The 60,948-nt window shown below is 41.0% G+C and overlaps 6 protein-coding genes across 14 annotated transcripts in view; 3 read left to right on the top strand and 3 right to left on the bottom strand.

Moving 5' to 3' along the window:
- Window positions 1-751: 751 nt before the first annotated feature.
- On the top strand, window positions 752-10,692 carry gpnmb (glycoprotein (transmembrane) nmb). 3 transcript variants are annotated; one of them, XM_085148788.1, is made up of 12 exons: window positions 752-1,042; window positions 2,227-2,382; window positions 2,481-2,621; window positions 3,442-3,615; window positions 3,713-3,874; window positions 3,995-4,303; window positions 5,305-5,364; window positions 5,504-5,701; window positions 6,190-6,295; window positions 6,554-6,774; window positions 6,898-6,988; window positions 7,269-10,692. In XM_085148788.1, the coding sequence occupies exons 1-12, from the start codon at window positions 973-975 to the stop codon at window positions 7,414-7,416; spliced, it is 1,836 nt and encodes a 611-aa protein (XP_085004914.1). In that variant the 5' UTR covers window positions 752-972; the 3' UTR covers window positions 7,417-10,692. The 3 variants fall into 3 exon arrangements, with proteins under 3 accessions (XP_085004914.1, XP_085004915.1, XP_085004913.1); XM_085148789.1 differs by having other exon boundaries at window positions 2,481-2,642; window positions 5,570-5,701; XM_085148787.1 differs by having other exon boundaries at window positions 2,481-2,642.
- Window positions 10,627-29,931, bottom strand: igf2bp3 (insulin-like growth factor 2 mRNA binding protein 3). 3 transcript variants are annotated; one of them, XM_085148790.1, is made up of 15 exons: window positions 29,207-29,931; window positions 28,167-28,227; window positions 22,724-22,772; window positions 19,368-19,419; window positions 19,107-19,170; window positions 18,137-18,415; window positions 17,884-18,018; window positions 17,400-17,522; window positions 17,102-17,237; window positions 15,166-15,297; window positions 13,786-13,908; window positions 13,568-13,642; window positions 13,233-13,364; window positions 13,028-13,141; window positions 10,627-12,731 (listed from the first exon to the last, which is right to left on the bottom strand). In XM_085148790.1, exons 1-15 carry the CDS (start codon window positions 29,379-29,381, stop codon window positions 12,612-12,614), a joined length of 1,770 nt encoding a protein of 589 aa, XP_085004916.1. In that variant the 5' UTR covers window positions 29,382-29,931; the 3' UTR covers window positions 10,627-12,611. The 3 variants fall into 3 exon arrangements, with proteins under 3 accessions (XP_085004916.1, XP_085004917.1, XP_085004918.1); XM_085148791.1 differs by having other exon boundaries at window positions 13,786-13,905; window positions 29,207-29,930; XM_085148792.1 differs by lacking the exon at window positions 29,207-29,931 and adding an exon at window positions 28,391-29,125.
- Window positions 29,932-33,233: 3,302 nt separating this feature from the next.
- Window positions 33,234-42,712, bottom strand: tra2a (transformer 2 alpha homolog). Of its 2 annotated transcripts, none has more exons than XM_085148340.1 (9): window positions 42,531-42,712; window positions 40,997-41,130; window positions 40,717-40,882; window positions 40,063-40,116; window positions 38,631-38,819; window positions 37,880-37,995; window positions 37,526-37,642; window positions 37,371-37,441; window positions 33,234-37,209 (listed from the first exon to the last, which is right to left on the bottom strand). In XM_085148340.1, exons 1-9 carry the CDS (start codon window positions 42,564-42,566, stop codon window positions 37,199-37,201), a joined length of 894 nt encoding a protein of 297 aa, XP_085004466.1. In that variant the 5' UTR covers window positions 42,567-42,712; the 3' UTR covers window positions 33,234-37,198. The 2 variants fall into 2 exon arrangements, with proteins under 2 accessions (XP_085004466.1, XP_085004467.1); XM_085148341.1 differs by having other exon boundaries at window positions 42,421-42,710.
- Window positions 42,713-43,364: 652 nt separating this feature from the next.
- ccdc126 (coiled-coil domain containing 126) lies at window positions 43,365-48,191 on the bottom strand. 3 transcript variants are annotated; one of them, XM_085148345.1, is made up of 4 exons: window positions 47,860-48,191; window positions 46,266-46,486; window positions 45,542-46,131; window positions 43,365-45,355 (listed from the first exon to the last, which is right to left on the bottom strand). In XM_085148345.1, exons 3-4 carry the CDS (start codon window positions 45,777-45,779, stop codon window positions 45,111-45,113), a joined length of 483 nt encoding a protein of 160 aa, XP_085004471.1. In that variant the 5' UTR covers window positions 45,780-46,131; window positions 46,266-46,486; window positions 47,860-48,191; the 3' UTR covers window positions 43,365-45,110. The 3 variants fall into 3 exon arrangements, with proteins under 3 accessions (XP_085004471.1, XP_085004472.1, XP_085004470.1); XM_085148346.1 differs by having other exon boundaries at window positions 46,408-46,486; XM_085148344.1 differs by lacking the exon at window positions 46,266-46,486.
- Window positions 48,192-48,351: 160 nt separating this feature from the next.
- fam221a (family with sequence similarity 221 member A) lies at window positions 48,352-53,287 on the top strand. Of its 2 annotated transcripts, none has more exons than XM_085148343.1 (6): window positions 48,352-48,646; window positions 48,837-49,013; window positions 49,091-49,281; window positions 49,387-49,460; window positions 49,586-49,718; window positions 50,262-53,287. In XM_085148343.1, exons 1-6 carry the CDS (start codon window positions 48,495-48,497, stop codon window positions 50,363-50,365), a joined length of 831 nt encoding a protein of 276 aa, XP_085004469.1. In that variant the 5' UTR covers window positions 48,352-48,494; the 3' UTR covers window positions 50,366-53,287. The 2 variants fall into 2 exon arrangements, with proteins under 2 accessions (XP_085004469.1, XP_085004468.1); XM_085148342.1 differs by lacking the exon at window positions 50,262-53,287 and adding an exon at window positions 49,865-50,234.
- A 4,077-nt stretch (window positions 53,288-57,364) lies between these two features.
- The window catches only part of npy (neuropeptide Y), a 9,196-nt gene continuing 5,612 nt past the window's right edge, over window positions 57,365-60,948 (top strand). Inside the window, exon 1 of the mRNA XM_085148347.1 lies at window positions 57,365-57,483. Within this exon, the coding sequence (XP_085004473.1) occupies window positions 57,472-57,483 (12 nt within the window). The 5' untranslated portion in view covers window positions 57,365-57,471. The remainder of the gene's footprint in view (window positions 57,484-60,948) is intronic.

Genomic DNA, 60,948 nt, shown 5'->3' with positions numbered 1-60,948 from the left:
TTCCAAACTCTCTTGTGACAGCAGCTGCAGCAGCAGACCTGCCGTGAACAGTGACTTTCATCACATGGTGGATGGTGTCGAAAGCGAACACGACGCAGAAGGAGCATTAGGCTTCCCTTCTGCTTTTTTAGGGTTCATCTGTGGCGCAACCTCCACGCGCGGAGTGAGGTGTCTCAGCATGATTCAGATTCATCGTGTCAAACATTCCAGTCATGTGTGCACAGCTCTCACGCGTGGACTTTATCTGTTATCGGACTTCCGTGGCAGAACTTAAGGAAAATATAATATTATAAGAAGATATCCAGGCTTCCTAATGTAATTATATAGTTACATGATCCGACTAAATCACACACAAACCCTCTTTTTATATATTTAAGAAAAACATTGTTACTTGATCACAATTTAATTATCTAACGAAGTTAATAAAACTTCTCGAATTTGAGAACAAAGAAGGGACAAAAAACGATATAATTAAAACATATTTATTGTGGACAATGTGCTGCCGTGTTAATTAACAATTAATCGACTACATTAAACAATAAAAAACAGAAATGATAAACTGGAAAAAAAATAAAATAAACAGATTAACACGAAAGGGAATAACACTGTTCTAAAAACGCAAGAGTATGAAAGATTGAGCAGATTAAAAGTCACTGAACTTTTTGTCAAATGGGAGAGAAAGAAGAGGATGAGCATGCGCACGGTGCAATCTGCGCGCATCTCGTCTCTCATGAGTTTCCTGAGTTTGGGGGACTAATGAGTGATGAGATGCGTCTCGTTAGGAAACATCACATGTTTGTGCGCTCAGCGGAGCCACTTTAAATTAGTGGACAGCGGGACAAACGGAGGGGTAGTACTGGGAAATCCGGACGAGGGGAAAGAGGGACACGCTGTGTCGGCGCACAGAGACACAATTCGTGGGTGCTTGAAGCTGCAGAGACGACTGTTTTTACCCCCCACGGACGAGTGAAAATGAAAGCCTGGCAGTGTGTTTCCCTCCTGGCTTGTGCCTGCTTTCTTTATCAAGCTGATGGACGCAAAAGTAAGTGGCGCTACTTTGGAATAGTTTGAAGTGAAAGAGTTGTGGCTGTGGTTTAAAAACGTGGGTTCATTGATTTCAGATTTAATGTCTTTACGTGAATTGAATAATTTTGGTGTTTTATGTTTATCTCCTAGGGTTGTTTGTTTATTCATTTGTGTATTTAACTCGTCCTGCCATCCGCTCTCTACAGTCAGAGTCCCATGAGACTGATTAAGGCGTGTGCTCCGTTAAGACTACTCACTCCACAAACAGACAATTCTCTACATCCAGAAAAAACGGAGAAATCGTAGCTTTCTCTAATTTGTTATCATAACCAGATGGAATCCCGTAAAAAGAAGCCTCCTGCAGTTTTAACAATCTTTTTCCACCGGTATCATAAAAAAGCAAATGGGACATTAATTTAATAAATGCAAATTTAAAATCACCTTTCCCCCCCTCTTTTTTCACGCCATGCGCTCTCTTGGCTGAATAATTTTCTGTTTGCGTACAGACGTTCCAGATGTTTGGATCGTTTTTTTCTTCGCCTTTAACCAGATTACACAGATTCAATTTGTTTTTGCGCTGAAAAATATGTCACTCAGGCTAAATGACGAGAAAGCAGAAAACAAGGGCGTGGAGATCCAAATAAAAAAAAAAAACTAAGTAAGAATGTGGAGATGAAAGATCAAAAACTAGGTCATCTTACTAAAAATTTATAAATCCAGAGACAGATATTTTTTTAAATATCTTTTTTGTATAACAATAAACATTTTATTTATTTATGCCTAACATTCCAAACGCTTTCCTCCTGTTTTATTGGGCTTTTAATCTCCAGAGTTAAATGTTGTCTGTTGTACAGCCCTCAATCATTTCATCATTTCAGTCATGGGAGCTTTTAGTAAAATATTTTTTACTGAAGGTGGAAACCAGGTACTGGAAGCAGATTTTTCCATGTCAGGAAATAAACATGATTTTGGTCATTATGCAGGTATTTTGGGGATACACTGTTACTTAACATTTAATTACATTTTAAAGGAGCCTAATGAAATCCAAGTAGGTTTCTCTTTTCACAAGTAAGGAAAGAAACATTTAACCTCTAAATGGATTCAAGTAAATGACAGAAGCTCTTTAGTGAGGGACTCACATCAAACCAAAATACATTTTAAGGTTCCCTGTCCTTGTCTCTCTGCTTTATCTCTCCCCAGCATACAGGGATGTATTCCCACACAAGCACTCATTATCAGGGAAGTTTCCATTTCCAATCCCACCGCTCCCTGGCTGGCTTCCCGACACCAACCCATGGGATGATTACATCTACCCACCACTAAACATACAGTTAAATGATTTTATGCACCACAGAGGTGGGTAATTTGTTTTCTGGGTGGGGTTTTTTTTTCACCTTTGAAACATTTGCTTAGGTATTTCAGGTCATTCACCTGGAAAGTCCACCTCTCTGCAGGTAATCCCAAAATCCGTTTGACCAGTGACAGTCCAGCTCTGAATGGCTCTTCCATCACCTTCACTGCAAAGCTGGAGTATCCTCCCTGCCAGAAGGAGGATGCCAATGGGAACCTGATCTGGGATGAGCACTGTGAGGATGGTACGGAGCTGGAGGCGTCAGGTGCTGCCAAGAAAGCCAGGCCGGGCCAGGCCATGAACCTGCACACACATAGCATCACACCACCACAAAGCATCATGGGGCCATATACACTGATCAGCCACAACATTATAACCACTGACAGGTGAAGTGAAAACACTGATCACGAGGAGTCAATCAAATGGCCTGTACTTGATGGGTCAGAGCAGTTTTATCCGCATGAGAGAGACCAGCACAGCTGGCAGGTGGTTTAAATGTTGTGGTTGATTTATGTAAGCCCACCAAAGAGCAAATTAAATTGTACACTGTTGTAAAAAGATGGCAATAAAGATGATACACTAGCATGCTTAACTCTTTTCCCCTTAGTCGCCCACTAGGAGTAACCCTTGAAGCTCTTTTGTGAGCTGTGTCGTTTCCGTCATATTTTAGGCTGTGCTTCAGAAGTGAGAGAGGGCTCTGCCTATACAGCTTACTAGGACTAGTCTTGAAAAAATCTGGAACATAATCTGATGATCATCAAACCACATGTTTATTGATACAAATTGAGATGTCAAAACACATCATTATGAGGGAAAGAGTTAAAGCAGGCTCCCCCTTAAGATAAAAACCAGAACAAGCTGCTGATAAACACTAAAATAGACAAATTACACCTCAATGAACCTGGCAACTCATTGTCTTTATTTATCATAGTATAGTTATCTTAGCATTTGTAGCTACCAGCCGTTCCATGTGTAGTCACTGAACAGATTTATCATGCAAAATCAGTTCATTTTTATTTTTTAAAAATTAAAGCTTTTACATCACTTTATTTTCTGTCGAACAGCCAATGGGCAGGTTCGCTCTGGCTACGTGTATAACTGGACTTCCTGGTTGGATGACTATGGCTTTGGAAAATGTATAGATAAGGCAAAATGCAACGTGTTCCCAGATGGGAGACCCTTCCCTCAGAGCAATGACTGGAGACGAAAGAGCTACGTCTATGTTTGGCACACAATGGGTGAGATACAAGTTTACAAGTTTGCATGTACACAGGATACAAACGGAAAAAGAGGAACATCTAAACCAACTCAGTTTGTCTCTTCTTTTTGTCCCAGGCCAGTACTTTGAGACGTGTGACGGCTCTTCCTCCAGTGTGACCATCAATACCACCAACATCCCTCTGGGGGCAGAGGTCATGGAAGTCATGGTCTACAGGAAACGCGAGCGCAGGAAGTACAGCCCCCTCTCTACCGACAACGCCGTCTTCTTTGTCACAGGTGGGAACAAAAAATATTCTTCTTATACAGTTTTATCTGTCTACATGTTTCAGCCAAACAGAGATACAAACAGGCAGAAACCTAATACGTCATTTACATTATTCTTACGCACTCCCTTAGATAAAATTCCAGTGGCAGTCGACATCTCTCAGAAGGGTGCAGTCAACCAATCTGAGAATATCTTCATCCGTGGTGAGGATGTGGTTTTCAAAGTCCACCTCCATGACCCCAGCAGCTACCTGAAAACTGCTGCCTCCATTGACTACATCTGGGATTTTCGAGACGGCAATCAGCTGGTAACGCATCGCAACGTAACCACGCACGCCTACAGTAAGCTGGGGACCATGACTGTGAAGCTGGTGGTCGAGGCAGCATTTCCAGTTGAATGTCCACCTTCTGCCAACACCCCGACCTCGACCACGTCCACAGGTTCTGTCACAAGTAGTCACAAAGATATAGACATGACAAAACAAGCAAAGTATTATCTGAAGACTTGTTAACTTTTTATACAAACCTTATAACCAGATGGACATAGCCAGCACACTTTCATCTGTCACCATCTTGGTGTTTTGAAACCAGAGGGGTAGCTCTGACTGAGAACTAAAGGATACTGCACACTTACATAACAGACAAGTCTTTGCCATCAATTTCTCTGCAATTGCTAAAAAAAGAGGAGAAAATGTATAATATTGATTAAGATGTTAAACAAGCAATTGAGACCATAAACTAATGAGGAATGTTTTCACTGAAGTCATCAATAAAATGAAAATTGGGTCATTTTCTCAAAGGTGTCTATACAATTAGATATCTTCTTGCAACCAAGAGGAGCTGCCCCCTGCTGGCCATTAGAAAAACTGCATCTCTGCTTTGGATTAACTTTTTCGACCTTGAGACTATGGCTTATTTTATATACAGTCTATTCTTATACCATATCTGCATGTCTTTCGGTCTTTTTTAATTAATATAATTAGAATGCCAAAATAGACACTTAAAAAGGGAAATGTGAGCCACACAAAGTAAGTTATCTCTCTTCACTCTGGGGATATGAAGCAAATGCCACTTAAACAGTTATGTTATAAAGAATGTAAAAACAAAAAATACATGTAAAACTTTAAAAGACAGAATCATTATCTGCAAGTGCCTACAGTTTCTTAGGAGCTTAAAAAGAAGGTGACTGCACTTCTTTAAGTTTCTTGAAGAAGTTTCACCTCTCGTCCAAGAGGTGAGAGGTGATCTAAAACCAAAGATGGAGAGTCTCAGGTATTTACACATCTTCAAGTAACTTTAAAAACGTTTTTTAAAGCTCGCAGGACTACCATGACGTCACTGAGAACCTACACAGACAAGTATCTGTTTAAAAACAACAACAACAAAAAGACGGGGAATCAGTGCTAATGGAAAAACATGTGTCTCCCGTGTCTTTTCCTCAGAGGCTCCTACAACTCCACTTGTTACTCATGCAATTACAGCCAAGATGGAGACCACACAGGGTGAGGCTTTTACAGCTAAATGTGTATTATGATTGTGATTATGTAGGAATATCAAATGCAGAGGCTGAATCATATCATGTGAGGAAGTTAAAAAACCAGCGTGCATCACTATGCAGAGTCCATTTGCTTCATATTACAGTGCCGCCCAGCACCAGCCTGCCCTCGACCACCTCCTCTTTTGTTTCCACGGGTCTCCCCACCACAGAGCCCCTCCCTTCCACTGTTGCCCCAGAATCCAACCCCACCACCCCGCTGTGGCTCCACACCAGGCGTCGCAACAGCAACCAGTGTTTCCGCTATGCCTACGGGACCTTCACAGGCAATATCACTGTCGTTGGTAGGTGGGAGTGTGCGGGATCCCTTCAAGTTATGTTGTGAACCACTGAGTCTTTTTTATGAACCTTTGTACAGAAGCCATGGTGTAGCAGTTTAAAAAACTAAACGCGAGGGCAAACCTTTGCACATTTTTCATGATACTTTAATGGCTTTAATGCTAATGAAAGCTTTCCAACAAAAACCATTTTGTCACATTTATCATAATAACATACAGAAAACCAGCCCACATTTTATCCCAGAATTGCTTCACTTTCATCACGAACTATGGGATGGGACTTGTGTGGAGTAGCCACCCCTGATAATGAAAAGGAAACACTCTTCCATTTAAACTGCATTAAATCCTGATTGTTGCGATCCAGTTTCTCTCTACAAACTTGTATTCAAGCAACCCCGTGCTATGATTCTTTGACTGGTTCCTTCATCATATTATTATTTAGGGGGAAGAGGATTACACATCCAAAACCCACAAAATTAATCTGTTCCCCACAGAGCCCAAGCACCCACTGAACACCCTGCCAAGCAGTCGGATTTTGGAAGTATCAGCCCACAGAGTCACCAACACTGACATCAACTTCCTGGTGAAATGTCTGGGCAGGTATGCATTTATTATATACTTTGTTTACATTTATGTAAAAAAAAAATAATAATACTGTAGATATTTTTTTAAACATTCAAAGAGGAAATCACAGTAACCTTTGGAGTTTATCAACTTTATTTTTGATGATCTTCTCCCTGCACATCCAATTTAGTCACTTAGGTGCAATGGCACTCCCCACCCCTCCCCACCACAAACCTATACATTTTAGATAAAGAAACAGGTTTATTTGATTTATCCTTCATCCCTTATCCGCAGCGTCCCCACTTCAGCCTGTACCATCGTGTCAGACCCCAGCTGCACTCAGGTACGCAACATCATGTGCAACGATGTGCCGCCGCTCTCGGAGTGCAAAGTGCATCTGACGCGAAGATTTCTGGAACCGGGCACCTACTGTGTGAACATCACTTTGGAGAACTCCAGCAGCTTGGCCCTCACCAGCACCACCATCACCATCAACAAGTCCCAGGACACACCTGGTTAGCTACACAAACACATACAACAGGATATTTCTTGAAATCAGCTTTGTAGAAACTGTTGTCTGGTGTGTTGTAGTTTCCACTCTGTTTTACACTCTCTTCACTGCCCTTTGTACCCATCAGTGTCCACAACCTCTCACACTGCCCAAGTCGTTCTTTCCTCAAGCGCTGTTCTGGGGGCCATTTTTGCATTCATTGCCTATGTGGTCTACAAGTGAGTAGTCTTCAGATGCAGCAGCATTCCTTCAGTAAATGTGTGAAGACCCAAATATATGATGCAGAAAGATTTTAATGCACAACTTTGGCTTTTACTGCCACATTAAAAAGCATTTACACATGCACACAAAGCCACTTTGATTCTCACTGAATTTTCAGTCTGTTACTACCCTGCTTGTAAAACACCTTGTATTCTTTTTCCAACTCTTGCCGCTCACATCCAGTTAGAGAGTCATTACCCTCCCATCATATTTTTGTGTCCTGCATCTTTCTTCCAGGCGTTACAAGGTGTACCGGCCCATTCGCAGGTCCCTGGTGGAGGATCCCCATGCTGGGGTTGGAGGTCACATGATTCGCCTGAAGGAGGCACTCTTCCCCTCCAGTGAGGAGAGCCGTCACCTGCTGACTGAGAGAAACCCCCTGTAGGCTTTGTTGAGCTGCATCATCACTTAAAATAAAACACACCTAAAGCATGTGATTGTCAGATATGAATCTAATCAAAAGTCTAATCATTAAAGTGCAAAAATAGCAGGAATATCATATTTGTAAAAGAAACTAATATTTTTGCTTGTTTTAATTGTTTGATGGCGCTCCAGAAAACGGCTACTGCTACAGCAGCTGATTGGTGTGATGATTTTCTACTGAAGAGGCTGTCGAATATGTGATTGAGGCACTCATTTTGATTGCAACATAGGGTGTAGTAGCTGCTATAAAATGAATTAGGATCAAGCAATGGCTGTTTTTGATGAAAAATGCTTTTGTACTGTTTGCCATCGATTGCTTTAGAATACTGTATATTAATGTACGGGTAAAAATCCTACTAGTAGTGATACATGCATGCTTTCCCTCAAATGAGTTAAAAATTTAATTTCTTTAACTCCAAGATTTAAACATAGCCATAATCAAGAGGATGAAAGGCTGATAAATAAGTCTGTCACTAAATAAAGGCTGTGAACTAACCACTTATGTTTTGAAGACACTGGAATCTGTCTTTGTATGGAGCTGGGAAAAAAATGAATTTAACGTTAGATGAACTGATTTTTGGTGTGATTTTGAATCAGAGTGATGATTTTGTTCTCAGCAAATCAGAGTCTTTGTCAGTAACTAAAGTTATTTTAGTGTCCTATTAATTTGTTCTGGTGTGTGTGTGCGCGTTTTAAATCAACACTTTTTCACACAATCACATTAACTGCAGAAAATTTGAAAAACTAGATTTTAACCGTTAGCACTATAGTTTGGGGCTTTTAAAACAAGCAATGAAGTCACCACTTTCCTGTAACCCAACACAATCCTGTATATTATTGTGATCGAAACAAACACTGCAAATCAAATGCAATCAAATCACACGACGCCGATTTTAAAGCGGGTAGTTCACACAACATACTTAATGCTTTTACTGTACAGTACACTAAACTGCACAGAGGCAAATTGTTAAACTTAAAGTTTTTAATACTATTAAGCATTTTTCACTCCTTTAGCAAAGTTTACCAGGTGACTTTAAATATTTCTCTAATGCAGCACTACAGCACCTTGTATGTTGCTTTGGAATTTGGGGCATTGTCAACTCAATACATGTGGAACTTGTATCGAGTTCATACACGACTTCTATCATGTGGAAAATGTTTTCACAGGACTCTCTGCATCCCTGTGAAAAGTACACCCTGTGATTCAGGTGCTGACCGGGCCATTGCAACATGTTCTCTTTAACCAGTCAGTTCTAGATTTTGTGCCATCTATGGCATCATTGTCCTGTTGCATGACTTAACTCACATTTCACTTGAGGATACTTTGGTATACAGAGAAATTCATGGTCAATACTTCACTGCAGGGTGCCCAGGTCCTGCGGCTGCACAATTAGCCCAAATTGTTACCTATCCACCACAGACCTAGCCTGTGTGGATACGCCGTTTGGTTTCTGCTAAATGTAGCACTGCGTATTATGTCTAAACATTGTTTCAGATGCAACTTCACAAGCCTAAGCCATGGGGTAATGCTCTTAGAGACTTCTCCTGGGAATCCTTCCAAACAAATCATAGTTGATCAGCGTGTCTCCAATTTTGCTGAGGCCTCGAGAGTATAAGACATGGCTCTAATTCTGGAGGCCTCTGGGCATTAGATGCTCTGACCTTGGTGTATTTGCTGGGACCTCACTCCTGAGAAAATTGTGGCATTGTGTTATCACACACCTGAATAGCACACTGCCAAGACAGCTGCTTTTTAAAGAGGTGCTCACATTTTGATGATCACCTAATCAAGTTGATCAAAAACAAGATTGGTGGGTCTTTGCTGAAACCTCAGGATAATGTTTGATTTTCCTTTTCTTACAAGCAACTTCCCACAGCTTATTTTAGTGTTATTCATAGAAAATACAGCAGGTGAGTCCATTTTTCTCTTTAACCTATTGTGATAAATAAAGACCATGTTTGACAGGGTCAGTCAACCCGATTATTAAGGCCATTTGTCACATATCCAGTTTAACCAAGGACCTAACACCCTCAGGATCTGCTCAGTCATGGAAACCCAGACCATGAGGAGGTCTGAAAAACTCCAGCTACAAAGTCAGCAGAGGCACCTCAGGACTTTTTCTAGTTGGGGTTCCCAAACACTTTGTAATATCATACTTAACTGTAAAAGTTAAAGCATCCCAGTCATCTTAGAAGAAAATGCATTTGTGTCAAATGTTTTTCTCCATTTTGTTTTTCTTTATTTAGAGGCATTTGACAAGTGGAGCTGTGTGTGAGGGGGAGGTGAAGGGGCACAAGCATTGTTGCAGAGGAGAGAATATCAAGCTGAAGTTTGATCACTTTTACAAAAACTCAGGCCCGGTCCCTCATCTGTCCCATACCAAGGAGGATGTTCCACGTTACACAGCCAAGAAATGCTAACAGAACAAAACAGCTACCGAATCAGCGAGTGTAACATCTGAGAAAGACAAAAGGGGAAGAAAAGAAAAGAGAAAAAAATAATAATACAGGACTTTTATCTATTTTGAAGTCTTACAAATCAGAAACAATAGGCAGGCCCTTTATCAAAAAAAAAAAAAACCCAAAAATCTGTATTGTCTCGTTTTAGCTACTGAATGCAAAAAGAAAAATTCCAGCAAAAGTTCACATGGAAGCCACACCACCGAAAATAGAGAGCAGAAGGAAATAACTATTGTTTTGAGGATTTCAATTAAAGTCAAGACATGTATATATTTATAAACACTGGAAAAAAGATTGATCACTTGATTCTTCTCAAGTCTAAAGAGTTCATGATCTTAGTTTTTAACCTTATCTGGGGGAGGGGAGCGTAAAGGTGTGGAGAAGGGTTAAATTCTAACAAATAGAAGAATGCCTCTACTTCAAATACATTTCTAAAGAGGTAGATCAAAAATAAACTGGAGGAAGGGGGAAGTTGTGGGAAGGGTGGGTTGGCAGGGAGATTGGAGATGTTAGGGACTTTTTTTTTTTTTAAAGTATCACTTGTGCCCCTCAGTTAAGCACGGTGTTAGGAAGGCGCGCCCAAATAGAAAGTGTTCGGGGGACTGAGGTATCAGTGCGCGCTGGCGCTCAGTGGGGGCAGGGCTGGGTGCCTAGTGCCACAACAACCCCCCGCCCCCTCAGCTGAGGTAGACGGCGTTCTACTGTGGAAGCATGGATACACTCAAGCACTTTTACCACAATCAACATATTTACATTCGGCATGGAAAAAAAATGAAAACTGTATCTTTACGTTTTTGGATTCCTTTCCTTTTTTTCTTTTCTAAAATAAACGCCCTAAGTCAGGGTTCACTCAGTATGGTGTGTGCCTATCCTGGCGCGTTACTCCCTGTAAGCATAACTAAATGAAACATCAAGTACATTTGCGGGTTACAGAGAACATCCTTTTGTTTAAATCATTTTCCTTGAAACTTAAAAAAAGTTACGTTTGCATCTATCAGTGTGACTCCCCCTACCCTCACCAGGCAGTTAACGACATCGACTTGATGGCCTTGCTACAAGGGCCACTCTGAAATGACAAAGCTCACTCTATGTGAAATTAAACCTAGTGGGGGCTTGGACTTCGCTAAGACACTCGCCAACAAAGGTGGCAGGAGGCCTGGGAACAGAACAGACCACAAACATGCTCTGCTGACTTGAGGGCAGCTACAGGAAGGACCCCATTACAGTATTCTCTGCAGCACCCGGACCACAGCCCTCAAATAGGAAGGTGAAAGGAAATTTTGACAAATTAAAGTACCATTATCATTAACTATGGTAATCCCCCCCGAAAAAAAAATTTAAAAAGAAAAATTGCATTGCTGCAGTTATGTACGGTTGGCATTATTTGCATGTCGTAGTTGTTTTGCACTTCTTTCTGAAGATGGTGGACCCTCAGGGGAAAAACTGAGGCGATTTTCTCTATACTTCTGTCAGCCGCCAGCTGAGGGGGCGCCAACTCTTGCTCCGGGGCCGCTATGTACAAACAGACTTTATGTACAGGGTCATCTTAAGTCACACATACACATGTACAATGCCACCTAAAGCACCAGAGTTGAAGGCAAGGTCAGTTGGCAGCTGACCAAAATTTTAAATTTTCTTAAAAAAATAAAAATGTTCAAAGACTATCAGCTTTATAAAGTATACAAAACACCACAAAGCAAAATAAAAAAAAAAAAAGGAAAAATTTTTTTTTCATATATATAATATCTTTTCTCTTCTGAGGTACTAGATCCTGAGGTAGTTAAGTAAAAATGCATATTTAATTGGTTTTCCTGGGCAGCAGCAGTTCGGCACCATTTCCCTGTGTCAGTCGTGGCGCTGCCCTCAACTCTAAATATATATACTTTTAATATAATTCTTTTTTATTTATAGGTCTATCTGTAAAATGCATCCCAATTTATAAAATGCCACTTATCACAAGGGCAGGACGCCCCATATAATTCACCCTTTCAGGGGTCCTGTCCTAAAACAACCCCCCCCCCCCCCCCCCTAAACATGGCCCACACAATCTGAGCCAACCCCCTACCCCCTCCCCAAATAAATCTTTCAGCTGGTCCAAACAGGACCTTGATAGCAATGCCTTTTTCCTTTCCAGAGAAAACTCATAAGAAAGCTTCACCAACCAATTAAACATCAAGAAAAAAACAAATATATACCAGGTGTTCGCTAAATCTGAAGTCAACCAAAACATCTTGTCATGTTTAAAGTACAACACCAAGGCGGTGATAGGAGGGGGGCGGGGGTCCTTATTTCTTCTTTGTGTTTCTAGTGTAAAAAGAAAACAAAAAATACAAGTTTAAACACATCCTTTGGGGGAGGAGTAGAGCGGTTGAGGGGTGCGCACTTGTGAGGGCAGGTGACGACGGTGGGAGCCCTCAGGAGTACATTCTCGCAGAGATGCAGAGAGGCGGAGTGGGTGGAACTTTTAGAGGCGCGGGGTCTCTTTCTTTTTTTCCTTCTTAAATCAGCTACGCAGTCCCAAGTAAGACAAGGAGGGGAGGATGTTTGGTTGGGCTCCAACAACCTTTAACCCCTGAGATGAGCATTAGGACCCACTGCCGTCATCGTCTTCTCCCCCTCCTGGACTCTGCTGCATCTGTCCTTCTGTCGAGTCTTCTTGCAAGATTCGGTCACCGTTCCTCCAGGTCCGCTGGATGTTCATTTCCTGCGTGGCATTGGAGGTTGGGGTCCAGATGTAGGCTTAAGCTGCTGCTGCTGTTGTTGCTGCTGCTGCCTCCTCACCTGGGCTAGGATCTCCTGAATCTTCCTCTGGGCCAGCTAGGTGACAAGAGGAACAAGTGTTAAGCCAAAACTGCTGAGCAAAGCATAAAATGAAGTGTACAAGGATGCCACGCAATGAGAATGCTGACCTCCTGTGCAAAATGTTAGACAAATAACCAAATTTAGTTATTTTTTTTAATCAAGTAATTTTGGAAGCATCTCAGCATGCATAACATTGTTCTTGTTATAAATGGAAATTAACTGCATGGCTACAGTGAAAGGCAAATAATATATAGCAGTTTATTCAGTGTCAGAAAAACATGCCCAGAGCACTTTTCTATTATGCAACTCACCTGGCATGCAAAGAAGTGTCCGCTGATCTTGACTATAACCTGGTCGTTCTCGTCAGGCGTCTGGTCCCGGGGCACCACCACTTCTGCACAGGTCAAGTTCTGCAGTTCGTTTACCTGCAGACACAGATCAAAATTAACTCAAAACATTTATTAGGGACAAAAATATAAACTGAATACAGTTCGGGCATGAAAGAATCTAGATTACCGTTTTCCCGCCCTTCCCAATAACTCGTCCAGCAGCAAAGGCGGGAACCTTGATATGCGCCTCCAGCTTCACCTCTTCCTTAGGTCCAAAGAAATTCTCTTCTTTTAACTTGCCAAAGATTCGACACTGAGCCTGCAGTCAGATGTGTTCAAGGACAGGTTAATCCTACTGAATTAGGTAAAACTTCTTTCAGTAATACTTCTGCGCCACTAACACGTGAATAAATAAAATCAAGATAAATGCAAACTACCGCTATGATTAAATAAAGTGACATCTTAATTTTTAATCTTAGCATGAGAGTTTAATGCATTTATTTGGCTGTGAACGTGCAATACCTTAAACTGAGCCTCTGGTGGTCCGACAATGATGACCATCCTCTGCTTCGCATCCATTCCTTCTGCAGGGGCGATCTGAAAGAGGTCATTAAGAAAAAAAAGAAAAAAAAAAAACTTCACTTATGCTCCAGTTCCCATCAAATGAGAACGAGAAGACAGCAAGAATCAAAATGTTATCATTGACATTCAGAGTCTCAACCCTCCTGTCAATCACTCACCTTGATTGAGGCTCCGGCAAAGTGTGACAGTTGTTTGATGTGTTGACCCTGTTTTCCAATGATGGCGCCCACTGCAAGTGCAGGAATGAACAGGTGAACAGTCTCCGATTCTGGGTGTCCCTGCTGGATATAAACAGCTTAGTACTACTGCGACTAGGAGAAGATCGTCCCAGAACATTTGCTCAACTTTCAAACACCAATGCGCAACTGCCAACAGTCGATCTTGTGGAAGCTGTTAAACTCATTAAGTGTCATCGGTGCTTACACCCTCTGCTTGAGATCACTGGTTGATCAGAAGAGGCATATTTGCCCCCGCAGCGGTAAACGCAGATGCTACCGTTATTGTCCAGTGGGGTTCCTACTCATTACTGATCAGCATGTTCCCAAAATCGTTGGGTGTTTTTGGGAACGTGCTGCATGCTCAGATTGGTGTTAAAACATTTGGCAAACAGAGTCACACATCGATTCTGCTTACAGAAGCTATAGTCCGAGTTGGCTGCATGCAAAGGTTTACCGTTAGATGGAACTTGTTAATTTTTGCTAAGGAAAAAAACAAAAAAACAAACTCAAGTGGACAGTAATGTTTAAATATGAAGCAGTTTAGCTATTACACTATGGAGCCTTAATGCAAACTGGACCAGGAAATCACCAGTCTCTAGTGCGGCTGACTCAAGATCTGAAAGGGAGGTGGTTGCACTGTCTCCCCCCCCCCCCCAAAAAAAGAGAAAACAAAAAACAAAATAACAGAAGTAGTACTTGTTGGTTTTGGAGCGAGTCCAATTTTCCAGTCCATGTGCCAGCTGAGGGCACACTAACAAGTTGCTTTGGCAGGCTACAAAATGTGGAGAAGGGCTGTTGATGCAGAGGATGAACTTGCCGTTCAAACCTTCACCTTCCCTGACAACTCAAATGTCATTTAGCAGAAACAATCTCCTGAAACTGATCAGAGAAAGACAGCCTCCCTATTCACTTCACAAACACACTAGGAGCTGCCTAAATGTCACAAGACGACAAACTGGATGCAACCCCCCTAAAAAATAAATAAATAAAAAAAATATAAACTCAAAACAAAACCCCACAGCAAGCAGCCACAAGCCGTGCAAAGCACTTTGGGGATGGGCAACTTACAGCAAGGGACTGGCTACTCGCTGACAGCATAGGAGCCCAAAATGGCCCTTCACCCCCATAAGGACTGCACTAAAGGGGAAAAAAACAAACATGATACCGAGTGGCTAAAGACAAACTCTCTACACTAACAGATTTCACCAACCTGACCCAAGGAACCAGCGCACCAAGTGTAACATTTAAACATGGGCTGCTCTGGATTTGTGTAATGTAGTGTATGCAGTAAGCGCATATCTGCAAGAGTGTCTCACTTACTCCAAATGATGAGCATCCACTATGGGCTCCAGGAGGTGTGATATTGGACATGGAGGGACCCATGCCTGTTGCTGTAGTGGGGAACAAACCTAAAGCATTCAGATTCAAGCCTGGAATCAAGTTGGATTGGAGCTGCAAAGAAAGGACAGCTCTGTTAGCAATTCACATCTCACATTGTATGCTTTCACATCACCACCACATGGATTATCTAACCAACACTGCTATCACACATGATCTCTGGACAAAGGGGAAAAAAACCCGGGTAAAAAAAAAAACCCTCAAGCTTTAGGTTTAATTTCTCACAGCAGGAAACGGTCTCCTTTAGGTGTGCCTGCACTACTGGAAATGCTCCTTGCAGCCTGGAGGCAGCACACTTCACGCCCACCCACTAGCTGAAAGATCCACTGGACAATTAACCACGCTACATCACAGAATTTGTACTACTGAACTGGACAAGTAAAGACCTCCAACGACGGCTGCCATCAAATCACATTCGTTTCTGCACATGCACCACTTTAGGTGAACTTAAAAAAAAGAAGGAAAAAAAAAGACAATTTTCTGAATTAAACATCAACTCCCAAAGCAAAAACAGCTCGACTTCAGCTGGGACTCCGGACAAGCAAAATGAATCAAATTGCGAGCCTGAAGCATATTTTCTAGGACAGAAAATCTCAAATGAGGTATTGTCCACTTGGTAAACAATCGCACAGTGCAGCTTCTCACAAGCTGTTTTCACATTCCTTGTAAACTCAGTTTCAACAGCTGAGAAGGACTAATGGTACAGTCCCTCGCCACAATTTGGTGGCGTTTTCCCCTCCCCAATTTTGATGGAAAATATATAACTAAAAAGTAAATAAAAAAAAAAAAAAAAGGCCAAGGAAAGATATAAAGGGGAAAAATTAAATCAGTATTAGTGTGCTAAAAGATTGACTTCACTTATTGGTATAATTTTTTGATATAGCTCAGTCTTCATGTATAGAGCTTAACTGGAATAAATGTATAATTAATGAGATCATAGAAGGCAACTTTACACGCAGATTTAAAAAAACAAAAATCCATCACAGCAGTGTAAGAATCACCTGTGGTTTAAAAACCTGCTGGCGAAGGCTCAAAATATCAAGTGCGTTTTCCCATTTTATTGCCATGACCCATTAGTTTACATTTACAGGACCTGCACCTCTTCCCAGTTATGTTGACAGTTTGTTTTCATGAATGGTTTAAATGTGTAACATTTGAATCATGAGATGGGATTTCCTCCTCTTCCTTTCAGAAAGAGGGAGGTCCAGCTGATCCCATGCTAAAAGGAAGCAGTGATGCACCTTTCCTTAGCATTCAAGGGAATTTCCTGGAGCTGTTATGATTTCCACAGACATATTAGGGGTCAGTGAGCTCTGCTAGGAAACTAAGCAAAATTCCCTCCTCACCCACAGCCACTGGAGTAGCAAAAAAAAGTATTCCTTTCTACTGATTTCACAATACCTGACATGTGGAAGTGTCTTTTGTACTGAAGACTTAATACATAGATAAACACTAAAAATGTACACGTATCTTTACAAGAAAACTGAGGATGGAAGAGTGCCATTACACCATGGTAGTTCCAGATCACTCCCGTACATGTAAACGTCACTGTTCCAGTTCCTTAGCAGATTAATTTGTTATCTGATTTCGTGATTTTATGTAAACCACAATTACAGAAAGTATCCTGGTGGCTCTAAGACCTGCCAGAAAATCCCCACCTCCCCCACCCGGGGCCTGTTTCACAGCCATGTCTGGCCAGTGTACTTGAAAGCCAAGAACATTAACAGACCATCTACGTCACTTTTAAAGAAACCGGTCACATTTATATTTACTGGAACAAAGTTACTTCAGATTTCCCCTTTGAAAAAGTGATTCATTCAAATTTTATTTTATTTATTTATTTTTTTTTATTGCTTACGTTCATAGCAGCCATGTCACTCTCATAGGATTCCCTGATCTTCTTCATCACTTCCTCCTCAGCTTTTGCACATGCCTCAATGGAGCCCTTTACTGTGATGGTCCGTTCTGGGTTATACAGGGTTAGGTCCTGAAGACTGGACAGAATAAAAGGTTGGAGGTGCATTAGAACTTCTTTTTTCTAAGTGTATAGACCACAGAAGTACAACATTAAAATGTATGCCACGCTAATTTTATAAACCAATTGCAGACTGCAAACTGTCAATAAGTAGAGTTTCAATGAACTCTTTGCAACTTACGGTGAGATTGTGATCTTGGTCCCCGTTTCCTGCTCAATTTTCTTCAGGTTGCGTCCTTCTTTACCTATTAATCTTCCCACAAAGCTGTTGTGTGCAAGGATCTTTAGTGGGATCTCCTCAGTACTGTGGGAAAAAGGGGTTGCGAAGTCAAATGAAAAACAAAATCTGATACAATCAGTTCTATTACTTTTCCTACATGCTGCAAACAGACAGGGCTGATATATTTTTAAGCAAAGCCAAGATATGATGTCTGAACTCGTAAGAAGTTAAAAATGTGAGCCATTATAGGGATGTGGAAAGCAGTTTTTATGAAGCAGCTTTGATACGATTTGTCAAAGTGATTTATTTATAAAATTATAAATAACAGCATCAGTTTGCAGTTACACTGAACTAAAATGAGGGTATAACAGTAGATTCAGCCAAAGGTTAATAGGTGACAAAACTGAACTAAGGTACACATTTACTTATTTTGTTATAAACTCACAACTTTGTGTCAAGGGCTTCCTTCTGCATGATGTCCATGATGGTTTTGCAAGCGTTCGAACAGCCTTCAGGGGTTGAGTGAATAGTGATGGGTTTCTCTGCAGCACCTGCGTTCTCTTTTCTGTGGATGTCAATCCTGACACAAAGAAAAGGCGCTCATCATATCGCTGCTCAACGGCCAGCAGCGCAGAAAAGGAAAGGAGGACACCGCTGACGTGCGATGCGAGTATAATTCCTGACCTCCGTGTACGTACTTTGAGTGGGTCTGTTTGGTGATGTTGCGGATAGTGGCGCCCTCCTTGCCAATGATCGCCCCTACAAACTGTGTGGGAACCAGCATGCGTAGCGGGATGTCTGACTGCACTTTAGGCCGGGCGCCCAAACCCGGAGAGCCAGACCGAGGGGGTCCGCGGGCATTAAAGCCTCTCCGGCCCCCTGCTGGAGGACCCTCTGGTGCCGCCGTCTCATCTGGGATATAGGACACTTTCAAGGTATAGTTCTCCATCATAGATCCATTCAGCTTCTCCATTGCCCTGAAAAGAATTAAAGATGTTGGCATGTAAACCTCTCGATTGCTACCGAAGGTTTAATTTAAGAGCAAAAGGCTTGCAGACATGGAGTAAAAAAAAAAAAAAAAAAAAAAAAAAAAACCCTACACAAAGCTTCAAGTTTGACTCTTCATTAATTGAGGAAACCAAAAAGCAGGTAGGGACATTTAAACAAAGAGGCTTTAATGCAAATTATTTGTGTCTTAAGAACAAGGTCCAAACTCAACATTCCCAGCAGGTACTGGGGATCTGGCCAAATGCCACCTTTCAGTTATCCTGTCAGCACTCACATCTCCCTCATTAGCCTCAAGGATTTAGATTTTTAATGAACTGATCAATTATTCCAAGAGACTCTTCCAACCACTCTTGCAGAGTAGTATGATACATGTACACCAGGGGGCACCAGATGGCCAATTTAACCCCCTCCATCTCACACACACACACACACACACACAAAGCCCCAGTTATCATTGCATGTCAAATTAAACTAGACTGGGTGTTGGAAGGAGGAAATCAGGTGCACTGTAAGAACACTTGACAGCGGAAGTTGATGTGGTGTCAAACACAATGTGGGGGGAAGGAAAAAAAATGGGAAAGCTTGAGCAGATTCATGTCAGAGGCATCAAGACAGATGAGATAGAGGTTAATGACGTGAATACTGTGTGTGCGTACTCACAGCCTCGCCTGGTCCTTGGTAGCATACCGAACATTGACAACTGCAGTCTCTGTATCAGTGTTTACTGTGAGAATACACAAAGTCAGCACACATCCATCAATGACGGTGAAAGTTGACCAACCTGGGTTACTCTAAAATTTCATTAGGAAGCTAATAAAGCATTTACTTGAAAACAATTGTACAGTAAGGAAGGATTTGGAAAAACTGATTTCAGTGCAGGGTGTGTCTTGTAACACGAAGCTTAATCAACAGCATATTTACCTTGTTCACAGCTCTGTACTGCACCATACTGAGCAAGCATACCATCCAAAACCTGAGGGGAGAGGGAAGAAAAAAATAAATAAAAATGAATAAATAAAAATGAGTACATTGTGTCTAAAGGATTTGATCTGAACCCACTGGTGAACAGAAGATCATCCAGAAGAACAGGCCTAGCCCACTGCCAGGACATACTCCACCAATTCTGGACCCAAGTTCAAAGATGAGTTACACTGATAAATTCGCTGCTTCTTGTAAAAGCTTGTCAACTCAAATTATGACACTCCCTGTGGGAAGCTGGTGTCTATCATTCTTTATTTTTAATAGATTTTTTTAAATATAAAAACAGAAGTAACATTTGAAATAGAAAATCTTAGAAATGCTGTAAAAGGCAGACAAAAGCACAAGTTGCATAATGAAGGACTTGTTTGTGGGATTTATTTGAATAGTGGCAAATGTACCAGATTAAGATCATCAGCATGTTGAATCCACACATAGAAGCGCGTTGGGAGAAACCTTAGCATATGCACATAACAGAAAACCCCAGCAAGCTAGCAATCCGCTCAAATCACGAGACCACGGGACTTCATTTCATAGATGTGATCGAGAGGAGGAGGGGGGAGCGAGCCGGCTCCCATCTGAGCTAAGACCTCCACCATGCTTGAACCCATGGCCACACCCTCAGGAGCTCAACCCCACTTTCTAGCCAACAGGACCGCATCCCCGTCTGTCCCACCTCGCACCCCAACCCTACCAACCCACCAACCAGACGGCCTCCCGCCTCTCTGCCATCTCCACTCTCCATTGGCTGCTCCAGCACTGATACGAGTTCCCTGAAGCTAGGAGTTACTGGCTGCTGGCTGGCTACTCTGCCTGTCCATCTACAGAGTCTGGCCAATGGGAATCCAGGCCATTCAGGAAAGGGTGGGGTACATTCCAGCAGGAAACAGCAGCAGCTGGGGGAGGGGTGTGAGTTCATGCTACACATTCTGTGAATCAGCGCACATGGAAGGGAAGGGGAAACCGTCCAGGCCCACCCACTCACTACAGCTCGTGAACACGCTGCTACTCTCGCCACCATTCTCTAGCTGGAAGGTTTTTACACACACAAAATATGACCCGTTTGTCTTATCTACCTGATAAGATACATACAAGGCCTTTGCATCAAAAGACCTCTTTCTATTCAGTTCCTCCATTCTTCTAAAATCACCTCCCCCCTCGCTTTTGAGGGGAAAGGAATCTCCATATCACCTTTAGAGAAAGCAGAAAGCTGCCTCGCTACATACTAAGAACATGGGTTTATCTGGAGCTTGAGTTAAGGGACATGCGTAGGCAAAGCATGCCCACCATTACTTACACAAAAAAAACAAAACCCTCAGCGTGTCCGTAGCCATTTGATCATACTGACTGAAGCAGGCTGAAATCTAAAGTCATGCATTAACCTTTACACTCTTGTAGTTCAGAAGAGTGGAACAATTGCGCAATTGAACATGAGAATTCTCTTGTTTTGCTTCCATGGTCTTTACAAAGCAGATTTTTATTATTATTCTTTTTTTCTTAAATATAAATTGCGGTGCAAGCACACACCAAGACAGCTAAACCTCTGCAGTGGAGGTGATGTAGCTGGGGGGAGGGAGTCACGTAAAGCTGTGTTAAAGCTGCCACATTCCACATGCAAGTGTGTAATTTTGACTTTGGATAAATTGCAACGTTTTCAAAGCTTTAAAAAGAAAATCATCGCAAAAGTTCAAAAATTTGCAATTTAAGCTCACATAAAAAAAATATTTTAGGTGTGTCCAGCAGATTAGTGTGTAAGAACGTGGAGCAGACACCAGTTTGTTTTGTTTTTTTTTTAAAATACAGGAAAGAAAAAAAAAAGGAAAAAAAAAAGAGGTGCTACGCATGACACACACATGACTGTTGCTCAACACAGACCATTTCTTTCCCCTACTAAATCAGGCAACGGCCTTGAAGTCCTGACCATGTCAAAGCTCAACATTTCTATTGGTATTCATCCCACCCCCGATTTCACGTGTAGCTTTTGTGCAAATTAATTACGTCAGCTTAGTTTAAACCTATCACAATGCTCACTTCTTAACCTCATGAACTTATACATCTGAGAACAATTTTGTAAAAATTTAAAAATCAGTTTTCTGAAGAATTTACAGAACTAAGAGAAAATTTGTTTGGTTTTTTTGGAGGGGGTGGGTGTCTAATATATCAAGGTACACTCTGAAACTCAAAAATCAAGCCAAATAATACACCCTGTTAAATACTGCTTTATGTAGCAGCTGTCATTTTGGAGCTGAATAGCAAACACTAAGTCATGAACTGTTATTTCAGAGAATGCTTAAAACAAACAGTATTTTGTTACAACAGCGTAATAAGCCTCAAATTGTGCATTACGTAAAATGTGTCCAGCAAATTAAGATCCACCTCACTTCCATGTGAGCTTGCACCGCTAACCATCTCACAAACCTGACATAAGCATTACAGATGTATCTGTTGCAATGGTCTGCATACAATTGAGCAAGGGCTGATTTTATTTAGCCACCTTTCTCAATGTCAGGTACCAATATCTGTAGCAAATAATAAAACTACCAATACCCACATGCATTGTATGCTTTAGACAAAGAAAAATTCACAAGTATCAAACAAGTAAAATGACAATTTAAAGGAAAAAAAAAATGCACTGCCATACACTGGAGGACTTAAAGCCAGGCCAACCCCTGGGTTGCATGAATCTTTCACAACCCTTCAGACAACACTGATTTATTTTTAATTCATTTCCACTTTTTTGTGCAAGAACACACATTGAAAGTGAAAGCCTCGTCACACACACAATCTAGCCCATGTGATCAGTGGAGAAGGACGCCATGGCAAAACAATCAACTCGCGTTTCCCCATTTAAAAACATCAGTAAGCAGCTTTGTTTTACAAGTCTCTGCGAGCAGCAAACGCATGTAGAACCAGTGCTACAAACATACTCCTGCCCGAGCCCGTCAGTATCATCTGGAGAGTCTACCCTCATTAAATCTTTTTTTCCCCCTAAAAAACCAAAACACCGCAACACTTAAAAGGTAGTGAAAATTTAATAAAAACAAATTAAAATCTCTTCTAATCCTGACTGTCAACTGCCTAGTGACATTAGTAAGAGTCCCCCACCCTCCTCACCCACCGATACCGGTCAGTATGTTGCACTAAGCTACAGCAGCCAAAGTCAAACTAATCATCAAGTGCATGCTCAATTGAAACCCAAAAGGAGGCAAGGTAACTCCAGAGGCCACTAAATGAGAGCCCAGTTGGGCTGCCCCATGGTGCCCCGCCCTGGAAGCGGTTAGCAGCCTGTTAGCACTCACCTCCCACTGCATGTGAGGCGGGATGTTCCTGATCTGCAGCTTACAGCTCCTGGAGAGAGAACAAGAGGGGAAGAGGGTGAGGGGTGAATGGATAAAGAAAGTGAAGGTAGATGGAACAAAAGATGGGAGAAGAGAAAGCAACAGCTAGTTAATAAGTGACAATACCAAGGATAATACAGAAGAGGTTTGTGTTTTGTTTTGGGATTTTTTTTAAAAAAAAACAAAAAAACAAAGGACCTATTTCTCAGTAAGATGGACACTGACAGAAGGTCTTTAATTCCACTCTAAACTCAGGTGTACTGAAACAGCCTGCATGAAATAGAAAGAAGAAAAAAAAAAAAAAAAAAGTGGGGTAGTTTAGTTTCGAGTTTCCCAAAATTCAAATTAATGTAACACACGCACACAATCACATACACCACGCCCTTCTCCCAAATTACCAGCTGTGTTACAGAGTGCAAAGAGGTACAAGGGGAAGAAGGGGACAAGGGGGGGAAAAAAAAAAAGTAAATCCAACAGATGGTGGTAGTAGTAAGATGCATCAAGAAGAAAGCTGAGGGGGAAAAAAAAAAAAGAAGAAAACGCACTGAGAATAATGTATTAAAATGTTTCGTCTACGCAACCTGACTCTAGCATGCATCCTATAGTACAGAATCATGAGATTTTAACAACTGCAAGGCTCAGACCCCTTGTTTTTTTGTTTTTTTTTGGGGGGGGGGGGTTGGTTTTTTTCCTCTTTTCTTCTCTCCTTACATCACACTACATAGGAAGAGTCAAAAAAAAAGTGTGCTTGTTCAGAGTGTGCATGCAGCAGACGCAAGTGGAGACAAACAGTTGAGTTTTGCATTGTTGCATAGGAAGGAATAATTGAGACAGAATTATTGCTTTATGGTTCCCACTTTCATTATGTTTACAGCTGCATAAGTGTAGTGGTTATGTGTGGAGGTCATGCAGACAGTAGGCCTTCTGGATCAGTTACTCTAAGTTTAATAAGGGTCTGTCTGCATGTTGTGTAAAAATGTGAGAAAAGTACAGGCCACTCCAAAGTCCGCTGCCTGTTGACACACACACCTAAAGAAAAGGCGTACATATGGCTTGGAGCTGAGGCATGCACACACACACGACGTGGAATGAAACCTTGACCCCAGACCAGTTCCACATCGCCTTTACATGCACATCGCACATTATACACACACACACACACACACACACACACACACACACACACACACAGTTCCGTGCAGTCAGTTTAGCGTTACGTGCACATTTTTGCCCCTTGTTTAAAGTCTAGAATTTCACTACATATTTTCACCCCCTTTTCCCTCAAATGTCCCTGAGCCCCTCTGGATCTACATGTACAGGGCGGATTTTTATTTTTTTTATTTTATTTTTTTAAACAAAGACCATTAGCAGTGTGGTAGTTTGCACAAGATGGCACCTTTCAACATTGATGAACTCCCCTTTTACGCGGTGCACTTAATTTTTAAGATCAAGATTTACTACACAAATTTGAAACTTTCCATACATGAATGTGCGCACACTAAAAATTGTACTGCATGTGTACAATAAGGGCCATAAAGCTGAAATTACTCAGCTTAGCCACTAGGACTACAGTCACGCTTATAGGGGTACAATATATTTAGTACCACGCATTAAAGAAACTACTTAACTCTAAATGGGCAAATTGTAAAGAAAACTTCCCAAATAACTCCCACCAGGAATTTCAGCCCTTTCCGGCCCACTGTGCCATTCCTGGCTGATCTTGCAGCATCTCCCCACACATTTGGTATGCTCTGCATTGCGGTGGGAACGCCATGCGAAATGTGCAAATGCACAAAGCACTTCCAGTTGGATTAACCTATACACACACACAAGAAGTCAGCCAGGGTATGTGGTAGGGTGGGGGGGTTGCGGGTGGTATACATTCCCCAGTCCCAGTCTTTGATTTGGGGAGGGGTGGGTGTGTGTAAGGCTGTGTGAGTGGGGTGTGGTATTGGGGGGGATAGCCCAGTTTCAAGCAAGGGTAACAAGGGCCCTCTCTGCCCCGTGGGGGTGGGGCCCCGTTGCCATGGACACGGACAAGTCCACTGACAGGAACATGTAGAGCAGGGTTAAAAGTGGGAGGGGGAGGAAAGGAGGGAGGGCCAAGAGTGACTAGGGTTGGCTCGTCATGTGATGGCCAGGAGGAGGCCGAGCACCTTATTTCCTTTCAAAACAGACCAACATTCTACACATTCGTCCCCATTCTTTGAGCCCAGCTGAGACCTGTGGCCTCCTGATGGGAGACCGTGCATACAGGTGGTTTCAATAGACACGTATACACAAGCATGCAAATGTATACTACAACAACGTTCACAAGTTGAGCAGAATAATGCTGCATGATACCTGTAGTCATCTCCATTTCTTTTCCTCACTCATCCCCCCCATAATGAAGCACTGTACGTCAACACCATTGTTGACAGAGAGAAACACACAAGGTCTGTGCTCAACGCCCATCCACAGCTTATTCAGAAGGCAGAGGTTCTGAATGACTGAACTCCACACAGTCTGGTTTCCACTGCCCTCACAGGCCTTACGTGCATGCAAACCATGCACCCAATAAACTACATTAATGCATTTGGATATGTTGAAATTCTTGGCAGTTCCAGAGTTGAACAGCTAGAGCTTGCCATATGCAGAAAGCCATTACGCACTGATGTCTTTACCTCCAGATCTTACAGAACAGGTTTAAGAACAAGCTATAAGTGCAATGCCAGTCTGATTTGAGTCTAGACTGAGGGAGAGTTAGCATTTGCCTGCAGTCCAAGTAAAACAAGGGGCCACATTCATAATTCTCTGGCACCCCAACTCATCTTTTTCTCTTTTTTTTGGAGGGGGGGGGGGGGGGGGTGCAGGTGGGGCCCCACGCTGACCCTGTGACCGAGAATTCTTACACTAGGAGTGATTTCTATAAGCAACCATGATAAGTTTGAGTACTGTCACAGGTTAATTTACAATTTAAACCCAGCTTTAGAAACAAAAATCACCAGGACTAAAATGTTACTAAAGAACTGAGTTTAAAGGAAGTTGTGCACATTTAAACATGCGTGTTTGATGTCGGTCTTCCTCTCAAATACACATATGCATGCATACATGCCTGGGGCCACCACCCCCTTACAACCATGCCATTTTCTTTCTTCCTGTACATGTGAGCATATGTGCACGTGGGAATGGGCAAGTTGCATTTTTTTTTTTCACGTTGTTGAAAAAAATAAAAATAAAAATCCAAGTAGAAAGTAGAATTCAACCCTATACACCACCTCAGTTTGGGTTTACCTGTGGTGCAATTGCATCATAGGAGATTTTTTTAAAACCATGTATTTATTATTTTTTTAAAATATATACGTACACAAATACATAAAATATAAAACTAGGTCAGAGCTTTACATAACTGAATTTTTAAGCTGAAGAAAAATTACACGCTTTCCACAGAACAACCGTATAAAGGAGATATTGGCGAGAATAAGTGAATGTTATCTTTAAAATGGCGGATTTTTTTTTCCTTCAAAAGACTAACATTTTTTTTTTTTTTAGAAAAAGGTCACGCAACGTAAAAAGCAAACGTTCGTAAATTAACTCAAAGTTAAATAACCAAGAGCGCCGTGTATGTGCAGAAAATGCGTTTCCAATTAAATAATTACGTTGCGTTATTCTGTTAATGCCTACAGTCCATTTTTTAAGACTCCTTAAGACAAACCCAGTGTTACACCAAATGCATAGTTCATCATTTTGGTGCCCTTTTGGTCACACGCGTGATAGAGCCACGGGAATACGCACAAAAAAAGAATTAAAATGTAATTGGGCTCTAACCTGGTTCGCTTGAAACTATAAAAATACAACATCCCCACAAACCATGTCATCGTATTCAATAGAATCTGTATGAACTCCAAACTATAGCCACCCCACCTTGATCCTCGTCTGCTCTAGCACTTCCCCCTTCCTAATAGGTTCAAAGGTGATTGGCCAAGCCCCCCCCCCAGTTCATATTTTCAAGCTGGAATGCAAAGAGGGGCCCCAGTGTCCGTTTGGTGTGTGTGCGCAGCTTATACTCAGAATACTGTTCCCATTGACTGTGTTCCATGTTGTAAAGGAAGGGCACGTTTTTTACCTTTCTGAAATGTGGCGCAAACTCGACTCTGCGGTGTGCACAAAAACACAATCACCACAGCGTTTAGAGGGGACGTCTGAAGATCTGACGCAAATTCTCATTTAAGTACACCTGGTTTATTTAACCAAGCTACAATTTAGACCAACAGCCCACCAGGAAATGCTTCTATGATGTCCACGTGGAAAATACATTTCATGTAAAGGTCTCGCGAATTCTGCGTTTGCTCCATTTTATATCCAAAACGCTTTTTTAAATAAATACAAGTCACGGGGAGCAGTTTTTTTTATGCCAACGTGTTTCAGCAGGACTTTGTGATTTCAAGTGTGACCCATTTCTTTACATAAGAGCAGATCACAGTTAAACGTTGAGAGCAAACAATGCAAACCTGCAATACTAGTCAGAAATTGCCGCAACTATCATCAACCAAAAGCAATTTAATTCAGGAAAATGCAAATTTTTCACCAAACAGCATCGCCACCAAATAATATAAAAATACGCACACCATGTCAAAAATGACCCCTATTTTTAAGTCCACTGCACATATGAGGACCACACAAAAAATATATTGTGCACCTTTGGAAATCATACACCGAACCGCCCAGTGTGGTTACGGGCGTCTAACTCTGAAACCAAGGGTTTTTGTGACTTGGGTCCCAAACCTCCCATTCCACTCGCGTTTGGAGTCCATCTCATGCAACAGCAGCACAATGTGCTGAGGAGGGCGGAAGCGTAGGGCAAACAAGGGAGAATGACGGGCAGATCCTTCTCAAATGGACGACTTCACAAGGCCTGTACGCCTCAAATCCAGCCTGCACTCACTCAGCACACATTTCAGCCTGCACACTTTGGTACTCGCCCTGAGCTTTGGGCTTTAATATCGCAAAGAACTGCACGTATACACTAAACACATACACACAAGAGGGAATGGAGCAAGCGAGGAGAAGACAACCATGAGGTGGTTTAACTCAAATGCACGACGGTTTTGGGAGCACCCTCTCAGTCATGGCGAGAGGAAGGAACAGAGCGCCATACGCCCCTTTTATTTGACCCCAAAAAGCATTCAGGGAAAAAAAGGGGGGGATGCTGGGCGTACGTATTTTAACTAAAATAAATATGTAAAGCTTGGCAACAAACACACATGCAGCATTATTAAAACACACTCGCACAGACACACACGAGGTCAAAGTAAAATAAAAAATAAAAAGAGTGTGACGAGGAAGAGAGGGTGACTACAATTTAAAAATATATGTGGGGCTTCTACGAGTTTAACTAAGCACTATTTAATAAAAACCCACGTACCTTTGACGTTTAGGGACCGAGTGCTCCACTTCGAGAACTTTTCCGTGAAGTTCAACTTTACCTTAAAAAGAAAAGAGAAATTTAAATTATCAAAATACAGCAATGTTAATTTCATTAACCACATGACATCTCGTGTAGGCCTCCATACTGCTGAGAAAACAACCCCCCTAAAAAAAAAGAAAACAGGGGTTAATGTTTACTACTAAAAATCCAGAGAAGCATACATAAGCATGATTGCGAGCTGGATATTTCTCGCATAGGAGCACAAATTGTTCAAAGTGTGCGAGCCACTGGTAGCACGAGGACAAATGAGCCTGACATTAGCACTATTCGTAAAATAGTGAACGAGTTTAGCTCAGCTGTTACGTGTTCTGTAGGTGCACGCTTAACTTGAAATTAGACAACAAGCCGTGAAGGGTTGGAGTGATTAATGTACAAAAAAAGGCTAAATGTGGTGTGCCTGCCTGAGTTAGTTGGCCTACATTTGGCCAACACAATTAAACCACCTGGTGTGTCAGCATGGACGAAATGGCTTCACAGTATAGCGAGTGGAGGCTGTTGGAGAAGGCCTGTATTTTGAAACCTGGAGAAGAGTGCAAGTTCCAGTAGAAACTGGTGAAAGCGACGACACATTACTCTTCAATCGTGCCAAGCTGGGGCTGTGTGATAGAGCTCACAATAAGGGTTCACTTCACGGTTTCCACAGCCCCCGCTCGCTGCCCTGAACGGACATAACGTGCATTGCTTACACTGAGGAGTTTACTCTAGCATTTTACCAAGCTACACTCAGTCAAATTACAAGGGCAGAATTTCACTCAAACCTAGGGGAAGCCATTTGTGTGAGCCCCACGGTGTCAAAAGGCCAAGTAAAGGTTGTGTGAGAGAAAGAAACGCTTGGATACACCCCCACCCTACAGGACTACATGCGTTTCTCATAGGGTACCCCCCACCACCAACACCAGAAGTAAAGCAATCTTCACACTATTGAAGCAGTTTGGGATAATTTCCTAATAGCACCTTTTTGCCCCAGATTGTCTCACCTGAAAGAACATCGATGGCCTTCATTGCTGCCTTCTCGTCCGGGCAATCCACAAACGCATAGCCAGTTTTGACGAGAAATGGACCACTGTGCGGAATCTTCCACTGCTCAAAGATAGTTTCGAAGTCCTCCTCGCTCGCCTCTGCGCTTACGTTGCCAATGTATAGCTTATTCATGTTCTGCGCCGAAAGGGACAATCTTTACGCTGAGGGAGAGATAGTTATTTGCTCTCGCGGATGTGCAGTGTTTGGAGTAGCCTAAATCGCCTTTACTACTACGGAGTGGCCGTAGCGTGCTTCCCGATCGTTCAAGCCACAGATAGATTTAAACTGGCAGCCTCACAGTGCGTTTGCGCTCCCTCGCCCCTCTGTCTCTATCGCGCAATAAATAAATGCTCAATTATTAATCTCGTGTCTCCGAACGATGGCGGGCTGGGTGAAAAGGAGGAGAAACTACTTTGTGTCTTCCTCCAAACCCCTTGGCAAAGAGACAGAGAATGTCACACACGGTAAGGCTGGCGCCCGCCTCTAAGTCTAGAGCCTAGAATAAGAAGAAGAAGAAGGGGGGAGAGAAAAAAAATCCTCAGCTATTCCGGCTTTTTTGAATGAGCCACGTGTTCAAACTACAAATCAGCCCACACGTGAGGAATCCCAATTGCTCAATTAAGTGTTTGGGATTGGGGAAAATTGCACGGGAGTCTGGGGTGGGGACAGCAAAGGGGAGTGAAGAAAAAAAAAGGAGGGGAAGAGTGGATTGGTGTTGGGAAAAAACCTGGCGAGCTTTGTGCGTAAAGGGATTCCGTGAGAAACTAGTGTATCTTTACTAGAATCACATTCGTGTGCCTTTCTCTGCACAGCCTCGACTCTCATTGGTCGAATGAGGAATAGTAAAAACGGCGGTGCGCGCACGCACGCCCATGGCAGGGAGACGCTGATATTGCGAGGGCTTGTGCGCACGGCTGTGCTAAGTGCGCTATATTGGCGACACAGCGGATGGAAAAGGGGGGTGGGGCCACTCATAAATGATTTTTTTTTTGACACCATATTGTTAAATTGCATATAGAGCGCATTCAGTTGTACGTATTTTGAGTGGGGAAAGGTCCTGTGAAACTCCTTGGGCCCTCACGCATTGTGGGAATGACACGTAGGCTAGTACTCTCCATGACGGCATCCATCTTCTGCAAAGAGTGGAGCCATGCCCTCTCTGATCCACAACTCAAAGTCCAACAGCAGGCCCCATTTGCTCTTGGTCACGTCGAGGGGGTATCTTTGGGCGAAATGAGTGCAGCCACGCCATTTGTTTTGTCGTCTTTCGGGCTGTTTGGCACAACTACGAAGCGTTGGCCATGTGGAGCGAATCACACATGGCGAATCCTCTCTGCTATACCCCAGCATGGATTTGAATTTACTGAAAGAGGGAGGGGTCTCCCACACCAATGTGCCCCTAGCGTACTATGTAAAGCAAAGCCCAGTTCAATCACGTGTGGAATACGTGTCTTAAAACATTACACAACTGTCTGTAAGATCTTTTGTAAACCATAGGCAGAGGTCGACAGTTTACCAACGGGTCGCTCCACGGGTCATTTCTGCATGCACAGGACTAATTGGCAGATTAATCCATGCCTGGCGGTGTCAATAGAATGATGTATTGTCAGGGCACAAAGTTTCAAAACACTAATGATCCCCCAAAGCGTAAATTTATAAGCACATGTACAGTCAAGTACCACAACAAATTCTGCCTTTGTGCAGGGTACAGTTTGCAGTGTTGCTGAACGTTACTGCAATATACGGAGAGCATAATTCAGCCGCAGTGTCTGCCAAAATGACCATAAAATTGAATCCGTGCCCCTTTAAAGCTGTTTGAGAGAAGAGCTAAGTAGAAAACTTTTATGAAGATAGCATTCATTTTATAGCATTAGTTTCAGATTTATGCACTAAACAAGCTGGCACCCAAGTGCATCTCTCTGCATTTTTAAACCCAGCACCTTTAAAGCGAGGCTTAAACTTCATCACGTGTTCAGGAGACGTGACACAGTATACTTTAGATATGTGCTGCATGGATCTATTTTCTTTTCAGGATCGTGTGTGGGGATACAGGAGGGCACGCTTTCATTCATAAAATTGTGTTAGATGAATCGGCGTGACGGGTTAGTTAGAAGTAGCCAGAGAGCAACAATGTCAACTACAAAAAAAGTTACATAATAGCAGTAACATTCATTTCATTCTCCTTTAAATGCATGTTTTGTTTTTTTTTTAATTATTATTATTATTATTTTATTTTAACTCATTCTAAGCCCGTGTTTGACTTGTGGCCATCTTATTTTGAAAAGTATTTTAAGAAAGAGTTAGAAACGTGAGTGCAGGTGGGTGTAGTCGTCTCTGCAGCCCTGCAAGTGACATTACTAAAAAAAAGAGATGGGAACAAAAGCTTTTCTCTGGAGCTGAGGTGATGGCACCGTGTCTCTGCAGCGTCTGCTAATGAACAGGCCAAGGTGTGCGTGTCCATGTAAAGCAGGTTACAAAGGGAGTGTTGGCCCTTCAGCCACTGGCTCACAGACCGGGGCCATGGCTGACTCGGTGGGTCTACTTCTCTGCTGCTGAACAAACACACCGAGCTGTCTGATTGGTCGAGAAGGCTGTCCAATCGGAGAGCCGCAAACCTGCTCCGCACTACTCCTGCTGGCTCGGCCTCAACGCGCTCATTCATTGGCTCCCCGGCTCGACTATTCTATATGAATCAGCGCGCCAATCACGCATTTCTCCCCATGTTTGCCCAGTTTGGCTTTTGTCATGGCTTGAAGCATGAAGATGTAACGAAACACGCTAGTGATTAAATCCGAGGCGCTTTGCATTAAAAAAATACCCTCTTTAAAACTTTCCGAGAACTTTATGTTGTATTTGGATTTATAGGGCAACCCTTAAATAGGTTAAATGATAAAGGCGTGAAATAGGCTTTAAAATTCAACTTTAGAGCAACTTTCTATCGACCTTTTATCGTTTCATAATTTGTTACAAGACCTGCTCCCCGAAAAGTTTCTTATTAACTTATTAGTGAGTGCTTAGATCTCTGTAGTCTTTCTCCTGTATGGAGCTATATGAGGGTTATTTAAAACCAGGGAGCTTTCCGTCGGCCTAGTTAAACTCATACAATTTTTTAAAACCCCGTTTATTAGTCGTTAACCATTTCCACTCCTCGTGAAATAACGAAACGCACACGGATGGGGCTCGGTGTGAATGCCAGCTCTGCCAGCTGGGCAGTGTCTCAAAGCTGGTAGTCTCACAGGCTGAACGTATAGAGACAGCAGTCATGTTAAGTTGCTCTCCAGTCTCTGTCGGTTTAAATGAGCCGATGCATGGCTGCAGCCCGCGTGTGTGTGTGTCTGTGTGTGTGGCTGCAGGCTCTGCAGGAGGAGTAGTGAATGTATCGCTGAGGAATGTACAGAAAGTCTCCCCGCCCCCAGCTTCAGGGCTCCTCGCTATGGACAAATTCCATAGGGGGCAAAACTGACATAAAGTTTCAGACTAGACTGCATCCTATGTGGGAAGATTTTCTGCGGTTAATGTCGGTGTAGGAAAAGAACTGACAAAATCGATCTGTTTAAACACAGTCTAGGACATTTCTAGAGGGGAAGTCAAGGAGGGAAAGAAGGGAGGGAGATTGTTTAGGTTTAAAAAAAAAAAGAGAGAGCTTATAGCCCAACTTTGAGCTGGCCTCGCTCCAAGATATAGTCTACGTCGCCAAGCGCAAGGTTCTTTCACAATCCTATTTAAGCTACAGAGAATCAAGGATTCTGTTTTCCGGTGAGATTGCTTTATTATGTTTTTATTTATTTATTTGCTGCGAGGCGATTCGCATCTTTAACAACATTGTCGTTCCACGTGAGTTTTAACCATTTAATCCAGTTGCTGACCGCTTCGGACAAGAGTCAGGGAAGACTGTGGTGAACGCCATGTTGAGAAGAATCTAGAGCCTTACAGTATCATTAACTAAAAGCAAACAATGTCCTTAACGATGATAATGCAACTGCGTTTTTCTGTTTTCTGCTCCATACATGTGTTTTCTATTGTCATCAAGTGCTTTCATGTAGGCTCCAAAAAACCCTTTAAAAAAAGGGCATGTTTATTCCACAGATTCTGCTTTGAGATGACACCCTTCATCTCATTAGAAAATGGCGGTTTGTGCCCCCCTAAAGCACATGCCAAGGAATATTTCTTGCAGCAGTTAAATGGGGATAGCCTGCTGGCAAATTAGCAAATATTCCAGAAAATATCTCTGTTATGTTTTTTTTTTTAAAAAAAGACGAATAATCCCATAAGAATCTGCTCTAGCTTTTTTTTCTCGCTTTCTTGTCTTACACACCCTTTTCACCCCCCATACACAACTTAAATCTTGGGAATTTGTGTGGAAAAGTTTCTTCTTCCTATGTCATCAGTAGATGATAGTACTGCTTACATATGCTGATGTTTTAAATGAAATAATCATCCATTAGTTTTTTTTTTTTTTTGCTGGAAGAGGAGGGGAGGTTTAAAAAGCGGCCAAACGTAACACGATTGCTGTTTCAGTTGGCAGCAACTGGTCCTTTATTAATTGATCTATTTTTGTAATTAAAATATTTACCAAGTAGCTGATCATTTGGCTATATTCTGAGCTTAGTGCACACCCCACAAAGCATGACGTTTGTAGCAGCTGCAATTAGAAATTCTTATCTCTTCTTCTTTTTTCTCTCTTTTTGAAAATTGAACATCAAATGAACAAAAATGCACTTTGACGTCATAAACATTTGTTGATTTTTGTGTGTTTCATCACTGCATTTTTTTAGTCTATTGTTGTGGAGCCTTTGTGTAGGTTAGCAGCACATGTTGATGCAGGAGGAAAAGTTTTCTCGCAGAGTCACATGAACATTTGCAGACTTTGGTATACATTGCAGCTATACTGAACGGCCATGCTTTAGCATGTGGCTTTGTCTCTCTTATAGGAAACCTTCCCCTCTGGCAGCTGTTGTTTACTGGTTTCAGCACCTTGATTGATTAGTTACAGTGTGCTACGTGTTAAGAACAATTCCTTCCTTAACGCCACCCCCCCCCCCCCCCCCCCCCCAATGACTTGTTTTCTGAAAGAAGATGGAAACATGATTTGCTGTTTTTTGGAGTTTTAACACTTTGCAATTTTGCAATGGGCTTGTGTTTGTTGTGCGAGAAAGTGCGTGATTTGATGAATCTTAAACAGAGTAAGTTGTCCGTTTCCTCTGATTAGAAATGCAGGTGTGATTTGAAAGCATGTGAATATTGAATATTTAAAATAAAGTGATGTGATGAGCATCTGTGACTTTGAATATTTTTGTTCATTAATGTAAGTGTTTAAAAAACACAAATCGTTTATGGGCATTTTCTTCAACCATCGAGCTTTTAAATATTATAGATAATAATTAACTTTGTAATTAGTGTGTGGATTGCCATTTGGGTTTAGCAGTCAGGTATAGATGCATGCAAAACATTAAAATGTTTTAAAATGGCTATTTAATTATTTTTAACATGTTAATACAAATTAGACTAGTGTTTGTAAAGCAATAAAATACACTCCTAGTGTAATAAAATGTTGTTTATCTGCTGAATTTGTGGAAATCTCTTTAAAGTATGAATAGAAAAATGAATTTAACTTTCAGAAATGTAATTTTTGAAAGCATCTGCTGACTAAGATTAAGAATTTGAGATAATGGTCCAAATGAAAACAATTAAAGGAGTCCGGCTGTATTTATGTAAGACCCCAATTTCCTTAAGAACAGAGCTCACAGAAAAATAGAAATTTTTAGGTAATCAACCACTGTTAATGTATGTTATTCTAAGTAGAAGCCCAAGCTTATTGGTTAAATGCGAAGAATTCAGAAGTATCCCCATCAGTGTTCCTGCTGCCTCTTAACCTTCAGACGGTGTCCTGTACGCTGCAAGCGTCTCCTCCCAGTTTTAATCTAATCACAAATGCATGTTAAAGCTACAGGTTGCACCTGGTGTAAACCTGGGTCTTGTTTAGTTCAGTTTTATAAAAATGAAACGGTTAAAGTATGTGTGAAGGTTCATGGAAAATTCAGAAAGTTCTACATTTTATGTAGAATCAGTGTACTGCAATGATTTAGTTATCTTTCTCTCAAAAAATCAGTGTAGTGGATGTGTTTAAATCTTCGTCTAAACACACTATGTTACTCTGAAGTTGGGTGTATAGGTGTAATTTATGGAATCCCAATAATATCTCGGTAACCCTTAAACATCATGTTTCCTTCTGGTTGTCGACCCCCTGCCATGACACCTGGGTCATAGGACAATTTCAGTGACTAAACCCCCCCCACAACTGCACATGTAACTATACAATCTAGAAAATGTCCTGGATTCTCTCATTTCCCTGCACCTGCTCTCTACGCTGAACACTAATTTGGCTACCACAGAACTCAGATCGGGAAACAATAACTGTGTAATTTGCTTCATCAATCAAATGTTTATAGGAACAAGTGTACGTACAAGTTCACTCATGAAAATGTGAAAGTGAATGCTCATGCACACTTAGAGATGATATAGATGACGATAAAGTGTTGGGTTTTTGACCCTTGTCTCCTTCGAGCTAGTAGTTACCTTGAAATCACAAGAATTATGTGAACGACTAGGAATGAATGCATAACTCTGAGGGGCCCCATGACATGTCAGCAGTGATTATTAACCCCATTTGAATGAAGTGCCTTGTTATTGGTCCCATGGTCTACAGATAAAGGACCCTTCATTCCTTCAGGTTTACTTTTGTGATTATCTGCTGTGTCAAAATCCCATTTCCTCTCAATCTGTTCAAATTTTAGCTGTCTTTGTGGGGGACAGAGTGAGTGATTATGGTGGCTTCATGCATTCTGCAAGGTTGTTGTACCTGTGGCTGGTAACACCATTGTATGCAAAACAAATCTAATCATGTTCTGTCTCCTTTTCATTATGTAATATCCACTGTCACAACGGTGAAGAAGTTAGTGCATTTTAATGTATTACCCCTTCATGTGAACATTGTATTTTATTAACTCAGTCTAATAAAAGTCTTGCTAAAAGCCGTTGTGTTTATTTTCCTTGGTGTCATCTTAATGAAAGTAAACTGAATGTATATTGAGGATACACTGTAGTTTCAACACAGGAACACAGCAGGCGACTTTAAGTTTGTGTCTATATCTTATCATGCACACCACCTTGGAATTAATCTTATTCTGTGAATCTCTTCCCACCTCACCCACTCAACTTACAGCATTCACTCCCACCTGTACAACTAAATCCCAACTTCAATTTCATGAACATCAAGTCAGAAAAACACCTTAAACTTTCCGCGGTTTTCATAAATTTGTATTTTCCATACAAAGAAACAACAATAAAAATAAAACAAATTGCAAAACATGATATTAAAACTCTCTGAAAACTTAAACAATGACTTCTTGACTGGGAAAAAAAAATTGAACTTCTGATGTTGGTAGCACTTCATTTTAACCACCTGATTTAGTTACCATTAAAGTTATTTAGTGTCAAAATTAACACTCGCATTAATTTGTTATCTTTATACACACAGAGTGCATCATTAATACAGGCTGCAAAATCAAGTGTCACTTTTTTCTTTCCCCATCTTGAGTAAAAAGTTAACAGTGATGAGTACAAGAAATCTGATCAACCATAAGTGAGCAAAACACGCGATACGAGCTCCAGAAAATGAAGGAGGAAGGAAAGATGGAGGTCTAATAATGAGGCAAGAGTAAGCCACAGGTGCTGATTTCTGTGCTCAAACTCAACACGGATGCATCCAAAGGTCTAAAAATTAAGACATCTATTTCATGTAAACAAGAACTACTTTAAAACTCAAGAGTTCTGCTGATATAGACATGCTTAATCAAAATGTTTCCCTCTGAAACACTTTGATTTACCACACGCAAACACACACACACCCATCAGTTATTGGAGGGATGCTGAATGTTGAAAGAAGCAACTCAGTAACGTCCTGCAAAAGACAAGAAACAACAAACATTTGTGTTAATAAACGGCTGAAGTCTGTGAAGTGCAAAAAGACTGATCATCATTTCACCAGAGACTTAAGCACAGAGATGTGTTCGAACAAGTGCAATAACCATCTTTTTGTGCGCCATTTCTCTTCACACTTACGTGGGCTGTAGGAGCGAGACCGTGAGCGAGACCTGTATCGACTGTAGTACGGTGATGGAGAGCGCCTGCGGCTACAAAAAGAAAAAAGGAACTTGAAATGCGTCTTCTACCATATAATACTACAACACTTTGTAGTTAGAAAAATTAGCGCTGACCTATATCTGTAGTCGTACTCGTCATATCTGTCGTAGCGGTCATAGCCACGGTCATAATATGACTCTCTTCCCCTTCTGCTGCTGCCACCGCCACCACCACCACCACCACCACCATTGCTGTAAAAATGTAAAAAAGTTAATTAATTAAAAAAATAAATACATTTAAAAAAAAGTAAAATGACTTCTGAGAAACTTAAGGGGAAAAAAAGCACCATGTTAAGCACAGACACTGCATTTAATCAGTATGGCTCAGAGGTGCATTTAAGCTTCATGGAGATTTTAAATGGAGCTCCAGTGTCATGCAGTAGGTTAAGTGAACAGGTATCTAAGATTTGATACAAATGCTGATCTTACTGTGTAGGTCGGCCCATGTAGATTCCTGGCGTAGGGGTATGGGGACGTTTAGTAATGGAATAATCCACTCTGATGCGCCTCCCATCCAGCTCCATGCCATTGGCTCGCTCCATTGCCTGGGAACACAAAAGGGAGGAGAATACAAAGATATTGTCAGACCACTGTAAGCTCTTTGGTAAAAATGTATTTAAATAATGAAGGCCCATGAAACTATCTATATTAGACCCCATGATTGGGTGGTGAGAGAATTTAAAGAAAGGCTGACACCTAGTGGCATATTCAAGTAATCACACCCAATCTTTTAAGAAAGAAAAAAAAAAAACCTCTCTGAAGAAGCAAATCTAAACAACTGGTAACAAAAATGGAGAACTCCCTCTTTCTGGACTTTGGGTTTCATTGGGGTAACTGTGAAATAGTCCAGAAACATTAGGAACTGTAGCCAAAACTATTTTCATTTTATGGGGTAAACATTTTTTTCTTCTGGCAATTTTCATAATGTTTGTTGATATAACGAGCCTATTTCTGCCAACAATGTTTTTGTTTTAATCATTTCCATTCTTAACTCAAAATTGAGATATTTAAAAAATATTCAGTCAGATATCTAAATAAAAATTTTAAAGATTTAAAATAGTAAATAAAAAAATTAGATAACCTGAAAATACAATATTACAATAAAAATAAGTTGCTTGCATCAAGTCTGAAGACCACTGGGCATCTGATCCATAAATAACACCCCAAATATTTTCCATACCTCTTTAGAGTCTTCAAGCCTCTCAAAGTAAACAAAGGCAAATCCACGGGAGCGACCTGTGCGCTGGTCATACACCACGTTGACTCCAGCCAAAGGACCGTAGCGTGAAAACACCTCTCTCAGGTCACGCTCAGTCGTGTACAGGCTCAAACCAAACACCCCCAAACACGTGCTCGGATCAGGGTTCGCCTGGAAAGGTCAGCGATAGGGGTAAGAGTTGATGACGTAGCTTACCACATCTACCCATGTAATGGTTTGCATACAGAATATATTTAATGTATTTATGATGCCCCCCTCACCCTCCACCACATATACACAGGATCACTTTACATACTTTATGCACAGATGCTAGAAAAATGTCTTTCCCCAAAACCCAGCACAGAAAATAATCACTAATAAAACACATTTAATCAATCATTTATAACTGATGCAGATGATGCTTAATGGTTGCTTTGGATCAGTTTTACAGCTTATGGACAACATACTGTTTCACCTACACTGGATACATGCTCTCACATTGTGACTTTTGACTTATAACTGAGGCAGTTATTGAGTTGCTTTGAAGGATATAATCCATATAATTTATGTTTGTACAATGGGGTAACAAAAGATGATGAAACAGTAGCACAATAAATTCTCAGTGGGTAAACTATGACAGCTTTAATAACCCCTTAAACTGCTTTCAAAAATATGTCACAGGGAGAGCTATGTATATACACATGCTATAAAACCTTTTCACTTGCCTCATGCTTGCTCTGTTTTGTATTATTATATGGCCCACATAAAGCAGCTGTGCCCTACAAGTATTGAGCTTAAGAAAGCTAGTTAAACTAGTTAAACATGGTGCTGCAAAAACATGTCAGCAGATGAGGAACCACTGAAAAGCATTACGTTTTGTGCATACGGCATAAATATATACAATATCTTTTTACTTTACCAGCATTTTACATTTGAATCTTTAAAGTCACTTTTTAAAAAAAAGGCAGGGCACTTAGTATATCATTTGATCTGCTCAAAAATTATTGTCATTGTAAAACACATAGCACATTGTACTTTATATGCATTAAAACTGCACACACATCGGAAATCATCAATTACTGGAGCAACAAAATAAACATACAGTAAAGAAATAGTGGCAGCATTTTTTTAAGCACTTAAATGTTAGTTGAGGCCTCTTTTCCACTGGAGTTTCAAAATATAACTTAATTCATAAGGCGACCTAATACTTATTGTAGATAATAAAGGTGACGCTGGTTGCAAACCAGCCACAGTGTCCACATACATCAAGTTATTTGTATTTTTAAAAATTTCACTATGATTATTTATGCATTTATACCTCATGCAGCACTGCAATGAGAGTGGTAACTTTGACCCACACACAACATTACTTCCCCCCCCCCCCAAAAAAAAATATGTCAGAAGGTCCACATACCCTAACATCAGCACCACCGCCATGACTGTATGCTTCTTTTGTGAAGTCATGGCTCTGTTGATATAATAAAAGGGAGGGAAGGTTTATCAAAGGGGTTATTAAATGTCATGTCAAAACGGATTCCCACCGCATTTACCACAATCAACTGATAACATAAAACATATTTTACACAACAATATATTTTTATAACATAACACAATGAGAACACTTCTCTGGACTGTAAAGACTTTTAATTAAACACTTCCTGTTAAAACAGTTGTAATTCCTAATAACAATTTAAAACAAACAAACAAGCAAACAGACAAACATAATATACATATTGAAAAAATAAACCAAAATGACAAAACTGTTTTGTTGAGATTAGCCTGAAGCCTCTGGAAACATGTAGGTGCGCTAAATAAAAATGTGTCATGTGTTGAGTGAAATGTGGTGTGAAATTCATTTACAGGCATGGCCTCCTTTAAAAAATAACCCCCCCCCAAAGCATTTTAAGCGTATAAATTTTCACTTTAAGTATATTGTGCAGTATATATTCATGTCCTCACTACTTACTAGCTATGACACACAATAACCCAGTCTTTACAAATTTGATTGTGAATGTATACATTCTTTACCTTTCCTTCCATAACCTACAACATCTTCAGTTACACTTACCCTACTGCCGGTGTGACGGCGCCGGTTTGACATGGGGGACGTGCTCTGGCTCTTCCTGCGCCGGTATTCAGGGCTGTAGGAACGAGAACGGGACTTCCTCCGGTGGGAATAGGACCGAGAGCGTGAACGGCTGTACCGGCGGTTTGAGTGCCGTCTAGAACGAGATCTAAAAATGAAGAAGAAGTGAATTCCACAGAAGAGAAGATGGCAACATTTAGGATAATCAGAGTGTGTGTATGTGTGTGTTTTGGGAAGGGGGGGGCAAAAGGGCCAAGCTTACCTGGATTTTGACCGAGAGCGTGATCTGGACTCGGAGTGTTTGGAGACCCGGGATGGGCTCGGAGAGCGAGACCTGCTCTCCGACTTGACCCGAGCTGGACTCCCACGATCCGATTTAGATGGGGAGCGTGACCCCTATTGCCATAGCAGTATGTTAACAACCTTTACTCATTCAAAATTTATTTATTTATACAAATCACAATAAGCAGTCAAATAAAATGGAAGTATCACACAGAGTACACTTATCTAAAATGTACAGCCTATATACTGCGGGAAAAAGGGTTAGTAATCATGTAATTTCAATAAATGAACCTCTGTGTGGCATATTATTAAAATATATATATTTTAAAAAATGTACATGTTCACCTGGACTATTAAAACGGGAAAAAAAACATGCATTTTCTTATGTTACAGAAACGGAGCATGATAAAGAAAAGACATTTTGACACAAACAATATATTTACTTAACCTAGGGACACATTCATTCTTCCAGATTCTTTACACGCTACTCCCTTCTCTGAGGATTTCTATCCTTCTTCATTCTTCTTTTTTCAGTTTTCTCATTTTCTGATTCCAGGTCTGTTTCATTTTAGCCATTACACTGCAAGCGCGTCTATCTGACACCATTCTTCCGGTACACTTCCTCCCTTTCCAGCTCTATGTTCTGTTCTGTATATGTTTTCATTAGCCTTCTTTTATCTTGAAAATTTTCTTCATCATTCTTGGATAAAACTCTTCAAATCCTTCAGGTTCAATAACCTTAATGAAAAAAGAACATTCAATGAAATTAAGATCAGAGTGTTTTAGCAAAGGAGAATATCGTGAATGAAATGAAAAGGAAAACTGAATGCATCATTACATTTACAGTGCTGCTTCGTTAGGTTTGAATAACCCAGAAATTATGCAAATAAGCAGAACAATGTAACATATGTGGGAATAAAAAGAGCTTAAATGAATTTTCTAGCAATGTTTCAACCTGATAAACCAGAGAATGAACGCTGAGAACGAAGAGTGGCTTAGGACTAACCCTCATACACTGACACAAAGCAGTACTACAGACAAAAAAAAAAAAAAACCCGTAAGTGTGCAGAGCTATCCGCACAAAAGGACGTTGGCATAACGTAGGAGATAACTTGTGATTCCTTTCATTAACGAATTAGTCAGTTGCACTCAATTAAACTCACACTGCATGAAGCCAATTTGCACACACCAGTGTTTTAACACTGGTTATTATTTTAAGCCAACTAGCTTGCTAGCTAGCGCCTGTTAGAAGCAGCCTTGCTAGCAGAGCATTAACCTTTCACATTAAAACAGGTATTAGCATAGTTTGCTTCCGTTAACTTGAGGCATTTCTCTGCCTCTGTCTGAAAACTGTAACGCAAGCCGATAAAGCGTTGCAGGTTATTTAGAGTTAGCACACATTACCATTGGCTAGTAGTTAGTGTATCCTAACAATGTTCTTTACTGAAAGCCACACGGAAGAGAAAGGGAAGAAAGGAAGGTGTCACCGATATCATTCGACGGGAACTACTTACCCGCCCTTCATAGTTTCCTTCCTCAAGGTCACTCATTGCTCGGTATAGCTAATAAAAGCGGTTATTTGCACAAAAAATAAGCAAGTGGGTTTATATGCTACGTATATTTTCTGGTCAGTAGCTAGAAGATGGCGCGTAACGTAGGTTGCTGATATGTTTATGAGCCGCAGGATCTGACGTCATCTCCCACGCCCCCCCCCCCTTTCGACATTAAAAAAAACATGGCGAACACACGGAGAAGTTGTAATGTTCTTTCACGGACCATTAGTGTCGCGGAGAAACATTGAGATATTTTAGTACAAAGCAACGCTGCCACACAGGATAAAGTAATTTATTGTCAAGGAGAGCAAGATTTCTCATTGTACAGAGTGAGAGTTAAGATCGTTGGAGGCAGAGTAGAGGCTACAGTCACGTGAAGAAACATGATTAAAAAAAACATTTAAATGTTCAAGAAGGATCTGCTTTGTATTTCAGTGCTGTGCTTCTCTTTATGTCAGAGGACAGGACACAAACTTACTGGTGATCTTTTTTTAAATCATGAGGTTAATCTGCAGGTGAATTACACGCGTCAGATGTACACCATAATCGGAACCTTCTGTATAACCTGACGTCAGTGTTGCCAACTCCTCAGTAAGGAAAATCGCTATTGGTTGTCCTAAAAGTCGCTAGAAGTCGCTAAATGACGTCATCACCTAATTTGCATAATTGGCCATGCTAATGTAATTGTAACCTACGCTGCTGGAGAGAGAAAACTCGCTAAATATAGCGACAAAGTCGCTAAGTTGGCAACACTGCCTGACGTACTCCTTACGACAAACGTAACTTCAGGTCAACGACTTGAATGGCGTCAAAGGTTGCGGTGTAGGGATTAGGAGTTCCCGGTTGCAAAGTCAGTTATGCCAGAGTCTAAATCACACTTTACAACCCCATTTCCAAAAAAAGAAAAAAAAGCTCCACCAAATACAAGTTACAAAAAAGACAAACGTCCAGCTGCAGTTAAATATTAAGCAACTTTATTCCTGCAGTGTGACACTTTAGCTTGAGGTCATAAAATAAAGTCCACGGGTTAGCAACAAAGTTGTTTTCTACATTATGCTCCTGGAGTTGTGTCTTCTTGCCTTCTTCATACACATTGGAAGATGGTGAAGTTTTTATTCTACTTCTCAATAAAAACATGAACAAATAGTAGTGCTCTTTTTGTTGTATTTAAATAAAGATTCCCAGACATGCATTATACCTAGTACTGGACTAAACTGCATTTTTCTTTTAGTGTTGGACTAGGCTTTCTGGGAAGCATGCTGCTACTGCTTAGATTTTTTTAAAAATCAGTTATTTTACTGTTTGGGTTTTTTTTTTGTTTTTTTTTTTTGGAAAATAGGGTTGTATGAGTAAAGCCATCTCCCATCAGGTCACCACCTTATCATTTTTACTTCATTGCATCATGTAGCAAATTAAGGTTGCGCCACTGCTCAATTATTTAGTCCTGTGATCGCCACATACTGTTAAGCTGAAACAAAGCTGCTTTAACTGCCTTATTTTTCCTCACTTTTATTCTGCCACTCATGCTGTGTTTTGTATAATACCCCTCCCACCAAAAAAAGGAAGAAATGTTGATAAAAATGTTGCAAATCCAGTATAACGACCAACAAGTTAAAAGTTTTTCTTTCTTGGTGGACAAACCAGTGTTAACTATGCTAAGAGCACAGGTCCAATGCAGATGATTTAATTTTAAAAGATTTCTATAATCACAGTGCACCATGAATATGTGTAAGAAGTGAGTCAGTTATCCTAACAGCATTAGTGGGCTAAAAACTCACTGCATATACATTCAGTCTCTTTGAGCTACTGGATTTGAAGTGAGACAGAGCAAGCACACACACTCGCACGCATTTACAGCGGCAAATAGGCATCATCCCATGATATTCTCCATACGTCTCACAGCAACAGCACATACACATTTATATTGCCTTCACATGGAGTGCAAATAATATTCTTTGGATTTTTTGTTACAAGAAAACTACCTAGTTAATTTAGCCTTAAAACCTCATTAGCTGTAAGCTAAAGGAAGAATCTTCAAGTTCTTTAGTTCTTCGTGGCAGCAAAAAAGCTAAAACTGTATTCTAAGCTATCATACATGTACAGCATTTTGATATGTTGAAGTAGTACTGTAACTTGTTGGCGATGGGAGCAGTTTAAGCTGGTTTTATGATTAAGCATTTAGAATTCAGGAACAGTTTCAAGCATCTGCTTTTGGCATATACTTAAACAGTCACCTTACATTTGAAAAAATAGGCATAATAGCTTCAGCAATGGAAATACAAAACAAGAAAAAGATGTGCTGGAAGTGTTGGTACAAAAAAATGAAATAAATATCAGCATTGAGAGACTAAAGAGGTCCTCTTTCTTCTGAGTTGGATGAATATTTCTGAGACACATCCCATAACTTAAGCTTCTGGGCATCCATAAGAATCCCTGCAGCTCTTTATTTATCTGATGTTGCTTCATTAGCAATAAAAGATGTAAAACTTGGTGTGCTTATTTAACAAAGAAAAAAAAAAAAAGATATAATATTTGGCCTTCTTAATGTGGTCGGGCCCTATTAGGTATGTGTGGATGAAGGCGAGATGTCCCTGGGTGACTTCCAGGTTTCTCCTGCTGCTTCACAGGTTTCTGCAGGGCTACAGGAGCAGATGCAAGCAGGCCCCCTGCTGTGTGGGAGCTGTTTGTAGAGGAGGAATTGACCACCAGTTCAATTTTCCCCTCCAGTTTTACAAGCCGTGTCAGAATGTCATCCAGTAACACAGCTATAGTCCTCTTCAGGTCAGCTGTTTGAGTACAGAACAGAGAAAAAGACAGAAGGGGGGGAAAAAAATCAGTCCTTGAGGCTTCTTGCAACTATGAGACACAATTGTCATGTAGGTGTTAGTAAAATATGGTGCAATATCACCATACTTTCCATTTAAAAAGTATGGTAATATTGCACCACTTCTGAATTTTTCTAAAATTCTTACCATATCCTGCCATGGAGGTTCCTTGTGGCCCACCTGGTGCATTCTGGTTCTCTTCTGTCAGCACTTTGACATATCGCCGGCTTAGCTCCAGTATCTTCTCACGCAACTCTGCACTGCTCTGATGGCGAGGCTGCTGCACAGTGTACCTCAGCAGCATAAGTCCCCATGCCAGGCCGAATGCCAAGAGTAGCATACTAAGCTTCTGAGACATGTTCCTACGCAGTAGTGCAGCCAGCATGGTACTGTGGTGAAGGGGAAAGGTGGCTATGAATGCCCGGTCTGAGACTGAAGGCCTTGAGTTCTTTGAATTTTTAAACAATCAGCTTGACAACGTAGCAGTTCCTGCAGGAAACAAATCCTGCTGTCCTTATTCACACAGAGGTCAAAGCTGTCAAAGTCTGCTGCACATCCTGCTCATCGTGAGGGGATATGAAGAAGTCTGGAGTAACAGCAGAAGCCAAGAAGTGTAGCCACAGACATCGGCACTCAGGGGTGTTTGGAAAGGTGCTTGGGTTGCAAGATGTGTGAGACCAAATCACCAATGCAGACTGGGTTTTTAGGCAGGGGATCAGCAGACATGGCTGAAAATGCTTTAAAAAAAACAAACAAACAAACAAAAAAAGAACAAGAAAAAGAAGACAACAGACAGAAATAATAACATTAACATAGAGGGAAAAACATGCTTACATTAGGGATGCAATGTAAAATCTGACAAAACAATTACTTTAAACACTGCAGCAAAACTCCCTCCCACAATCCAAAGACATGCAGTTAGTGAGATAAGGTTAACTCGTGATTCTAAATTATACATAGGTGTTAATGTGAGTGTGACTGATTCTCTCTCTCTCTCTCTGTGTTAGCCTTGCTTCAGACTGGCGACCTCCCCAGGGTGTACACCATCTCATGCCCTATGGTAGCTGGAATAGCCTCCAGCCCCCCACGACCCTAATAAGGATGAGCAGAAGAAAATGGATGAGATGGATTTTTTTAAATTTTTTTTTGCAGTGCTGCAATGTCATGACTAAAAGAAAAAAAAACTTAAACCCATTGCAGTCTCATTTTTGTTCATCCTCTAAACTAATTTGTAAGGGCTCACAATGTTTTTAAACGCAGAATGAGTATTTCTGGATGAGTTAATGAAAGCACAACCTCATGTGAATTATCACATCTATCTTATCATTAATAGCAAGGCTTCCTGAAATACTTGGTTGTTACTAGTGACATTTTCCCCCTTTTACTGCTTTTGGTTACAAACACTAAGCTACAAATCTCTTTCAGCCCTCTTAGCCCAGAAACCTGATTACTAGTTTAGATTTCACGGTACCTGCTTTGCAGCTCCAAATAGGGGAGAGAGAAACAGACCGAGGGCATTCATACCCCAATCCCACAATGGGCACAATAGTGACAAATAAGCTGCAAGCGCACTGTGCACAGTCAAAGCACATTAGACAACAATTTCCCAGCTTTCACAACTTTGTCACCAGGTTCATTTTCTGAAAACTCTCTTGGGTGAGGGAGTGTCACTTCTTTTTGAGGCTGGAGAGGAGATGGTAATTGAGCAGATAAATTATGAAAAGATGGGTAACACAATCTGTTAAGTGACACTTCTCATACACGCAAACATGTCCTTTCTGTGACCTGGGCAAAACCAGTCATCAGCAAATACAAACTCAACTAGGAAGAAATTCTTAAAGTAACGGTATAAGTAAGTCAGGAAGTGAGACTCTTGTCATGACCTGACCATAATTTCATGGACACACAAACGTTTCAGACAAATAATCTTCCACCTGGTTAGAGGACTGTTTAACACAGCGTGCCTAATCGGGCGCATGACTTATCGGACTCCTTACCAGCCATTCACATCTATCCCAGAAGTTAAATATTGACCACAACAGCTGTCGCATGTCATCTGCACAGGCAAACAACTGGCAGGGTCAGCGAATGGTTCAATTAGGCGACAGGTGCGCAATACCGAACTGTCAACAGTGCTTGGGCTTTACAAAAAAACAAAATACAGAACTTACTGAAACTGTTTATCACCTAGCAGAAGATAAAATAAACATGTTTAAAGTAGATTATCCAACCCAGCACTGAAAACGAATCCAAACCACACGTGTACTTCGTTTCTGATAGGCATTTCGGGACATTTGTTTTTAACTACTTAACAGTCACTGAAGCGGTTTCCAACTCTATCGATATTTCACGTTAGCTCGACATTTCTGCTCGCCAGCACTGAAACCATACAGTCAACAGCGAAAAGGTAAGGTAAACCTTTTTCGTGTTCCAAAACCTTTCAAAAAACACATATTTCAACCCACCGTGTTATCTGGGGAACTAACTTGAACTGAAGCGGAAATTTGCAGGCTGCAGATAGGCAGTGACGAGGCGACTGTGAGCTCCAGCGGCTACCGGTGGCTGACACTGAATGATGCTTGTTGTTTGGCAACCCAGGGCTGTTGTTGCTGTGTTGTGAACGGCACCCTCCCTTTGTTTCCGTTAACGAAAAGTTAGCTACCGAACTTCGAGTGAAGGTGTCTTTTCCGGCTCAAAGTCATTCCGCCGCCTTCCGACACAGCCTCGAAAAACCGACGAGGTCTCTGTATGCAAAAGTCGGCAGCTAAATTCCAAGCATGCAACTGCGCTGAATGTCATGGTTCCACTGGACGTCTCGTGCATGCGTCAGTGCTATTGAATTATGGGAAATGTATTCATACCCTACTTATCGTGGTGTATCGCCTCTAACCAAATACTTTTATTTATTTATTTTCGTTTATCTACGAGTATTATTTAAGGGGAAACCTTTAAGTAACAATAAGTTTATTCCGTAAAAAAAAAATCATACGGCATATTGTAACGTTCACGACGATAGCAAGCCACAAATCCGTCATTGCTTTGTGTACGCGTGTGTGTAGTTCACCCTGCGCCCGTTAGAGGGAAGTCTAAAACCATCTCCATGGCAATTTTAAAACTGGTTGTAAACACAAAGAGTAGCTACTGTGCAAGGAGCGAGCTACAGCTACAAGTTAAACCCTCTAACAACATGGAGAAAATAGATCTCGATCAATCCGCTTTAAAAGCAGTTGATGACTACTGGGAATACAGAAGGTTTGTTTGGCGAGTGTCTTTTGACTAATTGTTTTGGTTTTTTAGTCACCGTCACGTGACAGCTTTTGCCAAAATTAACATAGCGACCATGTTATTACAATTAGATAAGCTCGTATTATAGGAAAACAAGGAATATAAATAGATTTAACTGTATGCAATATTATTCCTATTGGTGGTTCGTCTTCTGAAGGATTGTGGGTGATGATGATGATGGAGAAAAGCTCTTCACTCCAGAGCAATATGAGGAATACAGGAAGAAGATGTTTCCTCAGCGACTTAAAAACCGGTTATATGTGAGCTATGGAGTGCCTGGGGGTATTGACTGTAAGCTGATTGGCCCAGAAACACAGTGCTTCTGTGCACATAGGTAACACATTCCTTTATAACTCACACACTCAGACATATTTCTCTCTTTCACATGCTCAGTAATGAAATGTAATCCAGGTACAAGCAACATAAAACAGACTGGGAAGTGGTTCCCTCTGAGCGACCCCTGGCCTTACCATGCAGAGTCAAGGGATGTTGCTGCCCTGCCTACGAGTACGTTCCTCGGCTTGGACCGAACCCCGTGCGCTGCAGGTGTAAACACTTACCTCAACATCACAGTGAAGAAGCAGGCCACTTGTGCAAGTCTTGTGAGTCTGAAATCACTACATTTTAAAACTGTATTAGAGGTTTACTCCACTCAGTGTGATCTCCAGCACCTATGTGGACTCTTGTTCTGCTGACTTATTTATCAGGCAGTTCCTGTTCTGGATTCCAGAGTCCCTACACCTGTGGGTGTGGCCAGCCCAGCTCTGAACACCAGACTCTGGTAAGACAACTCAAACATCAAACATGTTTTCTTCTTGTTAAAGAAGCAGATGCTAGATCTAGATTTCTATTACTCTGCATAATTTCAAATAAAACTTTATTGTGTTTGCTCTATCTTCTTGGCAGGTTGAGACAAAACTGGAGAGGGAGGCACGGGGTCAGCCTGTGGGCAGGGATGTCCCTTATGCTGCCATGGGTGGGCTGACAGGGTTCAGCTCCTTGATTGATGGTTACCTAGCTTTGGAAATCAGTGGCTCAGGTGAGACTATAACTGCATATAACCTTTTTGTCTTTCTTCCAAGGGAAGCAAAAGTAGAGATCCGTTTTCACACATGTATGGTTTAACACCAACACCCTATAAGCACTAAGACCATTAAAGCCCTTTTTTTTTTTTTTTAATCTCAGGCTCTTTGAATTATAGAGTGAGGGATTTGGTGATCCAGCCTTTGCTAGGGTGTTTTTGGATGCATTCAACTGTATGTACTGTTAGTTCCATTAAAGCACATAGGAGGGCAGCAAAGTGCAGTGGAGTGTCAGTGTTGAAATGAAGAAACCTGCAGTGCTGCGATTTGTTCATGAAAAGTGAAAAGTGTAGAGCAAAGACTGTGTGTGGTTATCATCTCGATTTGGAGTACAGCTGTGTGGACACAAAAATATATGTCTTTCTTTTGATTATAGTACAGTGTATAAAAAGATTCAAACTTTATGCAGTGGACTGATTACTCCATAATTTTGCATATATTTTGCAATGACACCTCCTTCCATACATGATTTCCATAATCTCTGCTGTATTTTTTTTTAGACCAAGAAAGCCCTCAGCAGAGCTGCTCGGCATTAAAGACCAACCAAACATCAGCTAAAGCATCAAGGTTTGCTCTCTGTAAGAGAGGGACCAACAAACAATAAAATACAACATCGGTTTGTGTGTATCCATAGGATAATGAAGATGAATATGAAAATATGAAAGCTTTAATTCAAGGGTTTAACAAAAGTCCTGCATCGACTGATTAAGAATTACAGCCGTATAACTAAATGGGGGTGTGGCGATTGTATGTGGATTGCAGGCAGCGAGTAAGCATTGTAAGAACTACAGCCATTTTTATACACTATCCCCCATTTACAGAGGTGTAATTGGATAAACCAGCATAATTTGAAATAGGTTATTTTTAATACTTCTGTGAAAATCCTGTGCAGTCAGTGACTGCCTGAAGTCTAGAACCCATGGAGATCATCAAATGCTCTTTTTCCTGCATGAGATGCTCAGCGACCTTCTGTTGCTGCTTTCGGGTGTATGTGCTTTGAGTTTGGTCTTCAGAAATTATAAAACACACTCTGTTGGGCTCAGATTGGATGACTGGCTTAGTCATTGAAGAATATCCCATTTCTGTGCATTGTGAAACTCTTCGGTTGCTCTTGCAGTATTCTTTGGGTCATTATCCATTTGCACTTTGACATGGTGTTCCAGTTTTGCAGTATTTGGCTGCATCTGTGCACACAGTATAGTCCTGTAGAAAGCTACTTTAAGCTGCAGTCTTATTCACAAGAGGTCGCCACAGGGGTAGCTCGCATGTTTGATTTGGCAGATTTTTTACCGTAGGTTGGCCTTCCTGATGTAACCCCAAAGGGATTTGTGTCTCCCCTTGGGATCGAACCAGAGATTTCCCGCTTATTAGGTGAATGTGTAAACCGCTTACTGCTATATTTAGATTAATGAATCCACGGGCTATGTTTGCAGCCTGCACTCTGCATACTATCTGCATACAGTCACACCCCCATTTCTCTGCATATACTATAGCTGTAATTCACAATCAGCTGATGCGCTACTTTTGTTAAACCCCCTGAATTAAAAATCGGAAACTTCGAAAATCTGCACTTCAATCACATGTTGATTGTTTGATTTAAAATCTACCATGTGTGCAGAAGCAAGACTAAGGTTAAAAAAAATGTCATTGGACTGCAACTGTACACCTTTTTCAGAGTTGAAGAACAAGCAGCTTGGTTCAAAGTGAAATCATTTCAGCTTTCACTGAAAAGTATGTCTTTGTCAGTGTCGTGACAAAGTGATATAATCAGCTGTCAGCAAAGGCTGTGACTAAATCCCACCATGCAACTGAACAATTACTGACAATACAGTATATCGGTTCAGTCAAAGAGCTGAGTGGGGGAACCACTGGCAGCATTATTACGATGATCCAGATTTTGACACACTGTTTTTGTGAACTTTTAAGAAGATGAAACAATGCTTTATCAAGTAGATGTTGTCTGTTTTATAATGCTGTTTGTGCTGCCATGATGCATAAACCAAGGTCCTCTTTATTTGGCGTCTCTGCTGAAACTCACAAGTGTGACTATGATGGTAAAAATTAAGATATGATATATAATAATGGATTGCATTTATATAGCACTTTTCGAGACCCTCAAGGCGCTTTACAATTCCACTATTCATTCACTCACTGGTGAAGGCAAGCTACAGTTGTAGCCACAGCTGCCCTGGGGCAGACTGACAGAAGCCATCACCAGTAGACGGTAGGTGAAGTGCCTTGCCCAAGGACACAATGACGGAAACCTTCCGATTACAAGACAAACTCTTGAGCCACGATCACCCTGAATGCACTGCTCATTCAGGAAGGGTGTGACCCAGGGTTTTGTTGCATTGACAGATGTCACTAAAATGCATCATGTGCAAGTGTTCATGAAGTTACTGTCCTGAAAAAAGGAAACGTGTGTGTGTGTATCTGTGTGTAGTTTACCCTACGCCCGTGTGCGTCTTTTTAAAACATGGCTGTGCAGAACAAGCAGATTGTGGGTTGCAAATTTTAATTTCAGTTACAGTTTAAGCTTCTTATGATTGTTAAAACAAGATAATCAAGATAAGACAATCATTGGGCCACATTCTGTCTTGCATTAATTCTCTCATATTTCCTCTCATTTGTAGATCCCATTGCTTTACTTTTGCCACAGACTCACTCCCCACCATGATGTGGAAAAGTGTATTTGATTTCAAAATTATTTATTTAGTCATCTTCAGTTGAATTATTATTAAAGTTATTTAAACTCAAATTAATCCAAAGGTCAACCTTTTTAAAGTATATAAGACTATAATTTTCCTAAAGTCTGTGTGTAATTGTATTAAACAACTGTGATCTCAGCAGTGGGCAAAATAAGTGCTATTAAGTTTTGTTTTGTTTTTTCCATAATCAAGCAGCCCTGGCAGCTTTCTCAAGAGCCACTCATCATCTACACGAGTGAGAGACTGAAGACATTTGTAACAGCAAACCAAAGATGAAAAATACAAGACTAAATTAAAACCTGCTCAGCTATCATTTTGAGTTTTACTCAATCACTATCATAACATTTTCTAAGATTTGGAACCTGTCCACCAGCTATCTTTTTCCCTAAACTTTTCCACCCATCTATCTTCTTCCAGTTATCCTATTCAGGGTCATGGGGGCCTAAAACCTATGCCAGCTGTCATAACAGGAAAGGAAAGATGCACCCTGGACAGGTCGCTGATCTATCACAGGGCCACAAGGTTACGACCATTCTTGCTCACATTCACATCTACAGCCAATTTATAGTCATGTGAAAAAGAAAGTTTTCTCATGGGTGGTTCTTCTTTGTTTGAAGAATTTAAGGTCATTGTGTCACAGTCTGGCGAGGGCAGACTGTAGGGGTTGACAAAAGGACCCAAAACGCAGACTCCAAGGAACAGGGAACAGAACTTGAAATGTTAACAAAAAGCGAGCCGTTGAATATGGCTGGTAAAAAAGGTACAAACAAAGGGCAAGGCAAACTGAAGCAAAATTAACACAAACCTAAACTGGGAAATCTAAACAAACAATAAGAAAAACCTAGACAAGAAACTTGGAAGCATGGCATGGCATAGGAAACATGGCATGGACAACAGCCGACCTGACAATGACACACTGAAAACAGAGGACTTAAATACACAGGAGGTGATTAGGGGAAGTGGGAACACATGGAGGAACAGCTGACTGACATGAGCCTAATGACAGGACAAGGGAAGTGAAACTAAATACAATGAACAAAGAATCTGAAGCACTCAGTCCAAACACAAGGGCTTAAGAGTCCGAGACCCTGTTTCAGGAGGGCGACCATGATTTCGGCAGAAAAGGAGTTCATGGCGAAGTAGTTCAGGTGGCCGACCTGGAGGCCGATGGCACAAGAGTCCAAAGTCAGGCAGATCAGGGGGCCGTCCTGGAGGTCGACAGCATAGCAGTTCATAGTTCAATGGTTCAGGGGGCCGACCACGTGGAAGGTGGCAGTGGCAGCAGGTATGGCTGGCCACACTCGGGTGGCTTGGCTCGTAGCCGGCGGCGATGTGGACGAGACCTGTCGGGCGGCTTGACTGGCGGCCGGCGGCGACGTGGGCATGGACAAGACCTGTCGGGCGGCTTGGCTGGCGGTCGATGGCGGCATGGGCCTGCACGAAGGCCCTCGGGTGGCTTGGCTGGTGGTCGATGGCGTAGACAAGACCTCTCAGGTGGCTTGGCAGGTGGTCGAAGGTAGTGTGGATGTGGACGTGACCCCTTGGGTGGTTTGGTGGGTTTCCGTGGACAGGCTGTTTTGACAGGCCCCGGAAACAGCCATGCTGGACGTGGACGTGGCTTGGCAGGCGAGACGAGCAGAGGCATGGCGTCGACCTCTGGCTGGGTCGTGGCAGGCGAGACGAGCAGAGGCGTGGTGTCGACTTCTGGCTGGGTCATGGCAGGACCAGACGAGGCAGGACCAGGCGAGGCAGGACCAGATAATGGCGCTGCAGGCGACTGCATGGAAACTACTGGTGGTAGCGCTGCAGGCGACGGCGTGGAAGCCGCAGGTGGTGGACCAGGTGGTGGACCAGGTGGTGGACCAGGTGGTGGCGCTGCAGGCGATGGCGTGGAAGCCGCAGGTGGTGGACCAGGTGGTGGCGCTGCAGCAGGTGTGGCAGGATGCTGGACGGGCTCAGCTGAACCTTGCATGGTTGGACCTTGGGGTGAATTTCCTGAGATGTTCAGTTCTGGGAAGATTGGAAGTTATATTGAATGTTTTCCACTTCCAGAAATATATTTTCTATGAACTAGTGGTCCTTAAAGTTTAATTCCTAAAATTCTTATGGCAATGAATAGTCACTCTAACATTTATTTATTAAACTGGTCAGTTTACGCATGTGAGCCATTTATGACTGACGTTTTCATGTTGCGAAGAAGCCACCCACTCAACACATCACTGAAATAACAGCAGAACCACGTCGCTACGTGCTCACTGATGAGCGCAGTTTTTAATTTGCAGATAGATGTACTGTCTCCAATTGATTAATCCCATTCCTCACGGTAGATCAGGAATGATGAGAGTTGATTTAATCCATCCAGTGAATGACGATAGAAGCAGGTCATGTATTCTTCACTGACAGCCTACTTTCAAACGTCTTCAACCTAGAAACACAATTAATGAGGCTCCAAATGAGGATTTACTCCCACACAGATGTTCCTACTCTGATGATTGCAAGTCAAACTGGATCAGCATCCACATTGGCGGTGCCCAGTGAATTTCAAGTCACCTGTGTTGTAATGTTGGCATTACCTAAGGGAACTCGGCATGTGTTTGTGCGAGTTAGTGAGCTGAGCAGGTGGTCATGGGGGAAAGGACGTTGGTCTGTGCTCGAAGGACGACATGGATGCACCTGGGTCTCAGCAGGCGAGTGTTTAAAAAGGAACCAAGAGGAATCTGAAATCTTAAAGCTGAAACGTCAGATTCAGAGTATCTACAATGCCCATGGTATCAGGCTAAATAAAGCATGTATGCAACCAATCACAGCTGTTTACACACTTCAAAATATTAATCGTGTTTCTCCTTTGCTACTTAGAAGAGAATCAAGCATTCTTAGAAAAACCTAACCTATTTACACTGTTTGGTTATCGCAGAGTGGGATGGGGTGAGGCAGAGCAAGAGGTGAAAAACCTATTAATTTAAGAGGTAAAGGCCTGACGAATTAGTCTGGCACAATTACTATTTAGTGTAATTGCCTTTCCATAGCAACCCCGTTAAGGAGGCCACAGGTAATTTAGTTCAGAAACCTGTTGAGGGGAATGACTACTACACTTGACTCATCCCCATGGAAACCACGCCCTGCTTGACTGACAGATTCGACGCAACAAATCAAGAGACAAGAACGGAAGATTAAATTGGCAATTACTGCGCAAGAAGACACTTAATTACCCGTGTGACAGTTATCGTAAACAAAGACTGAATTAACTGGAGGTAAAGAACTCTTCCTGCAATTTCCCCACAGACAGAGGGGTAAAAAATATTCATGCAGAGGCACAGAGAAACACAACAGATTCTGACACATCATTAAAAACAAAAAAACACTTACATGCTAAGTTAGAATCTAGGGATACAATTTTGAAGAGAATTCCAAAAATGATGCTAAGAACTCAGAGAGTGTCTATTATAACCACTTTACAGAGGGTGTAAAACAGTACTGTGTAAAATATTTGTGAAAATGAATTAATGTGGCATGTTTTCAAATTATTGCAATGGATATTTCTTATTTAACTTGCTGCATAGAAAGTGCATGACCTGCACTTTTAGCAGGAAAAAAATCTCTGGAAGAACCAGGCTTAGGAAGGCCAACCATCTGCCATATCAGTTGAGGATGAAAGGAGGAAGACAGCCTATATGTTTGTGTGTACTGCTATTTATTAGCTAAAATCATGGCGTTGTGACATAAACAATAAATTGAATGAATTCATGTGTATATCCAAGGTTGCGTCTTGTCTCTTCCTGTGTTGACTTTCAGAAAAAGCAGAGGTGACCAGAGGTAATAAAAGCAACAAATACTGTCAAGATCTGGCTGAGAAACTGCAGGATGTAAGGGCACACCTATACATTAGCATCTTGGCAATCATACTAGTAATACGCATACTGGCACGAATGACCTGCTTTATTACCTGTTTTACTTTACATTTACTCAATGAATATCACATCATGTTGTGGAAGCTTTTAAACTAGTGATTGGAACTATAAACTCATTACGAGATACTTACTGAACACAAATCAAATGAGCAGTAAGGTGATTTTCTCATAGACTTCCACATAACCAGGATTTATGTAACAGAAGAGTTGCCCCCTGCTGGCCATTAGTAAAAATGCAGGTTTAAAGCATTTTCAAAGTGGCTTCATGTTACAGACCAGGGGCTATTTCTACCTTTCACACACAGTTTATGGTTTTGTAACTATACTGGCCTTCTGGCTTTGAGGCTAACCACCACACCATTGTGCTGCCCAAGACTGAAGAGGAAAATGCTAAATCATAACATAAGTATTTCAATTTCAGTTTGTTTATTTATTTAAAAGGTACAGTGCAGTTCACTTCCAATACAGAGCATGAAAATGATTTTCACTTGTTCCACTTTTACATCCACAATGCACAAACAAGATTTACAGTGTTCAATTACATATTAATTATATTTATATAATTTTAAATTATATATAATTTATGAGTAAATGATCAACATAATGGTCCTCCTTATCTAGCATGTGACAATTTACTCTCACCAAATCTAATGGTTGGAATGTCCTATAATGTGAGAGTCCAATTTAATGTAGACCTATTACTACACAAACATACAGTATTATTAGTATGATGTTATGTTTATGGATATCTAGTGAGATCTATAGTTCCCTAGTTTACCATTTTAGTTATTCATTAATAATCTGATTACTAAATTATTTTCTAACATCCTCAACCCAAGACTTTCAGTGTGGCAGGCCAGTCTTTTTCCATGAATCCTCTCCTGATTACCAAAAGAATCTGAAGAGCTTTTTTCTGTTCTTACTTGAAGAAAACAGAGTAATGTGTAAGAGGAATGGGAAAAAAAAATCAGAATTTCATGAATCTAAGGCATAGATGTGTGTGTTTCCTCTATTTTGTGGTAGAAACAGTGGGAAATTGACTTCATAGATGCTGTGCTTCGATCTCCTCCTGTGTCGACAGACTCGGGAGGGGGATGGCGAGTGAGGTGAGAAAAATGGATTTTGCTTTTTCGTAAGACACTGTGATAACAGAGACAAAGGTATTGTATAGGTAATGATTGTTTGGCTAGCACGTGTTTAAACACAAGCAGCTACACACACCCACACACTCATTCATAAATATATGAACACTGATGGAGTTCATATGAGTTTAAACAAATACACAATGTAGCCAAGGATAGAGACAAATTAGTGTTACTAGTGTTGCTGTTATTGATTCAACCTAGCAATGAGGCACTTATAAACACTAGGATACCATGAAAGCTATAAGTCAATGATAAAGGACAGTAGGGTTTCCACAATTTGTTTTTCAGTAACAATGAAAAGTAACAGGAGGCCCAGAATATAAAATATCTAAAATTATAGCTGTCAAGGCAGGACAGAGCCTAAGGTTTGCTGTAGAGTCACTCTTGTCCTTTCTCTTGAGTGAGAGTTTCCACAAAACTGTAGCCCTTTATTCTCTTAAAGTCAGGTAAATTATACACACACAAAAAGAAAATCCATTGACTTTACACTGTTTGTGTTTATATAGCACTTAATAAAAGTGCCTAATAATAATAAAAGCAACAAATATGCATTTTTAAAGTTCAGATTTGAAAGAGGTTACAGAGTTTGCCCACCTGAGATCTGCCTCCAGAATATTCCACATCTGTGGGGCCTGAACTTCAAATGCTCCAAGACTTTTAGTTGGGACCAGTGCAGGTTCATGTCAGCATCTCACAGATATAGGCTGGAGTCTGAACCTGTAGCACTTAAAAAAACAGCAGTAAAATCTTGAAATCAATTCTAAAACTAACAGTTAACTAATAAAGGGCTGCACAGACTGATGTAATGTAGTTACTCCTTTTGCTGCATGTTAAAAGCCTAGCAGCAGATTTTGACAACTTAACTGATGCCTATATATATATGAATTTATTTATTTAAAAGGGACAGTGTAAAGTAAATATGCCAGAAAAGCCAAAAACCTACTTTTCGTCTGTACTCCCTGGCAGGTCAGACAAAAACAATAATAAATTTAATAAACCATCAGGTAATGTACAACAATCTAGTCCAAAAACCAAATACATATTTACAACAGTACATAAAATTACAGCATGAAATTTCATAGTACAATAAGAAAACACAAAACAACAAAGAAATATAAAAAAATAAAAACATTAAAGACAGCATATATTAGCATGCAATTAACGATCACAAATCTAAAATCTGTGTCAGATGATTGAATCTAGTCTTAATTTTAAAGATAGTACGCAGAGAATACATTTCAATTTTGGGAAATGTCCCATTTATCCTCAGATCTCTCAGTTAAGTATAGGGTTGCCTTGCATCAGCTAATTAGCTTAGCATAAAAACTAGGAAGACTGGAAAACACCTACCTGACACGCTGATGAATTACTAGTGATTGTATTTTCTCTTGTAAAATGTTTCTTGACCTTGTTATTGGTGTGAATCCACCCTTTTTGGCCATTTGTAATCATCTTAAACAGCCAATGTAACAACTATGTTAAACATTAGCTGTACACTGGCTAGCAACAAGTGCAGTGACCCTTTCTGTGGGCCTGTGCTTGTGTGTTTGTGCTCAGCTCAACCTCTGCATGTACAGTAAAACACTCTTTAATTAAATAAATGAGATATAATGGGTTAATTATTGAGCTTTAGTGGATTTGCTGCCTTTGAACAGAGACTAAGCTAAGATAACTAGCCTAGCTTTACATGGATTTATGTTTAATAGACAGCTGTGGGATCTTCCTATTTAAGAAGCAACAAAGGAAACAAGCATGTTTCCCGCAGCAGTTCATCTTAAAGCACATTACACGTTTGCCATTATAAGAGGTCAAAACATTTAGCCTAGATGAGAATAATATCTCCCTTGTCTCAAGACTTAGCCCAATTTTAAGCCTCTTAAAGTGCAGTACTATTTTGTATCATTAATCCTAAGTATGAATAAATTATGCAAGAAACAGCACTTAAACTCAAACATCTTTATAAGCAGTTTTAATTATAATATTGCACTTGTTGTAAAAAAAAAAATCCCACTGTTTTAGTGTGAACATCTGTATTCACAGTATCCTAACCATGCATTATGCTACCCTAATAATAACATTAAATCTGCAGATGCTTTTAATGTACAAAATAAGTATCGGGGCATAGTCAGTGGCTGATTCACAGTGAATGTGAACATCATGAATGCAGCACATTCTCTTGATGCTTTCAAATGCCTACTAATGCATTGTTTACACACTATTACCAGGCGTCTTCTATATGGTATCTAATAAGTTGGTAAAATATTTTAACATATATTTACAGCTACAGTATAATAAATGGATGGAAAACTACTGCCAATGTATTCAGTAGACATACTAATATGTTAAATAGTTATGATTTGGAAATTGTGACGTCATTCATTTGATTGTGTGTCTTGTGTTTAAATACACAAGTTTGAAAAGAATTAAAAGAATCGATTTTAATTGTTGTTTAAGGTTATTTTTTGTCACTCTGCCACTCAAAAAAAATTAAAACCTCGCCAAAATGACTCAGATAAATTCAATTCAATGTGACAGCAGACATAACAGTGACGCACACAGACTGCCGTGGTCTTACACAGGTCGTAACATTTATTAAACTAAAGTTTAGGGCCCTTTGACGTGTTACAGGTTTCATCAGGTTTCCTAATATAAAAGCTCAGGACTCCCACTTGCACACCTGAGCCGAACCAACCTGTCACAGCTTGCTAGCGTGACCTTCTGTTCATCTGTCTCTCAAAAGACCTTATATGATGATTCTCTTGACGTGACACTGGTGCTGCTTTCACCCCAGAAGCAGATGAGACACACTTGCAAACACCCATACAGATACAGACGCATACTCACACAGATCAGAGGAGACAGCAAGGAGCGCTGACAGACAAGGTTAAGACAGGTAAATTAAAATGAGTGAAAGCAGTTTGACTCTTAAAGCAGTGGGTGTTTAATAAGGAGAAGAAGAAATTAATAAACAGAAGAAGAAATGAATGTTTCCTCTATGAGGGTTGTCAGTATTGTATTTTCTGTGATCTGAAACTAGAGGAGAAGCTTAGGTTTCTTTGAGATGTTGCATAATTGCCTACAAAGACTGTCAGTTAATGTCAAAGCCAAGACAAAGAAGAACCATTGGGGATATGCTTCTATGAAGTTTGTTCAGCAGAAATCTTTCTGTAAAACTATTGTTAACTTAAATGTCACCTAATGTAAGTCAATTGTTATTATGATGAAGCAGAGCTATACAAGCAACAATCAGACTTTGTTAAACTCGCTAATCCAATGCCTTGGTTTATTTAATCGATGACAAACCACAATCCTCTGCAATGGCGCTCAAATCACCTTCAGTTTGCAGCTAAACCGGGAGCTGCCGTGCCCTATCTAAGTAATAGTAGTGCTTGCTTACCACAAGTCACCATTGCACAATAGTGTAGT

Source organism: Neolamprologus multifasciatus, chromosome 22 (assembly GCF_963576455.1).
Source record: "Neolamprologus multifasciatus chromosome 22, fNeoMul1.2, whole genome shotgun sequence".
Classification (NCBI taxonomy): Eukaryota; Metazoa; Chordata; class Actinopteri; order Cichliformes; family Cichlidae; genus Neolamprologus; species Neolamprologus multifasciatus.
Note: the sequence above shows the minus strand (reverse complement) of the source record. Positions and strands in the feature narration are given on the sequence as shown.

What these genes read in the sequence shown, in the direction of transcription:
- tra2a (XM_085148340.1), bottom strand. Translation starts at nt 42,566, where the DNA reads ATGAGTGACCTTGAGGAAGGAAACTATGAAGGGCGG. An exon ending in CGCTCTCGGTCAAAATCCAG is followed by an intron (nt 40,883 to 40,996) that starts GTAAGCTTGGCC and finishes CTTCATTTTTAG; the next exon opens with ATCTCGTTCTAGACGGCACT. An exon ending in GCGGTGGTGCTGATGTTAGG is followed by an intron (nt 38,820 to 40,062) that starts GTATGTGGACCT and finishes TGACCTTTCCAG; the next exon opens with GCGAACCCTGATCCGAGCAC.
- gpnmb (XM_085148787.1), top strand. Translation starts at nt 973, where the DNA reads ATGAAAGCCTGGCAGTGTGTTTCCCTCCTGGCTTGTGCCTGCTTTCTT. An exon ending in CTATGTTTGGCACACAATGG is followed by an intron (nt 3,616 to 3,712) that starts GTGAGATACAAG and finishes TTTTTGTCCCAG; the next exon opens with GCCAGTACTTTGAGACGTGT. An exon ending in CAAGATGGAGACCACACAGG is followed by an intron (nt 5,365 to 5,503) that starts GTGAGGCTTTTA and finishes TTCATATTACAG; the next exon opens with TGCCGCCCAGCACCAGCCTG.
- ccdc126 (XM_085148345.1), bottom strand. Translation starts at nt 45,779, where the DNA reads ATGCTGGCTGCACTACTGCGTAGGAACATGTCTCAGAAGCTTAGTATG. An exon ending in AACCTCCATGGCAGGATATG is followed by an intron (nt 45,356 to 45,541) that starts GTAAGAATTTTA and finishes GTACTCAAACAG; the next exon opens with CTGACCTGAAGAGGACTATA.
- fam221a (XM_085148342.1), top strand. Translation starts at nt 48,495, where the DNA reads ATGGCAATTTTAAAACTGGTTGTAAACACAAAGAGTAGCTACTGTGCA. An exon ending in GACTACTGGGAATACAGAAG is followed by an intron (nt 48,647 to 48,836) that starts GTTTGTTTGGCG and finishes CGTCTTCTGAAG; the next exon opens with GATTGTGGGTGATGATGATG. An exon ending in AGGCCACTTGTGCAAGTCTT is followed by an intron (nt 49,282 to 49,386) that starts GTGAGTCTGAAA and finishes CTTATTTATCAG; the next exon opens with GCAGTTCCTGTTCTGGATTC.
- igf2bp3 (XM_085148790.1), bottom strand. Translation starts at nt 29,381, where the DNA reads ATGAATAAGCTATACATTGGCAACGTAAGCGCAGAGGCGAGCGAGGAG. An exon ending in TCGGTCCCTAAACGTCAAAG is followed by an intron (nt 22,773 to 28,166) that starts GTACGTGGGTTT and finishes TTCTCTCTCCAG; the next exon opens with GAGCTGTAAGCTGCAGATCA. An exon ending in CGCCTCACATGCAGTGGGAG is followed by an intron (nt 19,420 to 22,723) that starts GTGAGTGCTAAC and finishes CTCTCCCCTCAG; the next exon opens with GTTTTGGATGGTATGCTTGC.